General features: G+C 33.0%; 2 protein-coding genes across 2 annotated transcripts; both read right to left on the minus strand.

Annotated features, from left to right (window-relative positions):
• Window positions 1-25,444: 25,444 nt before the first annotated feature.
• LOC140442094 (zinc finger MYM-type protein 6-like) lies at window positions 25,445-28,103 on the minus strand. Its single transcript, XM_072533167.1, has 2 exons — window positions 27,675-28,103; window positions 25,445-25,573 (listed from the first exon to the last, which is right to left on the minus strand). The coding sequence occupies exons 1-2, from the start codon at window positions 28,101-28,103 to the stop codon at window positions 25,445-25,447; spliced, it is 558 nt and encodes a 185-aa protein (XP_072389268.1).
• A 25-nt stretch (window positions 28,104-28,128) lies between these two features.
• On the minus strand, window positions 28,129-28,891 carry LOC140442095 (protein FAM200B-like). The gene is made up of 2 exons (XM_072533168.1): window positions 28,685-28,891; window positions 28,129-28,365 (listed from the first exon to the last, which is right to left on the minus strand). The coding sequence occupies exons 1-2, from the start codon at window positions 28,889-28,891 to the stop codon at window positions 28,129-28,131; spliced, it is 444 nt and encodes a 147-aa protein (XP_072389269.1).
• Window positions 28,892-72,089: the final 43,198 nt, after the last annotated feature.

Genomic DNA, 72,089 nt, shown 5'->3' on the forward strand with positions numbered 1-72,089 from the left:
ACTAATTAATTGGATGTATAGTAATCACTTAGCTTCTTTCTCAATGTTTTTTCTAGTGCTTTTATCTTTCCTATACCACTGTAGATGCTATGGTATTCCTGTTTAATCAAAATTATGTTTTTTTTCGCAACTGGTTTCTTGCTTTTCCAAAAGCACGGTCGGTGGGTAAAAAACTATGTCCGCGTACAGGGAAATACAATAAAATCTTTTGGGTTAATGTTTTTTGTGTTTTAGAAAAATTAATCAGTGTTCTCAGGACAATATTTTTTTTTATTTTGAGAAACAACAATCGCTAAACAACCTTAGTACAGAACAGCCCCGAAAATCAGCTTCTGTCAAATAGTTAAAGAGGGCCGATATATTTCCACACTGCCTTTTCCTGTCTGCTCCTCTGTCCAAGTATCGAACATGGGGTTTTGAGTTTTTGCGTAATTGGACTTTTCGGTAGTGGCTGAATTTGTTGACGATCAAAGCAAAGGCTAACAGAATGAGAACCAACCATTTTCATGTACTCGTAAAATGCCTTTGCTCTACTTGAATGAATCCGCTTATCAACCATTAGACAGGCAATGCAGGCAGGGAAATGCAGGCAACATGCTGCATTTCACTTTTAACTCTTCTTCACACTGATCATATTACATTTTACTTAGTTTACTAATACTTAACTCACTACTCAAAGAAAATCTTTTGGACTTTTTTCTGCTGTAATGTTATTCAGTTCCTCTGAGCTTTTTTATGTACTCTCTGATACTTTCCTTCTTCAAATATTTCTTATTTTTTTAGTGTTCCCTCCTCTTTTCTCTTCAACAGCAAACCCAAAATGTACTTTTTTGGTTATGTTTTTTATTCTACTTTCTCCAACATCAATAACAGTGCGAAAAAAATTGTAAACATACATATATTTATTACCAGAGACAGTTGGAAAGAAGTATTATATTGAGCACCTTCACTCAGGCCCAGTTTTTTTTATTTCTTTTACCACCCTAGGTCTAAATCTTTTAATTTGTGTTCTACAAATGTGACTGACAAATTTATTATTTTGTCTTTTCTCGTCTGGAACTTTATAAAAGTCTTCTTTAAAAGCTTTGATGTAATTAGGCCTTATTTTTACGCACGTAAAACGTTTATTGTTGAGCTTACACAGTACAAAAACTAGGGCTCTTTAAGGAAGGCTTTTCCTGTAGCTCTAGTCCCTTCATTTCGTTTACCAACACTTACACTTCCATCTGCTCCAGATAAATAATAACGTAATTACTAATTGTTTCTAAATACGTTGACAATCTAAACAGTAGTCACAAAAACTTTTAATACAAAACCCTTACATAAACTCAAATTTGCAAGACTCAATGGGTCAGCTGCGTGGCAGTTACAGCGCTTCTATTGGTTGGTTGGAAATAAGCGTCTTCTTCTTCTTCAAGTTCGGCTCCTATCGGAGATTGGAAATCATTCTGGCAATTAAAATTTTGTTGGTTACGCGCCTGAATAGTTCAATTGAACTGCATCCAAACCATTCACGCAGATTGCTTAGCCACGAGATTTTACGTCTTCCTAGGCTTCTTCTGCCTTTGATTTTTCCCTGCATTATATTCCTTAGTACTTCGTATTTTTCACCTCTCATGATGTGCCCCAAGTATTCCAATTTCCTGATTTTTATGGAATTTAAAACTTCGCATTGTTTTCCTAGTTGTTCGAGAACTTGTTCGTTTGTATTGCGATCCATCCATGATATTTTCAAAATACGTCGGTAACACCACATTTCGAATACTTCTAGGTTTTTAATGTTGGATTTTTTAAGTATCCAAGCTTCAACCCCATACAAAAGGGTAGAGAAAATATAACATCGAGGCATTCTTATTCGGAGCGATAAATTGATGATATACAGTTCGGAGATATGCTGATTGATGATATGCAGTACTACATGTTCGGAGTGATATTAAAAGTTGACCGTGCAATTTCAATGCGGCATCTTATTTTTTTTGTTTGATCAGTATCTTTTGTGATCCATGCTCCAAGGTATTTGTACGAAGATATTTGTTTAATTTCTGTATTATCTAGTACTAGCTGAACTTTGATGTTTTGTGCTTTTGTAAATACCATGAACTTGGTTTTCTTCAAATTTATTTTTAGTCCATAATCGTTGCAATATATATTTAGTTGTTCAGCAAGGTGTTGCAGTTCTTCTAGTGTTCCTGTCAGAAGGAACATAATATAGGAAATAAGCTTATACAGTGAAAATAAGTTGTTTTGCATGTAAAGGTGGTTTTTAATATGCTGTTACCATTGGAAATAGTTTTTTGTGCATCAATAAGATAGAATACACCAATTTAGCTGCAACAGAACATTGCATTGGCACATCCAACTCAATTTTAATTTTTGTGTGACTTAAGGTTCTTTGCATGTTATCTCCTCAGGTATGTTGTCGGTAGTAAAATCAATGGATAGTTAACCTATGCATTTACTTACAAATCATTTTTCGTTAAAAGATACTACCACTGTACAACGGAAAAATAAAGATGGATCTAAAGCAAAGCTATATTGTCCCAGAGTTGTTGCAGAATATAATCAAATAATGGTTGGTATCGATAGATTTCAACAGCTGCATGAACGATATTCTATTAGCTGCAGATCTGTTAAGTGATGGCATAGCATATAATATTATCTGATTGACAGTTATGGTTAATTCTTTTGTACTCATGAATACAAATAAAACAACAAAAGTTGATCAATTTAGACTAAATTTGGCTAAACAACTTATTTGTGGATATATATTTAAAAAGAAACGAAACAGACATGTATTGTTCCTATCACACAAGCGATTGGTTCTAAAAAAAGTTAGACTTACTGATGTCGGTAATCATATGCCAAATAAATCATATGCTTCTGTAGCACTAAAGTAACAGAAAAAAGAACCAAATGTGTTCGTTATGACAGGTACCTTAGTGCTTTTATCCTTAGGAGCTTTTATGGAAAGTCAATTATTTCTCTGAATTTTTTTTTTGGATAAAATAAATATATGCAACTAGTCTGTTATATGCTCAAGATTGTGGGCGGTGGGAAAATATTTCCCACCTCCAAAATGTTTTTAAAAGGCGAACCTAAATAAAAAGTTAAATACACAGTTGGTAAAACGTACCGTTTAAATTAACTTTTGGTAAGAATATTTATCGTTCTTGACAGATCACTTGTTAGTTTTGGACTTAAATTTTTAGTAGAATTTGTTACTGTAAGTAAATTTAAGCGTATTTGTTGGATTTATGATAATTGGTGTATGGAAATTAGTTTTTTTTGTTGTTATTGGAATAAAATCAAATTAATTCTTTTCTTATCGTACTGATTTACATATTTTACCTCTCGGCGATAGATATTTGATAGTAGAATAATTAGCATACTATCACGTCTTACTGGCAAGAAATTAAATAAGCTACTTTTAAAATTATATCAATTTTTTTTCGACCGGTCGTTTTTATGTCGCAAGATTAGTTCAAAAAACTTTTAATTCCTCCTGAATATACTCCATATTTAATAATTTTGCTTTTACAGTCTTAAGTAGAAACAAAAATAAATTTATGTTAATTGGTATAATATGATTTCGTTTGTAAGCAAGTTTTCTCTGTATAATGTAATTATTTGCTTTCGGCTCCTTGTAATTGATCAAATACAAAGGTTTTAGTGACTCGGAAAGTTTTAATTTCCAAAAACTTTTTTATAAAGTTAAGAAAACTTTGTATTTGTACCAAGAGCGATTGGTAGATGATTAAATTAAGCTATATCAGATTTTTCTTAATATATCCTCATTTATTTTATGTAGGTTAGTTAATATAGCAGAGATGGCCAAACTAATTAGACCTAAAATCTACATTTTACTGACAAAATCCTCAGCCATCTACCAGTTACATCCTTCTTGGCAATTAAATGAACAGTATATTTAGTTATGTAGTATTTTTTATTTAATTAAAGTGGTAGGTATCTAATGAAATCTGAAAAGTCTTCGTCTTTGTAATAATGAGCCATAACATCATTATGAATGACTGTAAGCAAAGATCCCATTAGTTGTGATTGATACAAGTTTATATAGGGTATGCCAAAAAAAGGAGGACGGTTGAATATTTCGCAAAATTTACATCGAATAAAAAAAAATAGAAAACACATAAAACAAGGATTTAATATTTTTTAAAAATCTATCTCGAATGACATCAAATACACTCTACACTTCACCCCCTTTAGATGGCGCGGGGGGGGGGGCAATTTTAAAATCTTAAATAGGAATCCCCATTTTTTATTGCAGATTTGGATTTCTTATTCAAAAATAAACAACTTTTATTTTAAACATTTTCTTCTAATTATTGACATATTCGAAGAAAATATAAATATATAGGCGCTTTAGTTGAAAAAAAAAATGGTGCCTATCCGTTTCGAATATTGGCGATCATTGTGGCTGTAGTTATTTTATTAACTGATGCTTTAAATAGTGGTTGTTGTTGTGGAGAACCATTTCTTCAGGTTTTTTAACCATGATATTCTCATTCTTCCAATTCCTCATCTTTCGAATACTTTGCCTTGAATGATTATTTTCAGTAATCTGTATTTAGTACCGTTTCTCATTATGTGTCCGAGATATTCTAACTTTCTCTTTTTAATCATATATATCACTAAAATTTTAAATAAGAATCCTTATTTTTATTGGAAATTCTGATTCTACAAAACATTTGAGAAAAACTGTATTTATTAGGTATCATAAAAATTAGTTTGCAGACTTCTGATCTTTATTTGTTTTTGGTGATTACAGCGCCATCTATCGCGAATAAAAAAAATTAGGATAAAACTGGTTTAAGTTTTCACGCAGAATCCTAATCTGCAATATTAAATGTGTTTTTTAAGATTTAAGATTTTAAAAGTTGCCTCTTGTCCCACCCCAGGGGATGAGAATAGGGATCGTGTTGGGTGCCATTCGATAGATTTTTGAAAAATATTAAATACGTGTTTTTGGTTTTTTATTTGGAAGCGTATTTGTTGAGATGTTAGACTGTTTTCATAATTTTCCGAGGGTATCACGATAATCCGTTTTTTCAGATTGTAGCACAGCCACAATTTAAGTTTATAATAAGTTTATTTTTTAATGTTTCGATTTCCACTGCGGAAATGGTTATCAAAATATAAAAAAACCAATATTTTAAAGAGAATGGAGAACAAGCCAGCTAATTTTATTATTCAAAAAGCGTGATAAAAATTAACCAGAAATTTACAGAGGAATCAATTTGCTAAATACTGCTTTAAAACTTACAACTAAAATTTATCAAGAACAAAAAAATCAGCTAATAAACTTAGCAGATGAGCAACAAGGTTACCGTACGGGAAGGGCGTGTACAGATGCAACATTCATCATAAAACAGATTAAAGAGGAAGTATTAGAATACAATAGACCTGAATTACTATGTTTGATTGACTTAAAGAAGGCATTTGACAGAGTAAGACTTAAACATGTAATACATCTCTTGTATAGATCCGGATAAAGAGGTCCCGCTGAATACTATCAAAAAAGAGTTGGAAACCTCACTATTCTGGCTTAAGAACCTTGCCTTGGTTCTAGCCTTCTCAAGAATTTCTCTCCAGTCGTCTCTATTTATCGCCTTTCTCCGCCAAGCACGTACTTCTATTTCTTATGTCGATGTTATCAAAGAACCTTGTTTTGGGTCTTCCTCTTCTTCTCTGAACAATGGGTCTATCAAGGAGCGTTTTTCTAGCTGGGTCACCTCAAACGTCCTATCCTAATATGTTTTACGATATCTGGTTCCTGATATATTCTCTAATTTGTAGCAATACATCAGAAGATAGAAGGTTGAAACCGCTCTTAATAAATAAATCTCTTAGACCACGTGCTTTAAAAGGCAAAGATTTACTTTAAGTAAAACAAGAAAAAGCAGTTGATGTTAGAAAATTGATAAAAGAACATTATGATTTAAACTGGAAGAGTATTGAAGAATTAAGTTATTTTAGAACGATACAACTTAGATATTGAACAATGGGAAATGTGTAAAAATTACATTATAGACGCAGCAAATAACATTCTAGGGCGGCAAAGACCACCACCACGCAATGAGTGGTTCAATGCTGCATATAAACTGATGCAGCAAAGAAGAACCCGAGAAAGAGAACAAAAATATAAAGATCTCAGAAGAGAAGAGAAGTACATCCATCGGAGAAAAAAGCGAACTTATGAAAATAAAATATTGGAAGAACTTGAGGCATTAAAAAGGAAAATCAAACAAGAAAATTTTATAAAAATCTAAATAAAGCAAGAAAATAATTTAAACCAAGGATCGGACTATGTAAAGATAAGGAGGGGCATATACTCAATACAAAAGAAGAAGTATTGAAAAGGTGGGTGGAACACTATAAAGAACTACTTACTATCGAAGTAGAAGATCCAAATCAAACACCCCCAGGAGCAAACAACAATACACCATTGGAGCCTCCATCAATTCAGGAAGTACGGGATGCAATAAAACACCTAAAAAATAATAAATCTGTAAAGTGATGGTATACCCGCGGAACTTACCAAATGTGGAGGTGCTACTCTGACTAATCATATATATAAAATCACACTGAGAGCCTGGAATGAGGAACAAATCCCAGAAGAGTGGTGTATTGGGATCGTTTGCCCGCTACACAAAAAGGGCGATGAATTAGAATGTAGAAACTATAAGGGAATAACGCTCCTTAATACAGCAAACAAAATATTTTCGAGTATTTTATATGGTCGCCTGAGTAAATATTCAAAGGAGCTTCTTGGCGAATATCAAAGTGGTTTTAGACCTGGTCGATTAACAACAGACCAGATCTTTGTGCTAAGGCAAATACTGGAAAAAACCAATGAATTCAATATCGACACATACCATCTTTTCGTAGATTTTAAATCGGCCTGTGATAGTGTCCGTAAGAAATAAATTGTATGAAGCCATGGATGAATTTCACATCCTCGATAAACTGATAAGAAGGAGAACGTCATGATGGAAGAAATCAAGCGAAGAATAATCCTAGCAAACAAATGCTATTTTGGATTGAGTAGACATTATGAGAAGCAGAAACTTAAGCTTAAAAACAAAAATTACCATATACAAAGCCCTTATACAACCAGTGTTGACATATGGGTCGGAGACATGGACCATTTCCAAGGCAGATGAAAATCTCCTGCTTATATTTGAACGAAAGAACCTGAGAATAATATTTGGTGGCATCTGTAAAATGGTGTTTGGAGAAGGAGGTACAACTACGAGATATATCACAGATATAAACATATATTTGGTGGTAAAGACGTAGTATCCTTTATAAAAATAGGAAGACTAAGATGGGCAGGACATCTGGCAAGATTACAGCAGAACAACCCTCCTAGAAGAATCCTTGTGTCACAACCTGTGGGAAGTAGAAGTATTTAGGCCCTAGCTAAAGAATACGCCTTGTAGTCCGAGCTGGAACTCAGGAACAGTCTGAATAAACTTTAGGAGCACTGTACGCTATCACGATTTTAAGAGAGACGAACATTCGGTACTTATACTCTCTCCGTTCCCGTCGGATGCGATGCCGCGCTAACTGAGCTGATCACACCGGGACGGCTGACCGATTAGCACACTCCTAGGTCGCCTAGCACTCACTACCTAGAACGTCAAGTACCCACTGGCGCCGGTTGCCCGAGCACAACTGCCTCGTTGACCAATTTTCTTCGTTTTTATGTCACGCGAACGCGTACCCTCAATTACTCCGTCACAGTCCGAAGTAAAGCGTCGCGTCTTACCGCTTTCCGCTAGAGTTTTTGCTGATCGTGCCATCTGCTCTACGTGTTAAAATGGATCATGCGATGCTAGCTCAGATTAGTTCTTATCGTTGGTGTGTCGCTTCGTTGTATTATTTTCCAACGAAGGTGTAAGTTGTCGTAATTTTTAAACATTCGGAGTTGACCTGATATCGAAACTCGTGTCATACACGTTTACTAGGTCGAATTTTCATTCTTTGTTTAATTTGAAATGTATACGTTAAAATATGTCGAATTTTTTATTCTTTATTTAATTTGGAGTATATAATAATTTATTTAATTAATTATAATTATTCTTTTCTAGGCTAACTACCCCTTATTTTGTTTCTTTTATTTTCTTGCTATGTTGGCTTGTTACATACCGGGCTAATTGATTAACAATTGCGCTTGGGGGTGGGGTTGTTTCCCTTGGGTATGTGGCTGATACATTACAATAGTCACAAAAACGAATAGAAATATGGAATAGTTTTTTTAAGCTTTTGTATTTTTTATTTCAGAGATTTGTTGTAATTTATCATGCAGCCTATTTCTTTTAATTTCTGAAAACTTTTTGGTTTTTGATTTGGTTTTATGTAATTTTAGAAGGCTACGGGGCGTATCCCTACCTTTTCAAGGCAAGTAATGTCTTTTTGTATGCAATTTTTATATATGCGCTTTCCTGTGGAACGTATCCACCGCATAAAACGAGACATTACTGTAGATATATTTTTTTTTTCTTTAAGTCAGATATAATAAAATTTTGCGTTTAGTTTATTTTTTACCGTTCTTTTATGAACAATGAATATCATGTTGCTCAGTAATTACCTTTTCTAAAATGCGGTCATTTGGAAAGTTTTAAAAACGTAATCTTTATAATATTCGCTCACTAATACCTGTCATTTGTCATTCCGTTCGAACAAATTAAATTAAATTTTGAGCCGAAGCTCCTCTTAAGCACTTTTCGAGTTCGAGATGTATTATTTGTAGAAACCCCTAGATCTTTGTAAGAATCCACATTAAAAGGATAGCCGAGGTGAAACGATAACGACTAAGAGCAATTTAAAGGATTGCTTCCCTTAAGGGAATTTTGCAAACTGCACCATGAGCACAGTAATCCCTGCAGCCAGAGGAAATTATCCTATGGCGTGTTTAAAATCAAACCGGTCGCAGTGTCGTAGGGATGTCGGGAAATTAAATATGTTTGTTAACTATTTTTTATCATCTAGTAGATGGTTTATAGTAAATTTACATCTTTTATTTGATTATATAATTTAGAATTAAATAAAAGTTTATTAGTCCAGTCAAGATGGCATTTGACCTTGTATGGTGAGCTACCCCAAATTATATTTTTCTAACCTTTAGGGGTGGAAAATTTAAATGTTTTTGCTTAATATCCCCGTCATTTTTACCTTTTTGATAAAAATGGTCAGAACTGAAATTTTGAGTAAATTTAGAGTTTTTCGGTGTTTTTTGCGATTTTTTAGCTTTTTTCGTGATTTTCGAGTTTTTTGGTGTTTTCGCGATTTTCGGCATTTTTCGCGAATTTCAGCATTTTTCGCGAATTACGAGTTTTTCTGTGTTTTTCGCGTTTTTCAGAAATTTTCGCGAATTTTGAATTTTTTGATGTTTTTCGTCATTTCCAACATTTTTAGCGATTTTCGAGTTTTTCGGTGTTTTTTGTGTTTTTCGTGTTTTTCGGTGTTTTTTACGTTTTTCAGCATCATTGACAATTATCGAGTTTTTCGGTGTTTTTGGCGGTTTCAGCATTTTTAGCGAATTTTAAGGTTTTCGAGTTTTTTCACGTTTTCAGAATTTTTCGTGATTTTCGAGTTTTTGGGTGTTTTCGATGTGATTTCATATAATTCCTTTCTTGCAAATTTTTTTCCGAGTTTAAAAGAAAAATAGTTCAAAGGAGGTGGATGCATAATAATTATCGAATTATCTCTTTTATGATTAACTTTACGACATCATTGTACATAACCAGAAATGGCGAGGATTATATTTTATACAAGTTTTATTTTGAGGACATATCTTTCTTAGTAGTGACAGGTTCAAGAACACCTTATTTTTAACATATCCCCAAATACCATCTAACGGTGACAATAATTGTGGGGATCTTGGCAGAGAAATGGACCTTTATTAGCGAACGACGTAGCATTTGTAAATTTTTTGAAATCCCCTCGTATATTTATTAAAATGAAATCCCCTCATATATGCATTATGATAACAAAGAATTTTTTCCATGTTTCTTAGTTCGTATCTTTTAAGTTAAAATACCCGAAATATATTTCAATTCCTTCTTAGGTCGGCTCGAGTTAATATAAACCATTTTAGAGTTGTTTATTATTTAACAGATGTGTACTTTCTCGGTATTTCTTTTAATGTTTTATTCGAACTGCTTGATATTGCGTTTTCTAATAAATGATTTGCGTTTCAACCATCGTTTGTTTATTCCAACTTATGTGATCAATTTTTAAAGATAATTTCGTCACTTTCATTGGAACCGCGGTGAAGAGCGGTGGTCTTTAGCGTTATGTCCAAATTTTACGTCAAATTTGAAATTTTCCTCGTTGTTCGTTTTTTTTTATGAAGAATATGTAAAATATAGTAGCAGTTTAATGGTTCAGTTACAGTTTTAAGTGAGTTTTGAAATGTTGCCATTGTATCCAGTTGTACCTATTCCTGTTTTTAAGAAGCCAAGTCCAGTTTAGTTTTCAAGGTTTGTGTTCCAGTGACCCAATTTGCTTTTTGTTCGTGTGTCAGAGATTCATAGCCATTGTTGAGTTTTTAAGAAGTCCAGTTTACAGCTCAAGTATAATTTTTGTGAAACTCAGGTAACTTTTTAGTGTTTGTTTGTTTTCTTAAGTCAAGACAACCATTTTTTTATAACAATAATTGCTTTCGTAACAATTTAAATTTTTGTTTTTTTTTTTAAAATTGTAAATTTTAGGTTTTAACTTTAGCTATCATTTTAATTGTTGTTTTAAATTTATTGTTAATTTATGACAGCTCGTTTTAGTATTTTTGATATTGATTTGTTTTGTTAAAAAAAAATCGGTTGCCTGTAAAGTCGGTTTTACGGGCGAAGATTTTACGTGACAACGTCTTTTTCTCGGTAGAATATTTATTGATATGAATATTATTAAATTGCACAATAGGAACAAGGAATTGAATGAAAATAAGAATTGCATTACCGATTTATTAGGTATTTTATATATTATTTATATTTTATATATTATATTTTTATATATTATTTTATATATTATTTATTTTATATTATATTATTGATCTTATTATTAGCTACAAAATTTATTTAAAAATTTTTTCGATATATCAATTAGTTGCGGAGATATCGATCATTGAAGTTATTGTTTGCTACCAGTATTTTATATATTTATTTTTTTCAGTTATAAAAAATTACTATTTCCAATTGTGTCTACCAAGTATTTGCCTACATATTAAATAATAATAAGTACAGATAATGTTATGTGACGTTCACTTCTGATTATATATATTTTAATATTTTTAATTTTAAAGAATCAATTTAAAAATCAAAACACTTATTCAGATCAAAGGTTCAAATTTTTGCTAAATAAATTTGAAATTAATTAAAATTTGTAAATGTAAATGGTAAAGTTGAAAATTAAAACATTTACTAAAATTGGAATTTGAAATTCTTGCTAAACACAGTTAAATTCTAACTCCGCGCGTGGTGATTGGTCGGTTTAGTTCGTTTGTTTGGTCGCCCTGTTTTGACAGGTTAGAAGTTATAATTTGTTATTTTAAATGTTTGACTAGCAATACGCACTGTTTCTTCTCAATCGACTGAATTACGATTGATTGCAGAGTGATTTAAACTAATAATTTACTTAACACTATCAACATTTGTCAATAGTATGACATAACCTATAAACTCAGTTTCTCAACTTTTGTGTCAATCTAACAATTAATCAATCAATCATAGTTTACGATCATGAAATATTAGTGTACAATTATTTACCTTTATTGTTGTAGTTGTTGTAAATGACGAATCTAAGCACTCCTTTCACTACAGACACAGCTGACGATACTTTCAACGATTTTCAACTTTAGCGATTCAACGCGCCTAATTCTCTAGTGCCGCGCGCAGCGGACCGATCATGTTTGAGTGGGAGAGAGACGCAAGGCATTCGCCGGTCCGGCGGGCCTCTCTCTCGTTCGGCGACTCACTGTAACAGACGTGAGCGGGCGTTACACTTTTTCTTAAATGATTCCGAGCCACAACCTAATTTAAGACGTTGTCACGTCAAAAAAAAGGTTAATCTCCATACAATTTTGTAAGTTTATGTAGTATCTCCAACTCCTGGAGTTTGTAAACGGATGGCATTTAAGTTTTCTGTATTTTTTGAATTATAACTATTCATAGAGTAAATTTGTTTGTCTATTTTGTAACTGTTTGTGGTAAGACACAATAAATGTTAAATTTTTTTTCTTAACATTTTGTTTATTTTTCTAACTAACCTTTTTTTGAGTTTAATTTGAAAAAGATATGTTTTGCATTTCTGATAATTATTTCCCTAGTAACAACTAGTTGTTGTAATGGTTATAATGAGGCACCTCGAAGTGGTGCCCTTTTTAAAAAATTACTAGAGGTGTTTCCTGTTTCTTTTTGTTTTGTTTGTCCCAAGAGATTCATGACCTTTTGTTTCATATTTTTGTAGTTGCCCCAATCCGACCCCTTGTCATTTACTTACCCACGACCCCAGCTCTACTAACAAACCCTGAGTGCCGTTCGCACAAGTAACGATTATTTTGCTTGCCCTATCTTCACCCCCCGTGGTTTCTGTCCCCAATTTTCTACCCCTAATAGTAATACTCCATGTGGTAGGCAAAATAATTTCGTTACAACGATCTATCGCTAAATAAATATTTCATTAAGCAGTGTGCCGACTTCACGAATATTGTAAGCCGGCGCTCCATCGTGTTGAAAACAAGTCTCATTAGCCTCATTATTATGTAAAGCGTGCAGTGCTGGTACAATTACTTGCCGTTAAATGTTGGAGTAACGCTGTCTATTTAAATATTTGTTATAAATCATGAGAGCAAATTATTTTTACTATCCCACGTAAGCTGAGGATCTTTGTTACTTCAAAAGTGACTGTTATGGCGGTTAAATATACCATTTTTTGTAAACTTCGATTCGTCACACCAAATCATTTTTTTCTGTAAAATCTTGATTTTTTTGGCATTTCAATAAAATCCTTTCAAAAAATTCTACATTCTAGTCTTACACAATCTCCAGAAATAAATCTTGAGTTAATGTATACGAATAAAGGGCCCAATGATATTGTTTTAAATTCTGTGAATGGTTCTAGTAGATACCTGTAACAATTGCTTATATCCCCGTAATAATAAAATTGGAGCTGGAAAATATCTCAGAATATATATTTGTAGGTATTCGTTATCGACGTGGGTCTTGGGATTGTTCCTTTAACTTATAAAGTGACCAAACCGAGAACAGTTATTTAACAAACCTTTTACAGTTTTATGATTGGGTCGAGGCTTCTCAGGACATCTCTCAGCGGCAAGTTCTGGATAGTATTCTGTTACACTCACCGTAAATTATAATTAAATTTAAAAATCATCATTTGTATATTCTAAATGAGCCATTAATATTTTGTCAAGAAAATAAGGCAAATTATTATTATAGATAACTGTCACCCAATGACCTAGAACAAGATCACTATTAACTGACATTTGTCAGAATATTCCATAGGCTACTTAATAAATAAATTTTTTATGACAAAAATGTAAAAAGTTAATTTATTTGAAAACTGCAAGAGATAGGTACGAAAAAGACTAATATACATCGATAGTGAGGAACTTATGCTTCTAAAATAATGAATTATAAACAGGGTCTCCCATTTGAAAAAGATTTGGGCGAAAATTTAAGATTTATGCCAATTTTGACAGCAACCTGTATAATGACAAAGGAAACTTTAAACTCTAAATTTTTATTCAAATCATATTGGAGGATATTAAACTTTACATACATATATACATGGTAGAAAAATGTAATTTTCATATAAAAACCATTATAATATTATGAATGTTGCTTAAACCTAAGAATGTTGCTTAAATCTTGATAGGAAAGCAATAAATAGAAATAAGTTGGTTTATGATGAGTTGTTTTATGATTTTCGGAATGGTGATTACATACCGCCTAACGTCTTCCTTGCTTCCATATACTGGCAGGCATATATGGTTAATAATATTCATGTTGCTACAAAATTATTCTATGAAGTTCTCTCTATAGGAATTGCTTACTTTGTGCCATTGAAGAAATATAGAACTTCAACTTTTCCCAAGTGGTTCTCTGCTGATCTTAGAAGACTGACCCTGGAGAAAAAATATGCTCATTATATTTATGTTATTAATCGTTCTGATGATGACTATATTCGATTTTCCCACCTAAGAGCTAAATGTAAATAACTCTCCAAAATTTGTTTCAGCAACTATATTAAAGGTACAGATACTGGCCTAAGAATTACTCTAAAAACATTTTGAAAGTATATCAATGATAAACGATCTAGGCATAATCTAACTAACTCCTTATTTTATCAAGTCCAATCTGCAACAAATGGTCAAGACATAGCTAATTTATTTATGAACTTTTCCCAAACTGTCTATTCACCAAATAGCAACAACCTTTATGTACCTATCTATCCATTAAATAGTAACTTTAGTACAAATATTAGTCCTTTTAAGATTACCATGACCGATATGTTTAATGAAATAAATGAGCTGCCCAATAAGCTTACTGCTGGCCCAGATGAAGTGCCTAATTTTTTATTAAAAAAGTGTGTCTATACCTTTGCAATGCCATTTGTTATATCGTTTAATAGATTTCTGGAAACCTTTATGTTTCCTTCTTTATAAAAAGAAAGTTATGTTATTCCTACATTTAAAAATGGTCAGAAAGACAACATTAACAATTATTGTAGCATTTGTATACAATCTGCAATCCCCAAGCTATTCGACTGTCTTATAGCAAAGCAACTTTCTTGGCTATTTAAAGCTTAATATCTCTCTTAATATCTGAATAAGCATTCATACAAGCTTGGTTTGCTTTCAATCTGATATATTATCTCATATGACCGTAGACAAGTAGATGCAATATACACAGATTTTTCCAAAGCATTTGTTGGCAGATAACCAACCAATGTTAAAATTTTGGAAAGTTATAGATAGCTTAAAAGATCAAGCCTTGTTACAATATGACTACATCGACTACAAAATTGGTGCAACCAGAACAAACTCCACTTAAATGTAAAAAAATTATAGTTGTTTTATATGTTTTTCTAGTAAAGTCAATAGAATTGGAACAAGCGATACTATTAATTATCAGCCTCTGAAGTTATATTTCTTCTATTCGGGATTTGGGTGTAATTTTCGGTGAGACTACATAAACTCTACTCTCTGTGACTACATAAACTCTATTTTAATAAATGTATCTAAACCTCTTGGTTATGTTACTAGGAATTGCAAGTATTTCACCATTGATTCAACAAGATTAATATATTGTTGTTTAGTTAGAACTATTTTGGAATACTCTTCAGTTATCTGGTCACCCTATTTTCAGAACAATATTAATACAATAGAAAGAGTCCAGCATAAATTTTTGAGATATTGTGCTTACCATGTCCATACTACCATTAAAAATCATGATTATTCCCGTATCATCATCATCATCATCATCAATGGCGCTACAACTCTTCGTGAGTCTTTGCCGCGTTCACTATTGCCTTCCATGTTTGTCGGTCATGTGCCAGTAATTCCCATTGTGGCACTCCCATTTTCTCTAGATTTTCTTTGACTGTATCTTTCCACCTTTTTCTAGGCCGCCCTACAGATCTTCTTCCATCTGGCGTTTCCCAGAAAACATTGTTAATAAGGCGATTGTCGTTACTGCGTATCACATGCCCTGCCCATCTGAGTCTATTGGCCTTTATATATCTGACTAGATTTTCTTTTCCGAATAGAGACTCTAGCTCGTTATTATATCTACCCCTCCATTCGTTTGTCACGCTGTCTCTGCAAGGGCCATATATCATTCGAAGAATTTTACGTTTCCACACCAGCAATTTATTTATTTCTCTTTTTGTTAGAGTCCATGTTTCGCTTCCATACGCGACTGCTGGTCGTATTAGGGTCTTATATATCTGGATTTTTGTGTCTCGTGAAAGAAGTTTTGACTTTATTAGATGTTGCATTGCAAAGAAAGATCTGTTTCCTGCCATTATTCTCGTTTCAACTTCTCGCTCTAATTTGTTGTCATTTGTGATTGTTGCTCCTAGATATTTAAATTCTTTAACCACTTCGTTCGTTCGTAAGTTGTGATCATTTATTGTAATGTTTTGCCTTATTCGCCGTCGTTCTTGTTTTGAGACGACCATGTATTTTGTTTTGTCTTTATTTATTTTTAGACCGATGTTTAATGCAGCTTCTTCAAAGCTCGAGAAAATATCCTTAATTTCTAATGTTGATTGTGCTACTGCGTCTACGTCATCGGCAAAGGCGAGTATGATTTTTGCTTCCCGAGCAGTTATGTCTGGTTTGATTTTTGGATATATTTTGGATATTCCCGTATCGAACAACAATTATCTTTACCCTCACCTGTTAAGCCAGATTAACTTTAATGTTCCCCATCAAGCTCTACATTACCACAATGTTTTCAATATTCCTTTCCACAGAATAACCTATGGTATTCACAACTTATTGGATAGATACATGGGGCTATTAAATGTTCTCGATTTTGATATTTTCAATATAAATTTAGCTCAGTTAAAAAGATCTCTTCCTTAGTGATAGGTATATTGGGATTGTTGAATTTTGTTCTTGTTATATTTTATTTGTTGTTTAAGTATGTAAGATTTTTAGTCTTACTTTTTAAACTTTTTAATATTGATTTTATATTATAAGTAATTTTAAGTTTTGAATCCTAACTGTGATGTTGTACATTGTAATTTAAACTGTATATGGGGTTATCCAGTGTATTAAATAAATAAATAAATACAACTGAAAAACGGTTTATAATAGTATCATAACGTCAATATTTCTAAAATTAAAAAATATACAGGGTGTTCCAATAAAAAAAGAAGTTATAAGTAACTTCCGATATAACTGAAAGTAGCAAACAGATGACAGTTTACTCTTCAAAACCCGCTCATTCCAATTTTCATGATTCAGTTACCTTTAGTTCTTAAGATTTTTCTAATTAAAATCGGCGACACTCTGTATAGGAATTATTTTTGTTCAATATCTTGACCATTTTCAACTTAACCTGTTTAAAATTGCGATTTTCTACAATTTCTTCTTTGTAAATTTTTATGTGCGGTCGATAGTTTTCGAGTTTAGGAGGAAAGTATTGACCAAGAATGAATATTGAATTATCTCGTTTATTAGCAACTTACGACATAAATGAACATAAATAAAAGTGGAGAAAATGATATTTTATACAATTTTGATCTCTTTTATTTTTTAACCATGCTGTCAACATTTTTGAGCCTACACTTGTGTTCTTCATCACCACGAATAATGCTTGATGCACGTTTATTCACTGTAAAACATTATTTTCGGTTGTAGCTTCTCTTCGTTTGTAGAAAAAAAATTGTAAATTTGGAGAAAAATAAAATATAATAAATCATTTTTGAGGTTGTGTTACAATACAAGTAGTAAGTTGTTTCAAAGAATTTTTTTTCCACGTCCATAAATTTGAATTTATTTCTAATCCTATCTTTTACGTTTAGTCTCAACGAAGGTTTTGAAATCGGAAACAATTATCCAGTCTGTCTAGTTACAAAATCCTGTAAGCTACATCTCGTTAACTGTCTCTCGCACTCAACATGGACACAAACATTAAACAAATGATTTTCGTATACAAAGCAATATAAAATACGTTTCAGACTAAGCAGCAAAGCATTCAGACGCCATTTCTACAGTGTGGTTAAAAATGCTTCGAAAATAAAAATACAGAACAACAGGACAACAGTTTTAATTTAACAATTTACAGTAGATGAGATTATCTGAGCTAATTGGGACCGCGCGTAACACGGAGATCGGGTATTCGCTTAAAATAAACGAAAAATTTAAAAGTTATGACGTATGTAATTATTTTATTATGTACATATAATTGAAGTATGTAAAGCTATATACAGAGTACATAGGTAAAATATAAAAACATTTACGTACTGGATCATCTTCATGTTTTAAAAAAGTTTTTGATAGATTTCTGTGTCAACTTCTGGCCTCGTTTTTACGCTGCGATCTTGTGCCAACGTTGAATATAAAGGACATCAAATGGTGTTGACTCTTCCTATTACTCAATGTAGGAGAGGGTAGTTACAATTACTTTCAATCCTTCGTAGTGAGATATTTTCTAGATTATCTCATCTGTTTCATCCTCAGTAACATTGTGTGGCTTGATAACCATGTCGGCGATTAAATCATCAGTCAGTTCCATTTGCTCATCTTGCATAATCCACTCTTTGACGTCTTCATCATTTATCGGCAGTTCCGTTGGTAACTGATTAGCGAGGTCTACTATTTCAGCAATACAGTTATTGTTATCTTTTTCACAAGTTGTTACACTCACATTATCCCACGCTGAAGCTATCCAGTAAGACACATCCTTAACGGTGATATTTTTAAAGACTACTGTCAAGTTATTCCCTCATCGAACCAGATCAACAACATTTAGAGAAGCCTTCAATAATAGTTCCGTTTCATAGCCTCTAAAACCCGTTAATCCAGAGGTAGAATGGAAGATGTGACGTTTGGTGGCGAGAAAACAGTTTTAATGACACCGCTAGTAACCGAACTTGCATCTGAATGAGATGGCGCGTTGTCCAAAAGAAGAATAAATTTTCTTGGTAGGTTTCTTTTTTAAATAGGCTTCAACAATGCAAACAAAGTCGTCAAAAACCAATCTTTACAAATTTGGCAATCCATTCAAGTACTACGTTGGATTCCTTTGAAAGCCTTTGGATTCTTAGTTTTTTCAATAAATAGACGTCTTAATTTAAAGGATCAAGAACAGTTGCTACACATCAAAAGAGTTACTCGTTCTTTGCTTTTTTTGTATCCAGGCACAGTTTTTTCACTTTGAGCTGCCAGTATTTTAGTTGACAGCATTCTAAAATTGAGACCCGTCTCATTACAATTAAAGATTTGGTCTGACGTGAGGTCATGCTCTAAATTGATATCTCTTAGTTTTAAATTAAACGGCTCAATGTCAGATGAATCGGTCGAAAGTTTTTTACCCTAAATTTTCAGTTTTTGGATGCCATACCTCTTCTTCTATTTGTCGAACCAACCATCACTTGCAGTAAAATTTTCCCTGCCATCTTTAAACCGTTTGTGAAACTCGACAGCCTTAGCTTAAAGCATGGGGCCACGAATTGGACTTTCCAACCCTCAAAGATTAGAAACCCATAAAAATAGGGCTTTAGAAGTCTGTTCTTATTCTCCTTTCTTTATAGTTATCTGCAACAAACCACTTACACCACTCAGACTTTTATTAACCCATTGTTCAATATCTTTTCGTCTACTTGTCCAATCTCCTACAGTCACTTACTGACTCACCCTTATTCAAGCGTTTTATAGCACTTAATTTTACTTCTAATGAAACCACAACTCATTTACGTTTTAAACTCATATTGCACTTTAAGTTACATAGAAACTACACAAAGAGAAGACATTAATGAACTTGTAAGAGGTTACAGTAAAACGAATTGAACTGCTAGCTGTGGTGACTCACACTGACAGGGGGAGTGGGAGGTGAGGCAGCCAGTAAAAGCATAGTGGCCAAAACACTCGCTAGTAACTCATCTCTTCAGTGTACAAACAGCCAGCGCATACGCTTTCACTTGATCTCGCTCTCTTAGCTAATTTATTACATAATTTGTTCTTTTTACTTGCTGTTTAAACCACAGGATTGGTTAGTTGGGACTAACGACACCATATTAGTAGACTATTTTGATTTTTCTCTAAACGTTTCGAAAGGTGTAAAAAACGTCGGTCAATAAGTGCCGGATCTAACCATGAGATAGCGACTCTTATTACTTATTTGTATGACATTTCGGTAGTGCCAACTTTTAAAAGAATACAGTCAAAATTATTTACCAAGTACCAAGTAGAAAGCTAACTCCATACGCAGAGGAAATAATAGGCAACTACCAAAGCGGATTCAGACCGGGAAGATCGACCATAGACCAGAAATTCGTCCTACGCCTAGTGTTGGAAAAAAACTGGGAATTCAACCGCGATGTATACCAAATCTATGTGGACTTTAAACAAGCTTACGATTCTGTTAGTAGAGAGGCATTGTGGGAGACCATGGTAGAAATGGGAGTACCTTTCCAGGTACTGTAGTACCTGGTATCTGGTATCTAGGTAATACGATTAAAACAGTTGAGCACAGAGAACGCTTTCGCACGGATCACAATTGGCAACACCACATCGGAGGAATTCCTCATTGACACCGGGCTTAGACAAGGAGATTCTCTCGCCCCCTGCTATTAATTTTCTCACTGGAACATGCGGTAAGGAAAGCTCAACTACAACTGACAAACGGATTTGCCGCCTAAGGATCAAAAATACTATTGGCGTTTGCAGATGACGTGGACACAATTGCACAATACACCAGAAATGCAAAATAAGTTTTCACCCTATTCGAAAACGGAGCCAAGGAAGTTGGTCTGAAGGTCAACGAGGACAAGACCAAGTACATGGTGGTTACGAAGAACCCAAGACCAAGGGCTAGACAAAACGTAACAATCAATGAATACAACTTTGATGTCGTCAAAGAATTCAAGTACCTTGGAGCGATCATAACATCTGAAAATAAATATGAAAAGAACGTGGCAGCCAGGATCATTGCAGGAAACAGGGCATATTACTCATTAATAACCGTACTTAAATCAAAAATACTCTCAATACCATCAAAAATAAGAGTGTACAAGACAATAATTCGTCCCACAATAACGTATGGAAGCGAGAGGTGGACTCTGAACTAGCAGAAAACGACAAAATTACTGGTACTGGAAAGTAAGATACTGTGGACTCTCTATGGGCCTTGCAGAGAAGAGACAACAGGAGAATAGAGAAGAAGACATATTGATGAACTCCAGTCAGTATATGGAGATGAAAATATAGTACGCTACATTAAAGCAAACCGAATAATATGGGCGGGCCATATACTAAGATCGAATGACGAAAGACTCCTGAACGCCACATTCTGGGAAAGTCCCGATGGCAGAAGCTCAGTTGGTCGCCCAAGAAAGAGATGCAAGGACGCAGCAGCCAGTGATCTACGCAAAATGGGAATACAGCAATGGGAAATAGTTGCTCAGGACCGAAAACAATGGAGGGAAATAGTCTTAGACCATAAAAACTGATAGACACGCCGTAATGCTATTCTCTAGTCTCGAAGAGTGAAGCCAACATAAAACGATTCACACAGCTGTGGGTGACGTCAGTGTGCGGCAGAAACGGTAGAGATTAGAAGTGTTTATACGCGTTGTAAGCTTTTTAAAGTGTTCCAATTTAAAATTTTTCCAATACATTAATATTTTAATTATGGTGGGGTCTTGCAGTGCATTTAATTGTACGCAGCGACAAAAAAAGGGACAGATATATCATTTCATGGGTAAGTAAATTCACAAATTAAACTTTAAACATACCACAAATTTAGCACCTATTATTTTACTTTTTCCTCCCAAAGTGTTTAAAATAGATACATATGAGAGAGAGTCTTATATATAATTTTCATTTTATAATTAGATTGAAAACTAAAGGATTAAGTAAATAAATTGTTTTAGATTTCCTAAAGATTCATCATTGCAAAAAAAATGGATTATAGCGATGCGCCGTGAAAATTTTAAACCAACAAAGAGTTCTAAAATTTGCTCCAAACATTTCACAGCGGATTCGTATATTACTAGCGGTTGGAGTTCAAAAAAACAACTAAAAAAAGATGCTGTACCCAGCATTTTCGATTTTCCAAACCATTTAATTAAGCAAGTTACAACTAGAAAATTTCCAAAAAAAGAGAAACTGTCTCAGTCAAACCAACAGGATCTAAAAGGGAAAATATAAATGTAACGAGTGAATCTACCACCATAAAGACTCCAGTAGAAATTTCAGACGAAACTACCTTAGAACCTCCCTTGAAAAAGCAAAGACATTACCTTGGTGACTTTGAACAAGAATCATCTAACAGAGACCAGGGATATAAAGTACTAGTAAACAAATTAATTCAAAAGAAAAACAAACAAATCAAAATGTTGCAACAACGAAATAGAAGGCTTATTAAAAAAGTAAATACCTTAAAATATTTATTAGAACATCTTAAAGAAAAACAGATGATCGATGAAGATTCCTATCTGAAACTTTCGGTAAGAAAAATTATTAATACTTCTTATTAGTGATCTATTTAGCTTTGGCATGTATAACAGTTTATTATTTTATATTGTTTGTAGTTAGTCGATCAAGTTTTGATTATTGCTTTTTATTTTATTAGGATAAGATGCATGCTTCTGCAAAAACTATCTTTAAGCAGCTACTTAAATCTAAGAGCACTAAAACATATCCACCGGAGTTAAAAAGCTTTGCTCTCACTCTTAATTTCTATTCACCAAAAGCTTACTTGTATGTCAGAAAAACTTTTCCTAACATGTTGCCTCATCCACGAACTCTTCAAAAGTGGTATCAAGTAGTAGCTTGTGAGCCTGGATTTCAAAAAGAAGCAGTGAATGTATTAAAACAAAAAGTAGTTGAACTTAGAAATAAAGGAAAATCATGTATCTGTGCTTTGATGGTCGATGAAATGTCTATACACCAGAAAATAGAATGGGATGGTGAAAAGTTTTTAGGGTAAGTGTAGCTTAATATTTATTAGCAATTATAAAAAGTATCAACATTATATTTTCTATTTAAATAATTGAAAACATTAATTTTAGGTATGTTGATATAGGAAGTAAACCTCAAAGCGATTCTTCCGACATTAAAGCAAAAGAAGCAATTGTATTCTTAATTAATAGTTTAAATGATTCATGGAAGCTGCCAATAGGCTACTTTTTAATCGCTGGGTTATCAGGTGTTCAAAAAAGTAATCTAATAAAAATGTGCTTAAAAATAATGCACGAAGCTGATGTCACAATTACCAGTTTAACGTTTGATGGTGCAGCATCAAATATTAGCATGATTAAACAACTTGGAGTTGATTTATCGATTAATTCCAATAAAGTATATTTTCTACATCCAGCAACAAATCAACCAATATATGCAATATTTCACCCTCCACATATGTTGAAACTTATTCGCAATACTTTAGGTTATTACAAAATTTTTTTTGACGGGAATAATAAAGCGATTAAATGGAAATATTTACAAAAATTAGTAGACATTCAAGAAAAGAAAGGCCTTCATCTTGCAACTAGGATAACGCGAAGGCATTTAAATTGGTATAAGGAAAAAATGAAAGTGAAATTAGCTGCCCAAACGTTCAGCCAAAAAGTTGCTCAGGCAATACATTATTTGAGAAATAAAAGCTCAAAAGAATTTGTACATAGCGAAGCTACTCAAAATTTTATTGAACATATCAATAATATTTTAAATAGCCGAAATTTATTGGCAAAACACCTAAAATCTAGTTTACAGCAACATAATAAACAAGCGATTTTTCAAAAAACTGAAGAATCTATAAAGTATCTTAGTTCACTTAAGGACTCCAAAAATGGTGAACCCCTATATCTAAGCCAAAGAAAGACGGGTTTTATTGGTATGATCATTAGTTTAAAGTCACTAATGGAAATTTGGAAAAATTACGTGGAGGATATGGATGGAGGTCTGAAGTATCTTTCGGCCTATAAACTTTCTCAAGATCACTTAGAAGTTTTCTTTAGTTCTATTAGGAGTCATGGAGGTTATAACAACAACCCAACGGCAAAACAATTTAAAGCTGCATATAAAAGACTCTTAATGCACACAAGTGTTACAGGATCTACCCAGCCTAATTGTATAGAACAGGCACCTTCCATAATATTAGCAATGAGCACAACAAATACGGTGAAAATGAAAACTGTTGATCATCAACTCATTGACAACTTTATAACTGATGAAAATAATAGGGACACACTAACTAGTAACCAGGATCAGGATTACACTGTAAATAATTTAAGTTTTTCAAGAACATTGTCATCTTATGTTTGTGATGTTGTTGACTATATCGCTGGGTTTGTCGTTAAGAAAGTTAAGAAAACATTAGATTGTGACATATGTTTGTGTGCAATTGAATGTGATAATTTACAATCTCCATTCATAAAAGACAAAATTTATAGCATATCAAAAAAATTTTTAATTCAACCTTCTAAAGACGTCATTCATATTTGCAAAATTGCTGAAAGCGAAATTAAATTTATGTACAATTCAAAAAAATGAAACGATTCCAAAATAATGACAAAATTGATCTTAAATGTCATGAGTAACGTGCATGGTTCTGTGTTTAACGCATACAAAGAACATATGTTTGATCATGATTTTGAAAGAAACCATTTGTTTAATCTAATAAAGATAATTTGTTTCCATTATTGCAACAATAGATTGTACCACGAAGGTGAAAAACTAAATAATGTAATACGAGTTAGAAGTAAGTTAAAAAAAGCTATTTTGTTTTGTGGTCAATAAATTTATAGATTTCCTACATATATTTTTTACCTAACCTAAAACTTCCACCCAAAAGAAAATTATTCTCCTTTAAATAATTTATTTTTGAATATCAAACAAGAAGAGATATACCAACGATATATATAATAATATAATACAATGCAGGTATGTACTTTCAAATAAAACATTTATTTTTACAATTTAAGGCAAAAATATTTATTAATTACTTTACTAAATAATTTATCTTTCATATTTTTTACAAAATATTGAAGTTATATTAAAATTAATCTAAAATTGGGTAATTTTACTAGTGCTTTGCTAAGAATCCAAGCGGGCTCTTGCCGCATTGTGACGTCACTTTCGCGGAAGGTGTTTGCTTCATCGGTTCGGTACAAGGCGTGTCTATCAGTTTTTATGGTCTAAGGAAATAGTAAACGCGGCCAAGACTCACATAGAGTTGTAGAGCCAAATGATGATGATGAAGTACCAAGTTTGAAATGACGCTACTTTGGCACTTAAAAACAATTGATTCAAAGCAATTTCCTGTGTTTTCTAACTTAGCCAATGGCTTAGTACCAGAACTTTTTACTCAAGGTCAACATTTGAGGTTTTTTAGATTTTTCTCGAAAACGGTAAGTTTTATCAAAAAAAAACTTAAACCCAAGTTGTAAAAATTTTCTACAAAAATGGTCTGTATAATTTTTTTGCAAGAATTACCATTCCTTAGATATCGCGATTCGAAGAGTCACATTATACATGATAAGCAAACATTACCACGCCACCTGTATCCGGCGCGTTTTTTACCGTGGTTTCCCCTGTAGGCCTACTTCACTAACTGTCATGTCAATTTTAGGATAATTTAAGAGAACAATACCCGTCTAGATATTACCTTATTATTGATACTGATTTTTGATATTGCTATTGATTATTGGGTGAACTATTGTTTTGCTTTTTTTAGGTATTTAAATCAGATTCATATTCTTGAATGTCTACTTGAACAGTCAAGCCTTCTTCGATTTCTTCTTCATCCTCTTCCTCTTTCTGGATGTTCATAAATTGTTCAAATGTGACTGAGTCATTGGACTAAAAATTGTTGTTGATTCGCTGGAACTGTCATAAATTCATCAAAGATAATCTCGGAACCCGATGATGTTTTTGTAGTTAGACGACGTTGTTCTGCAGCTTTAATGTTCCTTGTCGAGTCACTGTAGTCATTAAATACTACCGTCACTGTAAGCACATAATGTCTGCGTAGATACTGAACATATTTATCAAAAATACCGCTAAAGGTTTCTTCTCCAACACAACGTGATGTAGTAGGTATTCTCCATCAATAATGTTAGTCTTGTTTGTACGATCAACCTCAGTATTGACTGACTGAAAGCAATCGTAAATTGCTACTTTGTTCTTTTGTACAATCCAGCTGCATCTAAAAGTAATAAGAAATAAGGGGCTAATTCATGCTCAAAAAATTTTTCAATCTCATCCTCAAAAGCTTCAGTGATACCCATGCGTTGAAATAATAATACAGGGTCTATAGCTACTTCTTCTTCGTGAACTTTCACGGTGCTACTCGCAGCTAAAAGAGGAAGTACTTTTCTAGAGCGGTTTAATTTGATAATATTAAATGTTTCACCTGCCATTTTAAACATTGAAAGCAATTTTAACTTCACGAGCTTTATGGCAAATAATCATATCGTCACCAATAACTCTAGAAGCAATAGAGATGATTTTATTAATTCTAGGAAAAGCATCATGTTATGAAAACCAGTCTAGAAGTTTTTAAATATATTTAGCATATTTTTTAAGCTGCGAATCACTTGCATCTTCATGCTGATCTGTTGTGTCTATTTGAACATTAGCAAGAACTTCCATCCCCCTCACACACAGTATTCATTGCATGCATTTCGTATATCCATTTACTTATTACACTTTCGTTCGTACTTCTTCCTCGAGAAATGCCCCCATATGTTTTCATAGATTTTATCTTTGATTGTGTAATAATCATATTTGTTAAAGTTTCACAACAAAGTTTATCAGAACATCGAACAGTAAAAAATCCTTCTGTAAACCTTTGATAAACACTAGGATCCATTACATCGTTCAATTGAATCATGTCTTGTAAGTACAAGTGCGCAGACTTTTCTTTAATGCAGTTTAAATGTGATTGCTAATCTCCCATACGTTAGGCCAGTGGTTCCCAACCTTTTTCCCATGATCGCCCCCTTAGACAGGTTTCACCAGTTATGAATACTACAATCGCCCTCCCCCCCACCCAATTAAATTGAAACAAATAATGAATCTATACAAAAGGTAAGTATCCATATTTATTTATTTTTACATTTCGTAAAATGATAAATGGTTATATGTGTGTAAAAGAATTGTTAATGGTTTCCTTGGGCCTGGTGTCCCTCACATAATTTCTTTATGTCTGGCTCAATGTTGGTTAATAACAACCTCAAATCCCCTCTTTCTATTATGTCGAGCCTATTTCTTTGTCTGTTTTTCAATATACACACAGAACTAAAACCTTTCTCCACTAGAGATGTTGTGGGGAATGCCAATAATAATAATTTGATTGCATTCCACAAGATTGGATACACTTCTTTTATCCGCGGCCAAAATCTTTCGTACCCACACTCCCGAAACAAACTTTCAATTTCAACATCATGTCTCAAATCAATCAAGTTTTCTTGAAGAGAAGAACATACCGTTGAAACTTCCACGCTGAAAGGATTGATAAACCAAGTTGGCACTTTCAGACTAGTCAAATCTTGGGAATCGGGACTGCAGATCTTGCATATTTTCTTCTCTCTCTTCTCTGCATATTTTCTTCAAAAATAGATAGTTTGTCAATGAATGCTCCGACTACTCCCTTCGCTTTGGCCATATTTATGTTCTTCCCCTGTAGTTGCAGGTTCATTTCATTTAATTTTTGAAAAATATCTGATAAGTAAGCGATGTCATTTCGCTTCTCTTGTAGTTCTGTACTCAGTGTTGGGTCAGTATTATTAAGAAATTCAATAACAGTATCCATGAGACTGAAGAACCGCCTTAAGCAATTGCCTTTAGAAAGCCAGCGGACTTCCGTATGTAGTAGCAATGTATTAAATATCTCATCATTTTCTTCACAAAGTGTACGAAATATTCGATCATTCTTTGGTTTTGCTTTAACTTGATTTACCGCATCTATGACAAGTCGAAGAGAATCGTGCAACCTACCACTCAAATTCTTGACAGCCAAATGCTCTCTGTGAATGATGCAGTGAACACACAAAATTCCAGGTACTGCTTGTTTCAGATGTGCAATAAATCCCATATGGCGTCCTGTCATTGCTGCTGTACCGTCAGTAGCACAGGCAATCATATTTAATACGGAAATCTCTTTTTCCTCAAAAAATCTCTTAATGACCTCAAATGTGGAAGATCTTTTTGTATCAGTAATCAGACTTCTAACAAATAGAATTTCCTCGGCCATTTCTCCATTGTCGTCAATGAATCGGACATATTGGAGCAAAGCTGTGCTGTCACTCAGGGTACTCTCGTCAAGTTGCACAGTAAACTCTCTGCTTTTCAATTTGTTGCAGAGAACATATTCGACATTCGCTCCCATTTCATCAATCCTTCTGGAGACAGTATTATTGCTGAGAGGAACTGCATCTGTTACTTGGCTGGCCTGATGGGGTCCACATAGTATCAACTATCTCGTTGACAGCTGGAAGGATGAGTTCTTCTCCAATTGTGTGCGGCTTGCCACTTTTTGCTATTAAGAATGATACCTTGTAGGAAGCAAGTAAACCCTTGTCGTTTTTCTTGGTAGCTTTTGCAATCAATGACCCAACAGTAACTCGCCTTTCATACTTTGCCTTGAGCTCCTGTAAACGAAAGAAATACATATTCACTTTAATTATTATAAGTAATGGTAATAAAGTTTAAAAAAGGTTTTCTTTCAGTCTGACTTTTGGTAATAGAAAGTAAAAATAATTATAATATGTTGATACCTAGGTACAGTTACGATCACTAAATAGTTTACACTTTAATTTTTACATTGCAATACTTTTGACGTAAAAGGTGCGTTTAAACGGGGCAAAAATTTAAAAAATAGGCTCCTAGATACGTAAGTCTGTAAACTATTCAATGATTGTAACTGTACATGGAAAAAATACATCCTACAAACAAAAGACTTTTACTCACCGCAAAATATTGGACGGGTCTGTCTGACTTATCTGAATGAATTCTCTTCAAGTGATCCATAAGACGAGGCGGCTTCATGGATTCGTTTGACAAAGATTTTGCACAAATGAGACACAATGGTAGATTCTTATTCCCTGGCAATTCAATGAATCCATATTTCAAATACTCCGTTGAGTACTGCCGGCACTTTTTTTTAGGTGCTGACATTTTGAGAGCAAAACAAAAGAGTAATTAATTACAACTTATTGAGAAGGCAAAGAATAAAGACACTATCTCGCAATTCTCAATAAATAATTATATTGCCAGGCGTCGACGTCTCTGTCCGAATTCTAACATTGTGACTAATAATGATTCTAATATTGTGACGCCTCGTGTTCGATAAGATCTGTGACTAGACGAGATGTTTGTGTTATTATTACCTGCATTGGTATACATATATTTTTTATTATGCTATGGATATCCGATCGAAAGTATTGTATTTTTTTCTCTATTCTTATTTTTCTCAATTACAAATTTCTCGTTTTCCGGATGCTAAACGCCTCCCTTATCGCCCCCTTTTCTCTGTCGCCCCCGTCGCTCTATCTCCCCCCTGAATATCTCAAATCGCCCCCAGGGGGGCGATCGCCCCCAGGTTGGGAATCACTGCGTTAGGCTCTTAAAAACTCCTTTACAGTAAACACCATCCGAAAGTATTGTACCCATAATTGTGCGGTTAGGCCTCGTTAATGATTTTTAATTAACTTTTTTTTAAGTGATCAAGTAATTTTCCAGATATTTTATCATCTTCATTAATGTCATATTACGAAAGAATGTTAATTAGAATATTTTCACTGGTAATGGTAAAGGTTTGCATCCATCACATCATCAATAGCAAGTTCTTTTAATATTCTTAATGCTAAAGTGAGTTAAAGTATTGTATGAGCTTAAACTGCTGTGGCGTAAGCATGGCCATTAAGCATTTTCTCTTAGATAATATATATAAAAGAGACATAAATAGTCATTTATACTTGTCTTAAGTGCCTGATATGTATATACGTGTCTTATAGGTACATATCATGTATAATGTGACTTATAATCGCGGTATCTCAGGAATGGTAACTCTTAGGAAAACAATCATAGCTGGTTTTGTTGTATTTTTTTTAACTAGAAGGTTAAAAAAATATTTTTTATATTTTTCTGAAGCTATTTTCTTGTGACATTTTAAAGTAAATACTATTTTATTGGGAATAAGCCACAATTAAAGGTTAAAATAAGTTTATTGACGTTTTGAAAAACGTTTTTTATACATTTTACAGTAAAATGATTTAAATAAAAGTTGTAGACTATAAAAATTTATGTAATTTTGAGAGCATTTAAGTTAAAATACATAAACAATTGACCGGGATAGTTGCAGAAAACAATTTTTTTGACAGTAATTTATGAATGTTAATAACTTTATATTTTATGAATAACAATATGTAGTATAGCTACTTGAAATTATGGCAATTAATGAATTATTGAAGTTTGCTAAATATCAACTAGAAAGAGCAAATAATTTATAATTTATTCAATTTGTTTTTTTATTTTATTTATTATTTTATTTTTTATTATTTTATTTGTTTATCCGGGAGAGCGAATATTTAAACAACTGTACTTGCCCAAACAGTGACTCTACAGGCATTTTGTAAATTGCAATCGATTTTTTAAAGCTTCAATGTATATTAAAAATTTTTTTTATTAAAAAACAGTTAAAAATGCCGACTTTTTAGATTTTAAACTCTTAAAATCCTAGCGCTTTATTTTAAAAAATAAACTTCCATTGTTTTTTAACATTAAAAGCTGAAAATTGAAAGATTTTAAATGAAGATCTAGTTTTGTGATCCAACTGATAGATGGCATATACAGTGAAGGAGTAAAAAATTATAATCCATTAACAGGGTGGTACTCGTAAAATACTGTTATGAAAAAGTGAAGGAAAAAACTGTCCAAACTCAATTTTTTTTTAAATTGAAACTTCAAATTGAAGCGCGCTGGCAAAATTTGCAATATCTCGAATTCTATCGCATGTAGATCCTTAATTTTTTTAAATTGAAGTAGCTCAACAAAATAATAAGAATTTTGCTATACTCACCTCTCGGAAAATCCCGGAAAAATAAATGAATTAAATTTTTACATAAATAATTTATTTAATTTAACTATTATTTTGTACGAAATAATAGTAAACAGAACATGTTTACTATTATGTTAAAATGTTAATATTTTTATACCATTATTTAAACATTTCCACAGAAACTAATACGCTTTCTTTTTTCTTTCAGGTAAGCATAATTCGTAGTTCTTTACAACACGTAAGTCGAAATTTAGTTTAATAATTTATTTATTTATTTATTTATTTATTGCACTCAGTATAGTATTTAGACCAAAATATGCAAGTAGTCATCGTTTGATATTGGGACAATTTATATACAGACGAAAACACCAAAAGACAATATCCAGTAATCAGGAACTAGAAGGCCTCGCAAATAAGAGATTTAAAGTAAAAATTCTACAACAATTTACGAGTAGTATTCGAGATATCAAAATACCTTGCAGTATTTGCTACGTATAAACGAAGCATGGACTCAAACAGAACTGTATTAACATCTAAAAGAAACAATAACTAAAGCGGTAAACGAATCACTTCATTCATGAAATTCATTCATAGCGCTGCTTCCGTTATGAGTTTATTGAACTGTACAATTATTTCGTCTATTGAATTTTCTAAGCAAATTTTTGATGATTCGCTACGGATAATTTCTTGAAAACTGCGCCAATCAGCTTTATCTAGCCTCCATTTCGGATCAGGTGTAACTGGCGTAGGTTTCATCGAGTGCAAAACAATATATCTATTTTTTCATTATCATTATCTTATGAACATATATGTTACTGACATTTTGATAAAACTAGATTTAGTAGTTCGAATTTTAAAGCAGGAACGCTAAAAGAACTTTTTGTTTTCCAGTTATGGTGACTTATTAACAAAATAAAGATGCTAGAGATAAAAAACTTGGAATTGTAAATTGTCGTTTCAATAAAACACTATGTAATTATGGGTAATTGTGTTATTAAAAAACTAAAATTTCGTGTCTTAGTTACTGCACCTTTTACTAATTTAATTCCATCGATTTTAAAATTTCCCCTCCGCTCTATAATCTCTAATTTTAAAATGGAGTCTCGCTCTCGCTTATTCGGCCTTTTATATTATTTGGACGTAATGCCTTAATTAGTAGAGAGTTTTAACTTTTAACAGGGCGATTATTCCCCGTAGTTTTTCTTTTTATTTGTCTTCAAAACGAAGGAAATTTATTTGACAACTATAATTGGATCATTTACTGCAGTTTGTTGCGACGGAGAAAGAAAAATGGGGGCAGTAAAAAGTCGTCGTGGATGTCTGGCGTGGTAAGAAGTGAAGGAAGAGATAATTGCCCTAATCCTACTAATCAATAACACGTTGAAAAAATATATACATAAAAATAAAATAATGACATACCTACATGTTGACGTATGGTCGCCTTGTTCATTAGAAATCTAAGTTTAGACCAAATTCCTATATAATATTAAGTATAAAAGCATTTCGTATACAAGAAATAGGACAAGAATAAATAGGTACAGAAGAGGGGGAGGGAGAGAACGAGAGAAAAAAAGTTCAGGGGAAAGGAGAAACGTATACACCCATATTTCCTAGTGTCTAGTGATTATAGTTTCATCTATTTCCCTTAATTTCATTATTTAGTTTTTACCATTCGTTAATTTCCTCGTTAGAACTCTGAGCCTCAAACCATTTCGATGGGATTGAGTTCACAGTGATAGGGTGACAGAAGCCATTCTTGAATATCTTTTTTTAGTGTTGAGCTGTTGGGAATTTGTTCTGACTTTCTGCTGTGATAGGAGGCATTCTCCATTACCACAACAGTTTTTTCTGACAAATTTAGCATTAAGTTATTTTCGAACCAATCTTCGAAGGTCGATCCATCCATTTCGTCGTGGTAGTCCTGAGTATTTTTCTTTGCCAAAAACATGATGGCACAATTATGGCAGAACGATTATGGCAGTAATTAGATCCGCAGGGACATAAATAACATTTTAAATTTGGCAGTTAGTAGAAATTACCGGAATTATTTTAAACTTTGAAACAAATGTTTATTTAATGCACATTTTATTATACTACTGCTACTAATAAAAGATAAAAGTTGATAAGTTACTATTAGAAACAAATAATGTATAGTATTATGTAAAATTATTAGCAAACAATATTTGTAAATTACATAAAATTGTACGTGAGGACTTGTTGAGAACTCCTGGTTTATTCCGTTTATTTTGAAAGATAGACAACAGAGAACGCCATCGCTCACTGCATAAAACTGGCAACGTCTTGGCGAAATTCCCATAAGGTTAGCATTGCATATCTTACCCTGTACAGACTAGTCACTTTGAGACGATGTATAGTACTGTCAGGTTTGCTACTTCTGCGCAGAATGGTAAATTATTAATTATCATTTATGATTGGTTAGTAAAATTATCCTAGAAAAAATATTTGAAATAAAAAATATCTCGTTTAGATAATTATTTTTAAAAATAAAATAGACGAACAGCCTTATTTTCAAATATTGACAAATTTAGCTTTATTTTGGAAACTTAACAGTTTGAGCGATACATTATTAGCAAAAAATTTTGCAAATGGCGTCCCCTATTATCCCTTAAAAAATTTCCATTGACCTACCAAATGAGATGTTGCCAAAAGTAACAGTTTTGAAAATGTGGTGCTCTAAACCTTTCAAACCAGTTTTTTCACAATTGTACTTAATTGGCATTCCCCCTTTTTTCAGTGTACTCGTCATTTGTAATGAGCTGACAATTGCAACCAACCAGACTATTCTGTGCTAGCTAACAAACAAATTAAGAGCAGTGCTTCGTTTTATGATGTATTATTACTGAATTACACCATCAACAATATTCACCTATTATTTATTTTAATGCAGTTTAGCAAACTTACTGGATAGCAGTGAATCTTATAAAAAATTAATTAGAAAATTTGTATTCGCTCTCTTAACCCCAATCGTGTAAACATAACAATCCGCAGACTCGTAGTAATTAAATATTTAGAGTTACTCTGATTAACTCTTTTAGTAACACGAGAACTGACTGCTTGATCTGCATCTGTGTGCTTACCTAAGGGATTAGAATACTATACGCGAGTTATTCGTGTATTCCTTACGAAAATAAGCGGTCTCCTAGTATTTTACATGCGCTAAAATGTTCTGGTGAAGTGCTAGTTTGTACTGGTTTTACAATTGCTGCTTTAATTATGTTCTAAAATTATACCCTTTTAACCCTTCTTGAATTAAAAACAAATTGTTTTGTTTTTTAAGTTGGAAATAAACTTATATTATCTCACAAATTATTTTCAACTACCCACTGATATTGATAAATCGGTTATGATCATCATTATATTTGCTTTTATATTTATGTGAGATTGGCTTAAGGTGTAGACTACTGTTGGGAGGTTAGGCCACCAAAATGGAAAATATATGTATTTAACTACAACAATTAATCAAATACCAAGATAAAAAACATACACTAGTTGTTGTTAATTTGTTGATGTTGATTTATGAAATCTTGACTCACAAATCGCAAACATTTGTTTACATTCTTAAATATAAACCATCCTTTTGTCTAAAGATCTGTCATAGTGTTGACAAATTCTCGATCCGTTAGATCCCGTGATATCTAGCCCAACAAACTTCTTTCTTTAATTTCGATTTCCAGAGACCTGTAAACTTTTTAACCAAGTATTTAAATAATCTTTATCTTTTGTCTGTCCCCATCCCCATGAAAGTTCTAGCTTTCATGGGGAAGTTCTAGCTTTCATATCAAATTTTCCTGCCCAACATTATTTTGTTCTAGCACAAGCGTCTTTGGCTCCCAACTTTCTATTTACCAGTGATTGTTTTTAACTTCTACTCTCCCTTATACTATAAAATACAAAAGGCCAACTTTATCCGTAAGGTAAAGGATATAAAGAAAGCCTTATATCAAAGTTATCGACATAATCAAAATAATAAAAGAAAGAAGGAGATATATAAAAACTGTGAATCGTCAAACTGGTAAAAATAAAAACAATTTTGAGTGGAGCATTACTGACAATAATAAATTATTGATACATCCAGAACACATAGCAAACAAATTTGGTAAGTATTTTTGTACATCAGTCAAACGCACATTATTAAAACATTTCAATAACTATACCTTTAACGATTTCACAACTATGACAATTAACAACACATTCTTTTTTTCTGAGGTCTCACCATTTGATATTGAGAATGCTATATCTTCCTTAAACTATACCAGCTCAGTATTCTCAGCTCAACCTATCTGTCAAGGATGGCAAGTTTCCAAGTGACCTTAAAACGGGAGTAGTTAGTCCAATTTTCAAAAAGGGAGATCCATGTTTGGTTGATAATTACAGGCCAATCACCGTAACAAGTGTACTCTCTAAGATTATCGAAAAGTGTATTTACAGTAAAATGTTAAATTTTATGAATAAATATGATATCTTAAATAAATGCCAGCAAGGGTTTCTTCCTAACAAATCTACAGAGAGTGCTTCTATTTCATTATTTAATTATATCCACGCTACTTTGGATCGAAAAAGGTATGTGGGTGCACTCTTTTTTGACTTAACTATAGCTTTTGACTCTATTGACATTGAAATTATACTGCATAAATTAGAAGCCCTTGGTTTTCGGGGCAATTTCTTGAACTGGTTAAGGTCATACTTACAATATCGTAAATTCCTAGTAAAAGTCGATAATAAGAAGTCATCTGTTTTTAATCTTGATCAAGGTGTACCGCAAGACTCCGTATTGGGACCCTTAATATTTCTTTTATATGTAAATGATTTGATACATTTTTTAACTGCAGACCATACAGTTCTTTATGCAGATGATTCAACAATTGTAGTTGACGAGTCAACTGAAGTCGAACTAATTTCAAAAATGAACTTAGTAGTACAGGAATTTACAACCTGGTGTAAAAGGAACTCATTAATGGTAAATGCAAAGAAAACTATTTGTATGCAGTTCTACTCGCGCTGTAAGCCATCCCATGGTTGTAAAATTACAGTTAGTTCTGAGGAAATACCCTTTAGTGATACAACACTATTTCTTGGTAGCATTCTAGAAAGTAATATGACATGGGATGAAAATGTCACTAAAGTCTGCAAAACAATGAATAAGGGTTACTATGCGATCCTTCAGTTGAAAACCCTATTTAACACTAATCAATTGATAAGTGTGTATTATGCATTGGTTTATTCATATATGACCTATAATGTTGTCTTATGGGGAAACTCTTCTAGAGTTTTTCTAACTCAAAAGAGAATTCTTAGATTGATATTCAATATTGATAATAGACAATCATGTCGTAAATATTTTATTGAACACAGACTGTTGACTTATCATGCTTTATATATTTATAAGTGTATTATTCACGTCAAAATTAAATTTCAAAATTTTACCCTCAACTCTGACTTTCATAATTACCCGACAAGACACGGGAGGTTGATAAGCGTGTGTAAACACTCCACAACTCTCTTTGAAACTAGCCCTGATTTTGCAGGATCTAAATTTTACAATTGTTTGCCACTTAATATAAGAAATGAAAATAATATTCAAAAATTCAAAAATAAATTAAAACATGCTTGATCCAATTATGCGTTTACAACCTAAATGATTATTTTGACTTAATAAAAGACTACAGGGAATGAGGATCGACGGGTTCAGAGACGCTCTATATCTCATATCTTTTTTTTTATATTAATCTATATTTTATTGATTTTGTTTTATGTAATTGTCCTATATAACTTGTTGATCATGCTTTATGTACTATATGACTTGTCCTATATCACAATGTGATCTGATGGGATTAATAAAGAATATTCTTCTTCTTCTTCTTGTTCTTAAACTAAAGAAACAATTTGGTGTAACCAGTTATTGTCCTAGCGGCTTACACCAAATCACCAAAATAATTGCCAAGTTCTCATAGGTTTCTTTCAAGAACACCTAATGTCTAATAAGAATAAAAGCATAGAAGCCAGCGTTATACAGTAAAACTGCTTTTTAGCTATATTTTGATGAGTCAATAAAGAGACGTCATTTCAAAGATTTGATGTCACGTCACAGACCACGACATTTTTTTACGATCTGCACCAAGGAAAAGACACTTCAGAAAGTAATAAGATTTTCTTTTATGTCGGAATCCAAGCAATTTACCAGCATCTTTCTGAAGATCCAGATCTATTACCAAATATTTTTTCTCGTCGTAGCAGAATAATTTTAGTCTAGGATCATCTTCAAAGTCAAATATTGAGTCCTGATTGTCCAGAGCTTGTACTTAATCTTCATCTGAGACTTATATCTTATCTACCATAACAGGAGGCTTTGCACAGGTATTTATGCATTATTAGGAAGAGGACTAAATAGCTGAGGGAAGGTTTTGGTATACAACGATATACAATAATTCTAAATTGAACCCTTTGACATCACTTGAAAAGCAGTAACAGTTGTTTACCATGGTTTTTTTCCTTCCATCATACCATAGGTGCTTTTTTGTCCTGCAAATTTGAGAACTTCTTTTGAGAACTTCTTTTTGCTCTTGATCACCAAATTTAAGTCATAACTATGAAAAATACACGTTCTTAACAATGTCTGTTAAAACGAGTTGATATTAACCTATTTAGGTTATTCACAAAACTGACTAGGCAGCGTACATGATGCTTGTGTGATACCAAGGTGTATTTGTCTTTCCGCACAGCGAGTATGCGCACCATGTGTAAGATAGAGATAATATCTCTGCATCTAATACGGGGTTTACACCAACAATAAATTCACGAAGAAGTTCATGAATTTATTCATTCATCATTCACAGAATTTCATCAATTTCTGTGTCAATAAGTTTGTGAATATCTTGAATTTAAAAGTTTCTTTGACTTCAAATAAAATTTTACATCAAATGTCATTATTTCAGTAGTACCAATGGTTTTATTATTGGATGTTATTTATTGTTGATTATTGTCTGAATAAAGATATATTTGGAAATATAATCAGAAAACAATAATATTGTTTTAAAAAGAAAGTAGTGATTTAGATTCTACAAAAAATTATGCTGAATTTAGTAAAGAGTAAGTAAAAGTGGGTGAAACTGTTGATTTTTAGACACAGAAGACAATTTCAAATAACTTAAATAAGGACAACATAGCCAAAGAAACAGAAAAAGTGGCAATTTTATTTTTTAATACGATAGAACAAGAAAATCTAACATTCATTCATTCATTACCTACTTACCTACTGTGTAACTTTTAAGGAAATTTTAGACGGTCACATCAGATCTCCGTTTAGTGTCAGTTTCAGTCGAACTGTCAGTTATCTGTATGTATAAACACAAAAAACTGCAAGAAAAACTGAAACTGATACTGAGCTGTTGTTCGATGCTACTAAAAGTTATTGCATCAGTTGTTAGTTAAACTGATGTATAAACAAACTTATTTGATAGGTCTCAGTTTCGGGTATTAAGATGCATAAACTAGAAGTTGATATGACAGTAGGAAATTTAAGACTTTGATATGTACTTCCAGTAGCCAAAAAGCTGATCGTTGCACTTTGCCCCTCATGTGGTGATATAACTTCTCTCACATTGGTGGTTTTTTTATAATTGTTGTTACTAACTGCAACAATTCTAGATATGCATCATCACTCATTCTTAAATAGTTTGACCAATCAGAAGGTTCAAAATGAAGTTCCTATAATAAATTTAAATCCGAAAATGTATTTCTTTTCAGGAGCCAATTTTTACTCCATGTACTTCTCATTTTTCGTGTTTTTTTAGTGCCAAGCACAACCCGGCCGCAATTAGGCTATCTTCGTCCATCACTGAACTGTGCAAGACAAATGACAACTGACAACTAAACTGATCGTTTAACCACGTCTTACAACCCAAACTGAACTGACAACTGTTCTGAAACTGAAATTGAACGGAGAACTGATCTGATCGTCTAAAAGTACCTTTGAATGGTGAAAGCATTTATTTAAATATAATATCTGCCTGCACCAAGTCAAAGTAAAGAAGAAAGAAAGGTACAATACTTTTTATAATTTTTTAACCACTATTCATTATATATTCCCAAGAGATATCCAATAGAAATAAATATGTTTATTATTAGAATATTGAGATGTGTAGAATTCTAATCAAACAGAGAAGTTTTAAAGAAAGGAATACTTAAAAACAAATAAAAAATGGAAATAATCAGTAATACTGTACCACTAGTTTGTGAGCTGATTCTTTACAATAATTTTAACGATTTGTTTTAAACATATTACAATATGTAGGTTACACAGGTATATGTATAAGATTATATGGGAAGATACTGCGAGAAAAGATAGAATAAGCGATAAAAGGCAAAATCGGTGAGGATCAGGCAGGCTTCACGGCAGGAAGATCATGCATAGACCACATATACACACTGGAACAACTGTTGGAAAAGAAAAAAGCAAAAAATAGAGATATACACTTGACATTTGTGAGAAAGGCGTATGACTCTGTACCAAGGTCAGAACTATGGGAGGTAATGTACAAATTAGAAATACAGACGAAACTCATAGAAGCTATAAAAGCTCTGTATAAAGAAAAAAAAAGTGTCCACTAAAATGGGAACAAGAATCATAGGGCCTTCACCACAACAAAAGGGCTCCTGTAGGGTTGTTCCACATCTCCAACCCTTTTCAAAATATACTTAGAGAAAGCCTTGACTACATGGAAAAGAAAATGTGAAGGCATGGGAGTACCGGTACGGAACGAATACCTATAAGTATACGTTAAGCTTTGCAGACCACCAAGTAGTGATTGCACAAGACCAAGACGACCTCAGCTACATGATGAAGAAACTACAAGAAGAATATACCAAGGCTGGCCTAGATATTAACCTCGCGAAAACAGAGTACCTATCTACAAATGAAGAAGACATAGAAGATCTACAGATTGATGACAACGTAACAATCAAAGGAAAGGATAAATTCAAATACCTGGGGTTTATAATCACGAAAAAGGCAACAACAGAGAAAGAAATTACACACAGATTAGGACAAACAAGAACAGCAATCCGACAACTTAACTCATTATGGTGGGATAGACACCTAAATATGAAAACAAAAACGCAGATTTATAAAACATTAGTGCGAAGTATTATGACATATGGAGCTGAAAATTGGATTATAAACAAGAAAAACAGCAGTAAGATAGTAGCAACAGAGATGGAATGCCTGCGAAGATGCTGCAGAGTAACAAGAATGGATAGGAGAAGTAATGACGAAATAAAGCAAAGAACATCAATAGAAACAGACATACTAACATATATAGAACAAAAAAGACTAAAGTGGTATGGACATGTAAGAAGAACTAGCGACAGCAGATGGATAAAGAGAATAACCGAATGGAGCCCAATAGGAAGGAGGAAAAGAGGACGACCCCGAAAATCCTGGAGGAACAAAGTAGACGACGGCATGAGTAAGAGAGGCCTAAACGATGGAGAATGGAACAACAGAGAGAGATGCAAACGGTTGAGCGAGAGAAGGCAGTGGATACTGTAGAATCCCTAAATATATATACAATATGTAGGTACAATTTACTATATTGAATAGTAGGGTAGGATAGGACTAAACTAAATAAATAAAAATACAATAATTTTTAAATATTATATAATTGGTAAATAAATTTTAAGTGAAGAATCATAATAACTGGAATAAAAGCTAATTTTAATATTTGTTATACACAAACAACTATGACTAGTCTAAATAAAAAATCATATTTACAGATTTGGTTTTATCAGGATAAGAAATCCTGCATTAAAAAAAAATCGTAAATTCAGAAAGGAAACTATGAATAATCAAGTAGTGACCATTGATATACTATACTATAATATGGATGGTAGTGAGCCTATTTGAAGAAAGAACAAAACTAGTAGCAGGCCAACTGCTTTATGTAGAAAAAGAGGAGAAAATAGCACAACAGAAACATGTCAGAGAAATGAAACTGGCCGATGACATGCATTGAATGGAAAAAGATTTATTAGATTTAAAAATTAAATTATGCAAAGAAACAATTAATAAAAAATAAACAAATTATATGTATATTAATGATCCTTCCCTTCTGAGGTTTTTCCATAACACAAGAATATTTTATAGGGCTCTCAAACATAAGGAACAACTTAAGAAAGTTCAATAATGTCTTTATTTTGCAATGAATCTTCAAAATTGTCTCAATTGAATTGAACTGATTTTTCAATTGAACCATTTAAGCTGTACAGTCACTTCCATTTTCTAAAATATTATATTCAGGATGTGTTGGTGAATTGTTTTAGTGGACTTGATCTGAATTAGGGATGGCGATTTTTAACAAAACACCGGTTTTCGGTTATACCGGTTTTTTTGCCAAAAAAACCGGTTTTTCCAAAAACCGGTTTTTGGTTTTTTTAATCCAATAGGTTACAAAGTTACATTTACAATGCACTTTAGTTTGCGATACTTCATTCTATTCGATATTAATATGATCAAAATTAGAAGGTACTATCGAAAGAACGTCAATATCAATATAAATAAAACACAATTTTTAATAAAACCATTCTATTCTATTAATTATTATATTTATTTATTATTTTATTATTATTATATATTTATTGATTATTATTAAATATAATATAGCGTAAGATTAATATATACATATACAATAAAAGTATAATATAAGTAGAATAAAGTAATATTTTAAGTAAAAAGTATAGGTTAGAATTAGAAGGTTACAAATAGGTCATATTATATGAAATGGATTTAGCATTGTGTTGTATTTTTCATGAAACCTATTGAGAAAAACTCGTTCATATATATGTTGATCGGTTAAGCGGCTTCTCTCATCTGACACAATATCATTCAATGATGACACCAGTCTCTCTGATGCCACCGAACTTCCGACCAACGACATGTATTTTTTAGCTATAAAAGCCAACCTTGGCATACAGGTTCTGTTCTGTTCCCAGAATGAAAACGGATCACTTAATCTCGACAGCAAAGGCTGCTGCAGAAATAGAGTCAGTTCATTTGGAAGAGAACTTTGAATCCGTGTGTCCTGAGAACTTGAACTGGAATCACTGTTCACCAACCGCAGATCGTGTGAATACCAAAGAGGGTTTGATTTTAAACTCACTTTAGCTTCTTCATTCTGGAAGGAGCAGGAAGGAGAAAGTTTTCCGATTTCGGTAAGGTACGTCCTAACTTCCGAGCCTAAATTGGATGTAAATTAATATAAGGTAGAATGCTCAAATAAATGAACTTTGATAAAATGAAAGGCCGAGCTTAGTTTTATTAATTAAATCTTTGCCAAGTACTTTTGCCTCCTAGAACATCTTCAGGGGCCTTTCGTCAAATTTGGGATATCCAACAATCGCAGAATGTCGTAAACATAAAATTGTACATAACACTACACTAAACAAGGACAAACAGTTTAAAATTATTTAAAAAATAGTCGAAGCTACATTCTAGTCGGCAACAGGAGAGAGATTTTCTCCTGTTTCCCTGTTTCCTGTTACCGCAACCATTTCAACTTATAAAAAATTTCCCAGATTCTTTCAAATGGGATTTAAAAAAATAATATCAACATAAATATTTTACTTAAAAATAAATTGGATAATGCAATTCATCTTTAATTTTTACTACCATCAAAAAAAATTTATCATGTATTACTTTTAACACGTTTGTATAATAGGTACATTTTAACTCATTTAATACTTCCTGTATGGGGGTATCGTTTTGAAAACGTAGGGAAATCCTTGGAGATTCTTATTCGTAATCGGTACCTAATTCGATATTCATAGTCAGAACATTACTTTTGGTAATCAGAAAAGCTCATTCACCCACTTTCAATGTCAAGAGTCAAGTGTGAAAAATAGATAATGTACCAGATCACTTCTTATGTAAATATTGATTACAAATACCTTTTCAACGAAATATTATAAAAAAATTGTTTCTGGCTGATGTGAGTTTGCACTTTCAGTTTGCTTCTGTATTAATAAAATAAGATAAAATTTGAATTATGGTTTTGTTTGGAATAATTACTTGAGAATAATAATTATGATTGGGATCAAAAATAATACCTAACTTAATTCTAATCACCGTAAAAACCTAATAACTGGTTTTTACTTTAAAAATAAAAAACCGGTTATAACCGGGACAAAAAAACAACCGATAAAACCGGTTATTGCGATGTAAAAAAACCGGTAGGTTTTTCCCATCCCTAATCTGAATGTGAATTTAAAATATTATCAATTATATAGAATTATCCATACCTGGTTCAAAAAAAAGTATTAACATATCTTCTTCTTCTTCTTCCTATGCCGTCCCCATTAACGGAGGTTGGCGACCACATTTTTAAAGGGTTCTCTATCTTTTGCAACGTGGAATAATTCGTCTAAAGTCATGTTTATCCAGTCTCTAATATTTCGCAGCCATGACTTCCTCTTTCTACCTATTCCCTTTTTGCCATCGACTCTACCCTGCATGATGACCTGCAGAAGACTATATTTATTATTTCTTAGTATGTGTCCAAGGTATGCAGTCTTGCGTACTTTTATCGTTCTCAACAATTTTTTGTCTTGACCCATTCTTCTCAGCACTTCCTCATTGGTGACCCTGGCAGTCCATGGGATTCTCAACATTCTCCGGTATATCCAAAGTTCAAAGGCTTCAATCTTAACTATTTGCGCTTTTAGTGTCCATGTTTCTACCCCGTACAATAGTTATTGACATATACATACATACATTAACATAAAACATATACATACGTCAAATTTGACCTTGAAGCGACTTCATGAATTTCTTCGTGAATACAGAACACAATTCGGTGTGTTTTAGAACGCCAAATGCAAGTGCAAGTCAAGTGCATAGCTGCGATAAGGGAAAGTAGGCTAAATCTGTATTTGTATGTAGTGAAAAATCCTGACGTCCTAGATATTTTCTGATATGTTTTTCGTCTTTAGCACATCAAATTACACAAGAATTATTACCATAATGAAGTTAGCAACTCACTGAAGATACAATTTTATCATTGAATACGACGAATATTGTTCTAAGAAAATTGCTGTACACGTAATATATTCCTCTAATTCGTATAGATATCTGTCTCTATGACAAACGAAATTAGCATAAAAATATAGAAATTTGTATTTAGAATATATGTAAATACATTCATGGAATTCGTAAGGTTATTAAAGTATAGGGTTTGAAATTCTGATGTATTGACGAAATTCATAAAAAAACAAATTAAGTTTCCCGAGCGAAGAAGATTGAAGCGGGATTGAATTATGTGACGGGAATTATTTTCCCTAACGAGACATGGAGTCACCACAAACAACCAAAATACATGCACGATACGAGTAACAGACTAATTCAGTTTTACATCGGTTTTGTACGTACAATATCAGCGATAAACAAGGCTAATAAAAATACATTTATGGTGTTGTTGGAGCTAGAAAAATAAAATATGATATAATACGGAGCCACCTAAAAATTCTTAATTGTAGTAACTGTTTTAAATGGAACACAATTTTGAAGGTTATGTTAAAGTCATCATCATCATCATGCAACCTCTTCTGTGCACTGCTGGACATAGGTCTCTCCCATTTTTCGCCACTCTTCACGGTTCTGTGCTTCTTGTTGCCATTTCTTGGATATTCGTCTAATGTCGTCCATCCAGCGTGTTGGCGGTCGTCCTCTGCTGCGTTTGTCTTCTCGTGGGCGCCAGTCAATTAGTTTTCCGGTCCATCTTGTGTCTTTCAGTCTCGCTATGTGACCTGCTTAATTCCATTTCAGCTTGGCTATACGTTCGACGACATCACTGATACCTGTTCTTTTCCTTAAGTCTTGATTCCTTATTTTGTCACACCGAGAATTGATCTTTCCATGCGCCTTTGTGCCACTCGTATTTTTAGTGCTGTTGTTTTTGTGAGCGTGAGAGTTTCTGCTCCGTATGTCATAATAGGAAGAACGCATTGGTCAAATGTCTTTCGTTTCATAGCTATCGGGATGTTGCTCTTAAAGATGTCTCTTAGTGAACCATACGCCGCCCAAGCAAGTGTTATTCGTCGTTGAAATTCCCAGGTCTGATTGTCCTTGCCTATTCTGATTTAATGACCAAGATATATGTACTTTTCCGTCAATTCTACCACTTGATTTTGGATGATTAGGTTTTCGCTGGGAACTAAATATGTCATAAATTTGGTCTTACTGATGTTCATTTTTAGACCTATTGTTGAAGATACGTTTTCTAATTCTTGTACCATTTGTTGTGCTTCACCCAGATCTTTGGTAATAAGTACTATGTCGTCGGCAAAACACAGATGATTGAGCACTTCTCCATCTATTTTTATTCGTTCTATTTTCCCACTTTAACATTTTAAAGGCGTATTCGAGGACCGTTATAAATAATATAGGTGAGAGAGTGTCGCCCTGTCTCACACCTCGCTTGATATGAATTTTTCTGGTGGTATCATGTAGTTTTACACGCATTGTGGCGTTTTGGTATAATGTTTGTACTAGCTTTGTCAGCCGGTAATCTATTCTACTATTGTTCAGAGCAGTTATAATGCTGTCTAATTCCACAGTGTCGAAGGCTTTGTAAAAGTTACGAAGATAAGTATCAGTGGTCTGTTATATTCTAGCGACTATTCTAGTTTCTATTAAGGTTTTTACTATTTGTAGGTGATCGTTTGTTCCGAATTTTGAGCGGAAGCCACCTTGTTCTCGGGGCTGGTAGAAATCTAACTTTTTCTTTAGTCTTGTCGTAATTATTCGGGTAAACATTTTATAGATGTGGTTCAATAAGCTGATTGGCCTATAGTTTTCTAGGTGTGCCTTGTCTCCTTTCTTGTGTAGTAAAATTGTTACTGCATTGTTCTCTGGCATGAGCTCTAAACCCTGGTTGATAATTTTGCGTGATACGGCGGCTTCCAAGTTCTTTTGGTCTTCTCTTTGGCTTGTGTATAGTTCTTGATAGAAGTCTTCAACTATCTGTAGTAGTTCTTCTCTATTTGATGTGGTGACTCCTTCTTTGTTTGTTGTTTAGTCGTCTTCTCAGAACTTTCAGACTTTTATTCTCTTCTATAGTTCGCTGGACTTTTTCATTATTAAATTTCCTCAAATCTTTTCTTATAGCTTTTGACACTTCTTTGTTTATTTTTTGCAGTTCTTCTTCGTTAATGCTTTCTTTTCCTTTGATTTTTCTTCTAGTTACCATTAGTTGCTTTGTTTTAATGGTTATGTTAAAGTAAAAATTACAAAATGTAGATAATCTATCGAAAAATGTTTTTATTGTAAAAACATTGTATATGGTATGGTTTGTAACATTTGCATGATACATTATTACCATGATAGTTGTGCTAAGAAGTCTGCTCAATATGCAAAAAATGAGGTTAATCCTGGATAGCATGAATTTTAAATATGGACACTAAAAGTTATTTCTTGTTTTAACATAGCTTTAATGATATATTTAAAAAATTCCCTAGACTAATTTTTAAGTTACCCCCTTTTTTTTGGAAAATATGGAATGTGTACTAATAGGCAAGATTATGCAATAAAACTACATATATTATACACTCGCGATCATAAAATCCGGGTCACCTTGAAAATCACCGATATTTTATTTTTAACGAGCTTTATCGTAAATAATAATAACACAAATATAAACTTATGCATGTTTCTGAGAATTGTTGCGGTTTCCTTTGTAACAAAAAATTCCAATAGTGCCGATTTCGAGGTAAAATGCACACTTCCCAAAATGAACTGTACCTGTAACGACGCATGTTTTAAATAGGGAGTTTTTGTAACTACCTAACGTAACGTATTTCCCTATACGTAAAGAACTAACGTATCGAAGAAGATGAACGTTAAATTGAGAGTTTTTGTTCTGCACGTAACGTAACGATGGTGTTGCCCTCACCGAATTAGTGATTAACTAATAAATTGCCAGTGCCAGTCTTGTCCTTGTCATTTAACCCTATTTTTGATATTAAAAATAAATAACAAATATTTTTTTGAACAATTTTTAATTTTTGACATGGACGCGATATTAAATGTAGGTGCCTTTATTGATGATGAAGAAAACAAAGACATAGAAGATGCCCTTCTTCTCCACATCTTGCACGACTATACGGCCGCTTTAATTTTGATACCATTAAAAGTATTTTTCGCTTTTGAATTAAATTCCACCTTTCTGGATGGTCGTAAGGGTTCTTGCCTACAACTTCCTTCAACAAGAACAAATCATCTTCATTGCTGAAGTGAAGTCGTTTTCTACTGCTTTCCATTATTTATAAAAATTAAAACAAATATACGTAACCACAAATGTAAAAATACACGTACCACGTGTACTTATGAAATATGGATGTTGAAATTTTGGTAATCGGGTAAGATTCTCTTGCGCATTCGGTCACCTTCGGCTCGATAGGGATGCGTATGAACGTAACGTACCAGCCCGTTACGTTAGGTAATACGTATCTAGATACGTTAGTTCAACCATTAATGCGCATGCTTATATGTCAAAAAGATACGTTACGTATACGTATTTGCTTGCACAAAAACTCTCTAATGTCTCGTTTGTACTTCGACTTTCTGTTCAAATGCAACGGACAAACGTTTATTATTGCCACCATTAGTGTTTATTAGTGCCATTATCAGTGTTTATTTTTTGACAAAAATGCCTTTGACTGTTGTTGAAACGGCACAAATTGTTGCACTTGTGGAAGACGGTCACACTCAACGGCAAGTCGCAAGAACTGTTGGCGTAAGCTTTTCTACGGTTCAACGAGTGCTTCAACGCTTTCAGGAGGCAAGTTTGCTAACCAGGCGACCTGGCTCTGGACGAAGAAGAACGACCAAGGCACTAGATGACCGTTTCCTTGTGTTTCAGGCTTTACGAAACCGGACCTCAACTGCGGTTATGCATCAAAAGCGTCTAGCGGAAGTACGAAATCGCAATTTTAGTGTTGCAACAGTCAGAAGAAGACTTCGTTCTTCTTGACTATCTTTTCAGGTAGTGGCTAGAAGACCGCCACTTCGCCGGGTGCCTCGAGTTGCACGACTAGCTTTTGCTCGACAATACGCGCATTGGGGAATTAACGATTGTAGCAAAGTGTTATTTTCAGATGAATCCCGTTTCTGCCTAACTTGATCCGATGGACGTGTAAGAGTTTGGAGGAGAACCGGTGAACGATTTTCACAAGCTTGTATTGCTCCAAGAATGCTATTTGGTGGAGGCTCGGTCATGGCTTGGGGAGGTATATCTTCCGACTTCCACACAGAATTACCCTTCATCGAAAATGGGTCCCTAACTGCACGAAGGTACAGTACGGAGATTCCGAAAGAACATGTTATGCCCAACATGGCAGGGCTTGGCGAAAACGCCGTTTTTATGCAGGACAACGTGCTACCGCACGTTGCCAGGATCAGTATGTAATACTTGGACGAAGTTGGAATTACGAGGGTACCCTGGCCAGCTAGGTCTCCGGACCTGAATCCCATCGAACATCTCTGGGACGATTTGAAAAAACGTATTCAAACCCATACACCTCCTCCTAACAACGCACAGGAGCTTAAGGATCTGTTAGTGAGAGAGTGGAATAACATACCACAACATGTAATCCGGAGAAAAATTGAGAGTACGCCCCGTCGTCTGCAAGAGGTTATTAGAGCAAGGGGAGGCAATACACGATATTGGTCATTGAAATTTCACTGATTTTTTGGAACGTTCTGTATTTTCCATTTTTTTTCGTATGTCTGTTTTATCAACAATTTGATTTGTTTTCTGTTTTTCTCAATAAAAACAATAAAAAACCATTTTTTTTTTCAAAACAAACATTGATGACAAATAAAAAATACATTAGCCTAAAAAAAAGGTTATTACTGCACCAGAGGCAAAAATATTTAACAAACTTGAAATTTTCAAGATGACCCGGATTTTATGATCGCGAGTGTATTAAAAATTCAACATGTGACAAAACTTTATTTTGTATGAAAATTATTAAAACAATTAGAAGTTGTAATGGAAGTTGTATTTTCATAAAATTGTAATTCCTTCTATATAAAGACATGCTTGAACAACCATAAGCATGTCCATGCTTTTTGGATGTAATATAAATAAACATAGAAAAAATATAACTAAAACTTTAAAAACATTTTAAACAGATTCTATTTTAATGAGCTTTACATAATGAAAACCACAGGGAAAGAACTTGATAAGACCAATTTTTGACATTTCTCGTTTTGAATACCACTTTGTAGCTTAAATTGCATAGTTTCTAAGAGTAACACAATATAGAGCAATAACTCGATAAGTCAAAAGATATGTGTTTAAAAAAACCCTGCACAGGAAAAAAACCTGACATGTCCATTCCAAAGAGGGGAGAACATTGATAAGTCCAGGTAATCGTAGGAGTTAGTGCTTAGTTTGGTTTATTTTAAAGTGAAAGTGATTATTTACAACGTTTGTTACTTTTATCTGATAATTAAAATAATCATGGCAGATACGGGTGAGTCTTCGAGTAATCAATTACCTTTTGCTTGTGAAAAAAACTCTAAGGAAAGGAAAAGCTTTGGAACGATGCAAGATGTTTCAAAGCAACTAAATTTACAGTCACATGCAACTGACAAAGCTTGTAAATGTGCTAAGAAATGTTTTGATTTAATCTTTTAGCGATCTTGATTACTTTGATTCCTGTACAACGAAGAATGGCTTGAAAACCAGATAATGAGGCTGGTTTTCGAGACTGCACTGTCTGTTTTCATGTGAAAAAAAAAGGGAAGCTACTGTGGAAGATACCCAGGTTTGCAAGAATGTTTTAGTGTCATTTCATAGTATAACATGAGGTAGTTGATGTTCTTGTAAATAAATTGAAAAAGTCAAACGAAGCTCCTAGGGACTTACGGGGTTTGCATAAAAATCGCCCTTATCAAATGGACAAAGATGTGAAAAAGCAGTCCATAAATACATAAGTCCTTTTTTTAGCAGAAATGGTCATTATAGCCTCAAAAAGTCTACAAGGGCCTATTTAGATGATTCATCAAACATTAAAAAAATGTTTGTAATGTTTAAAGAAAAATATTCCAATTTAATGCAAAAATCATTTAACTTTTCTTATAAAAGCTATAGGTTTATTTTTATCTTGATTTCGACACTGGATTAGGATATGCGAGATCGGATACTTGTAGCACGTGTGATAGGTATACCGAGGAAAAGCAAATGTTAAGTTTAGAAATAAACGAGGAAAGAGATGCAGAAATGCACAGATGCAAGCTTAGTCAAGAACTAAAAGCACTTGAAACTAATCAAGAATTTTACTTGAGCAAACTTTTTATGAGAGGAGGACTGCTAAACAAAATGCTATAAAATCGTCAAAAATAGAAGCCATTACTATGAATTATAGCAGGAATTTTCCATGCCTTGATCATCCATAAAACATTCAAACCAACCAAGTCTACTATAAAAGGCAATTATCTGTGTATATATTTAATATACATGTGCTTTCAAGTAGTGACAGCTATTTCTATATCTATCCAGAAAATGGATAAAGAAAATTGAAAGAAAGGTACAGACGAGGTTAGTTTATTTCTCTTCCACTATATATATATATATATATATATATATATATATATATATATATATATATATATATATATATATATATATATACTCAGGTGCAAAAAAATCGATCCATTCCTTATTTCTTATTTATTTGAAGTTGTATAATTTTAGAGACATTAAATTACGTATGTAAATTTAGGTGTACCCTCGTATGCGAGAAATAAAATAATATCTTTAATATTGCTTTTTATATTTCTTAAAACAAATTGGTATTTCAGGTTTTTGTCAAAAAGGATGTGAAGCAAGTAGATATTTATTGAATGTTGTTTTTAATTCAACAACCATACTAGTGTAGTGATTTTATTTTCAAAACGTGTTATATTTTTATTTAATTATCCTTCCTAAATGTCTCCAACTCCGACAGATGCTGCAAGGGCGGTGATTTTAGTTCAAGATGGTCGTAGCCAATATTATGCAGCTGAAATGTTGGGTGTTAGTCGATGTTCGGTAGAAGAGCAGTTCGGCGTTTAAGCGACACCGGTAACTTCACAAGAAGACCAGGATCAGGTCGTACAAGGGTAACATCCGAAAGAGATGATCGATTTCTGGTCTCATCATGTTTGAGAAATCGGCATCTAACTTCAGCTGAACTGGCAAATCGTCTGAGCGAAGTGAGAAATGTGGATGTAAGCAGATGGACAGTTCGTCGACGACTTGTAGAAGGTAATTTATTATCCAGAAGGCCAGCCCTATCTCCAATACTATCCATATAACATCGCAGAGCTCGCCTTGCTTTTGCAAGAGAACATGAAAACTGGAGTGATGCAGATTGGGGCAATGTATTGTTCTCACATGAGTCCAGATTTTGTCTAAGGTCACCAGATGTCCGAGAAAGGGTTTGGAGAAGACACGGAGAGCGATATTTTCAATGTAATATTGCGGAAAGAATAAGTTATCGGGGGGGCTCAGTTATGGTTTGGGCTAGTATCAGTTCAGAGGCCCATACTGATTTAGTTATTGTAGATAGAGGTTCTATGACTGCTGCAAGATACATAACAAGTATTTTAGATCAGCTGGTGGTACATTTTGCTCCTTTCATTGGACCTAATTTTATTTTTATGGACGACAACGCGCGTCCTCACCGTGCTAGAATCGTCAACCAATATATAGACGAGGTGGGAATTATCCGTATGAACTGGTTAGCTTGCAGTCCCGATCTCAATCCCATAGAACATCTATGGGATATGATGGGAAGACGTCTTCGAGCACGAGTACCCTGTCCAAACAACTTGGCTGAACTTATAGCGGCTCTTCAAGAAATATGGGCCCAATTGGATCAATTTGATATCCAGAGGTTAATTACCTCAATGCCTAGACGAGTACAGGCTGTTATAAGGGCTCGAGGGGAAAACACTAGATATTGATTTATTATCAATGTTTTTCTTAATTTCAGAAAGTTTTGAATATTCTTGTATTTTTAGTTTTGGCGCATGTCTCTATAAATAAATGATTTTTTTGGATAATCTGTAAAAATTATTTTAATCTAACATATACTTTTACATATATACCTGATTTAAAACTAATATCTTCAAACTTTTTCTTTTTTCAGCAAATAATACCCATGGATCGATTTTTTTGCACCTGAGTGTATAATTTTTTTGATCCTAATGTTGAAGAGTTTTATGTTATCTGTGATTCGTGCTCGGGGCAAAACAAAAACAGTTTGCCACTTTTTGGTCAGTAATCTAAAAAGACTAATGCTGGTAAAAAGAACATACCCTATTAGTGAACACTCATACCCAGAGTGTGATAAAAATACAGCTTTGATTAAGAAAAAGTCTATCTGTGAGATTCCGGATAATTGATGCCATGAGGTTGAGTGTTCCAGAGTTAAGCCTACACCTTTTGTAGTCGTAAGTCTTGGACAGCGTTCTTAGACTTCGTCTATGAAAAGAAACTGTCCTTTCCAACTAGACTTATCCGAGAAATTTTGTTTCAAAAATCTCACATACAGTTTTAATAAGCTTTAATAAAAAGAAGAAGGAACACCAGCTATCATTCCCATTGGCAGAAAAACAGTTCCATCAAGCCAAAAATAAGAAACAAAGAAAACTGGTTATAGAACAAATCAAAAACGTAAGAGAAGGCCAGATGATAATCCCTGATCCTGATTATACAGGTTGGTGTTCAATATCATTCTAACAATAAACTAAAAAATAATTTGTTATAAATAAAAAAAAAGGTATCCAGTGTGAATGTTTTGAAAAATCCGACTGTTTAACACTTTCCTCGCCGTTTATATTTTTTTACAGAGTAGCTGCCTATTTCTATCGAGAAGTTCAAGGACCACCGGTATTTTAAAGATTTTTGGGGCATTCAAACTAAGGCCTATTATAAGAACCTTACAGCTAAAAACAAGAAATAAACCAATACAAAGTATTGAAGTAACTGAAAAACTGGAATTATATTGTAAAATGTTTTTTATGACAATGTTTCATTTGATACTTTTTGCAGTAAAAATATATTTGCTTTATTTCTGTTTTATTTTTGACAAAAATAGACAGCCAATAATTTTATAGAAAGAGAACTTGGTAAGTCCTTGTTTACAGGAGAAAAACTTGTAAAAAAAATGTGCATGTAGACGAATAAAAAACAATTTATACCATTAATATGCAATATAAATTAAAAAAAAAACTAAAACGTAAACCAACAACCGATATATCATTTTTTCTTTGTATTACTAATTAATTGTAAGATGTATACTCCAGTCACTGTGGAGGAAAAGACCTCAAGAGGTCAATACCTCTAAATTTTTTATAACTGAATCGATTTTGCTAATCATTTGGAATTAGGCTTATCTTACCTCTCTCTTCAAAAGTTATATATGCACTAGGTGAGCTTTTTATTTTTAAGTGGTGAAATCACCCCTTATTGAAAATAGTGAAAAAAATTTATATTAAAGCATTTTATGGATTTAAATCGTGTTAAATTAGGTAATTGAAATATCGTCAATTATAATAATGGATATTGTGTACATTCTCAACCCTTAAATAATCTTAAAAACCACCCCTTTTAACAAAAATAATTGTAAAAATCGTTTAACAGGTTCAAACGCTTTTGTAGTGCATTTATATCATCTACAATATAATTCTCTACTTATATAAAATAATTTTGGTTGATTGCAACACTTCAACTCTTAAAAACTACCCCCTATGTCAAAATATATAAAAAATATTCATTGTCTGAAACGTCAATCTCGTCGTGTTCTAACTCCACCTCTTCGTCTATTGCAGGACAGTTTTGACAATTGTCGCCAGAGCATGTTCCACACGTAGCATTGCAAAATAGACCTAGTTTACGACAGCCACACGCTGAGCCGCAACCCTTTTTGCAATTGCAAAAAATCATTTTCAATAGTTCTTCTGGTGCAGGTGAACTTTTCATTTTTATTGGTTGTAAAATATGATCACTCTTGAACCATCCCCAATCCGTTATATCAATCTCTTTGTTTCCAAGCCATATCTGAGTTTGTAAATAAACTCTTTTGATATGCTCATCCAGGGCACTTACAGTTGGTACAAGAGATGATAATTTAACTGCACTGTTTTTAGTTGTGGCTTTAATAAAGGATTCGTATCGCATTTGTTCAAGTAATGATGAATAATCTTCGACCTTATTTATTTTGTTCATGTGGGTGTCTTTGCAAGGCAAGGCCATACAGCAAAATTGTACAGTATCTCCCAGCTTCTAAAATGTCTTCGAGATCTGAAGGACAACTTCAAAGGAGTGTCGCTTCTCTGTGTTCGTTAGTTCTCTGAAGCAGATGTTCAGTTTAGAGGTGCCTATATTATATACATAACATATATATACATAACATATATATATATATATATATATATATATATATATATATATATATATATATGTATGTATTATATACATATTTGTGTGAGTGTTAGTGTGTCTGTTACCAGTTTTTCGAATATACTTGAATAAAGCATTTATATGTACAGAAAATAAGTTGATGCTCCAAAATATAAATAACATGAAATCCACAAGGAAACAAAGTTCCTGTATTTGGCTGTATACCATATATTAAAAATTTTGAATAAAATGCTTTATAAAAGGTATATAAAAAAAAAAAAAAATTTATATACCTTTTATAAAGGATTTTATTCAAAATTTATAAATAACATGCTCCAAAATTTTTTTAGAATAACTCCGTTAATTTTTAAGCTACAGTGTCCATTAAAAAAATATTTTGAAGGTAATTTCAGAAGCTACAAGAGATTAAAAGTAGATTAAAATATGTTAAAATTCTTTGTTTTTAAATAGTAAAGGGCGAAAGTTCTAATTACAGGTGTGTCAGCCGCTGTATCTCAAACTTCAATTGGCTATATCTCTATTATTTTTCGAGCTACAACAAAAATAAAAAAATCAAAATTTTTCTTAAGAAAAAAACTACATTTTGGTATAGAACCATTTATCACGTATATCTTATAGTTTTAGATTTATTTTGAAAAAATGTAAATTTTTATATAATTAAAAAAAATATTTTTTAATTTAAACATAATTTATTCAAAAAATACGCATTTTAAACAGGCTAAACTTTTAAAACTTATAAATAACACTAAAAAAAAATGAATTGTAGAAGATATACGTTTAATTTCAATTCTGATCGAAATAGTGTTACCTATACTGCTCGTTCCTTTTTTTAAACGCTAGAGTAATTCAAATTCTTTCCTTCGTATTTCGCTTTGTTTTAATCAAAATGGCTTTTAACATAGCTCATTTTAAAGGTTTTTTCTAGCTCTTTAAAAAGTATTGTATGAGTTTTTATCAAAAAAGATGTCCATTTTCCGATATTTGATGTTAAATGCATCGAGTATAGTATCCCAAAAATAAAAAGTCATCTTCAAACAATTATAAATCGCTTAGTATTGTACTTATAAAACTTAATAAAAAAACAATCTCTTTGTTTTTTTATAAGCTTTATTTTTGTTTATTAGAGATTTTTCAATAAAACGCTTTGTTTTTGAGTTATTCGTACAAAATCATTGGAAAACATGTTCTTTTTTGCGAAAAGTTTACTTTTTCAAGTGCGTATAACTCAAAAAGTATTGATTTAGCGAAAAACATTTATGACATTCTTTGTTTAAAATTTGATTCCCTATCAATTCCCGGGGTTATTTTGAGTGTAAAAAGTTCAACCCCCTAGATGGGGTGCCAACCACCCCAGGGGTAGAAGCACACATCGGCACCATATAACTTGTTTTTTGTTGTTGAGTAATTTACTACCCACTGTAAAAATTTCAGATAAATCGGTGCAGTTATAAAAAATTTAAAGGGAAAATGTCACAGTAACTGGACTAGTATCTTAACATACATAATCACAGAGTTTTAAACTTTAAAAATATTCTCCTGAACAAAACCAAAAATGTGACTTTGAAGTTATTATCCTGGGGACTTCATATGGGTTTACTAAACTTAAAACAGTAAGTCGTTGTCATGCTTCTTTGCCGATAGACACATTTGACAGTAAGTTCGACGTCCTTTTTGAGACTCAATACGCTTCTGTAAGGTAGTTTGCTGCCGTGCTCCTAGTATTTCGTCTATCATTGTGCGTAAAGTGATACTAAATCTCGGATTTAAAGCCGATCGTGAAGATTGCCAAAGCTGAGTCAACCTGACGTGCAAATTTATTAATATATATTTGTCTCTTATCACGCGAAATTGTAAATTACAAATGAATTGATACACGCCATGTTCAATAAATTGTAAAAATACATATAAGCCGTCTTTTGGTTTTGCGATTGCAGTTCATGTTTTGACACATCTTATTAAATGTGTTAACGGCACTCTTCGTGGAATTATATTCGCTCCGTGCGTGACCATGGTAGGGGTACCTTGAAACGATGCCAGCGTGCGTAGCGGCGAAATATGACAAAATTGGAATCATGGAATCTTTTTACGCATAAATTTTATCAAAAATGTGTGCAAATACATGTTGCGTATTTAATTGTGCTAATAATAGCAAAAATAGTAAGTGTAGTTTTTATAGGTTCCCAAAGATTACATATAAATTAGAGAAAAGAAAAAGATGGATCCGTGCTATTAATATAAAAAATATCACATAACCTCATTTTTATGCAATTAAAATAGGAAAAATATTTAAATAATTTACCTTAAATGATATTTTATAAGACTTCAAGCTAACTGTAGAGTGCCTGATGACTTTAGCTTTTATATCATACCTTTTACTATTACTGTTTTTAATTATATGCTCTTTCACGTAAAAAACTTGATTTGCCAGAACTAGATTTTTCCCTTTCTTTTCCGTTTGGGGTTAAAAAGATATATTATGATGAATTTTCAGAAACCCAGTTTTTAATACTACATTTATTTTGTACACAAACTGAAAAAATATAATTAAAAAGTTAATTATTAATAACTGTCAATTTCGCCTATATTTAACAATGTCAAACATATGTCATATGTTTAACCTGACAATTGGTAGGTCCAAAACAGTCAGATGAAGGTGGTAGGTGTCGCGTCAGTCACGCACGGAGCGAATATGTATGTATTATTTCTGGTTTGTTTGTTGCTTTATTTACAGTTCCGGTTCTTGCATGGTTTCAGTAAAACATGTTTGCTAGGTTTAGGCTTGTATGATACCATGGTTACTTTTTAATTGTATTCAAACAAGGAAGTATGTACTCTTCTATCCTTATCTATTTCTTTTAATTCCTTTGGTACCTCTTTTTTGTTTTTCCTCAAACGACAGTGAGTTTATAAGGATTAGCCAATAATTTCTCAGCCAAATTAATATTGGTAAATTGCCTCACAAGTATTTTTTTGTAGGGTCACTTTTGTCTTGTGTTATTCTCTGTTTAAGTCATTGTGAAGTTTGACCAACATAATAGTTCTGACAATCTGAACAAGGCAACTATTAATAGGATTTTGAGCACCTTACAAAACATCTTACTGAGAGATAAGAATTATTTGCTACAATAAATCAACACATGTGGCAAAATTAATATCTTCAGACATTAAAACAAAAGTTATTAAAGAAAGAAAAAAACCTTAATATTTAATTGAATATGCTAAGTTGATTTAGACAATATTTCGAACATTTAAAGGACTAATGTTATTAATAGAAGTTTATTTAACGTGGTATATAAATTAAAAAAAGAAAAACACAATAAACTAGTATTGGACGAAAAATGGTAGAGTCTATTTGAAAAAAATCTGACGATTCAGAGCCAATTTACATCCATAATGAGGACATAATAACGCGACTGATATAGGTCAGTAACAATTATGTATTTTAAAATAATTAATAATGAATGTAAACTGCAAATTCAATTTAGGTTGAATAAAGTTTAATGTAATAATCGTACCGAGTATAATATAATTTATCTACATACTCAATGAATAAGAAATAAAACTCTGAAACTGATACTATTCGTCGTTCAGTTTAATATACCAGATGCAATAATTGTAGTTAAAAGCTGAACATTTGTAAGTCGACACGTCAAACACTAGATAGATAAAAATGTGATTTTAACTATACAGGGTGAGTCATAAGGAACTTTACATACTTCTACCTTATGTAGAGTCCCTCACGGAGCATATCATGTGGCCACTAAAAAATGTCAACTCCTCTTCTTTATTAATTAACAGGGTGATTTGTGTAATTGACCATTTATTTCATTTTACTGTAGTGTTTATACGGCTCATTTGATTTTTTTAAATTTTGCATGATACAGTACACTACTATCAAGCATTCGACTGGTATTAGCTAAACTAAAAAATTCCAGGACTGGCTTTGGAAAAATTAATTTAGGGATTCGTATTAAATATTACACCCTGTATAAATTTTTTTTAAATGCAATATGTGATTTTCAAACTACATAAATAGCCAATGAAAACGACATATGCGACAATGTTGTCGCACTTTTATTAAATTTTTAGTGAACGATCAAATCTTACCAAAAATAGAACAACCATAATGAAGTATCAAATTATAAGGTATTAATTTAAACAAATGTTATAAATTTCAAACATTTTAATTAAAATGAGTTCCTACAACATAATCTAATACGTAGAAAATTAACATCTTTACTGTCACTTTGTATTATCTCTACGATAGAATCAATAATTGTTTTTCAATTTTAAATTTTTACTCATAAATCGTATTGGGGCATTATTTTCGATAAATAATAAATTAAATTGATTAAGAAGTCAAACCTCTTGTATGTGTGAGTTTTTGTTGATTGTAAATGATTAAAATTTTATGTCAAATAATAATACATTGCATCAACTGTACTAAATAAAAATAAATCTAAAAAAGTTTAAAATGAAGGTTGGCGTTGACCGTTTGACGTTTCTTGATATTTTATACCCATTGTCATTATCAATTGTTATTTATGTGTACAAGAATACATATTTCTTCTGTCATATCTACGTTAAGTACATTGTGTTAGTTTTGGTAGAGCTTTTGTTACTTTCGTTCAAAATGCCACATCAGTTTTCGACCACAGAATATGCAGACATAATATTTGTTTATGGATTCTATAATGGGAATGATAGGGCTGCTAGTAGAGAATATCGCAGGAGATTTCCTAATCGTCGAACTCCCAGTCATCCAACATTTGGGTCAGTTTTTAATTATTTTCGAGAAAATGGCACTTTTCCTAGTGGAACAACAGAGCGACATGTAGATGAAGCGCAGGAAGATGACATTATGGACGCCGTTACTATGAACCCTACAATAAGCACTAGACAAGTAAGTCGAGAACTCAATGTTACTCAATCAAAAGTAAGTAGAGTCTTACAAAAAAATAATCTATACCCATATCACATTCAAATGGTTCAGCGACTACATGCTGGAGATGAGATCGATAGGTTGGAATTTTGTAGATGGATTAACAATAATCGACCAACGCTATACAGGACACTATTTACAGATTAAGCCCAATTTACCAGAGACGGGATAAATAATTCACGAAATTCACATGTGTGGGCAGAAGAAAATCCCCATGCTATTCGAGAACGTCGTTCTCAGTTAAGGTTTTCGGTTAACGTGTGGATTGGTGTCATAAATAACCAATTAGTAGGTCCTCACTTTTTTGATGGTCCTTTAACAGGGCAGGTCTATTTGAACTTTCTACAAAATATTTTGCCCAATTTGCTTGCCAACGCGAACGTTGCTATCCGAGGGATGTATTTTCAGCATGATGGGGCACTTCCACACTTTTTACTGGCAGTGAGACAACATCTCAATAATGTTTATGGCAACAGGTGGATAGGACGTGCAGGTCCTATTTCGTGGCCTTCAAGATCCCCTGATCTCAATCCCGTTGATTACCATATTTGGGGACGATTGAAGCAACTAGTTTACGCAGTGAATATTAATAACCGACAACAATTAATTGATAGAATTATACATTGTTGTAATACTATTAGAAACGATCCCCAGAGTATCCGTAATTCAGTCAATTAACAATTCGGCAACAAAAATGTGTACAGGCTGCAGGGTTCCATTTCGAAAATCTATTTTGAATTATTTTTATTTTGTTACCATTATTGTATCTTTTCCAGTTCTAATTTATGGGTTTATCATAACTATGTACATATTTTTAGTTTTTTTTTAAATTGTTCTTCGTTATTGTTAGTAGTTACTGTTTTTTGTTGTGCAGTGACTCAGTTTATCATTTCAATTAAAATGTTTGAAATTTATAACATTTGTTTAAATTAATTACCTTATAATTTGATACTTCATTATGGTTGTTCTATTTTTGATAAGATTTGATCGTTCACTAAAAATTTAATAAAAGTGCGACAACATTGTCGCATATGTCGTTTTCATTGGCTATTTATGTAGTTTAAAAATCACTTATTGCATTTAAAAAAAATATATATACAGGGTGTAATATTTAATACGAATCCCTAAATTAATTTTTCCAAAGCCAGTCCTGGAATTTTTTAGTTTAGCTAATACCAGTCGAATGCTTGATAGTAGTGTACTGTATAATGCAAAAATTAAAAAAATCAAATGAGCCGTATAAACACTACAGTAAAATGAAATAAATGGTCAAATACACAAATCACCCTGTTAATTATTAAAGAAGAGGAGTTGACATTTTTTAGTGGCCACATGATATGCTCCCTGAGGGACTCTACATATGGTAGAAGTATGTAAGGTTCCTCATGACTCACCCTGTATAACGAAAAAAAAACGTCATCATAGCGTCCAAAAAAATATTAGTACATGTTGAGTTCGTCTCTAAGAAAATGCATATATTTTCCTTTTTTTCCTAATTTTAGGACTCTCTCCTTTTTGTACTCATCCCTAATTTTTATAGGACTTTGACAATATATTTTTAGTAAATCAGTAAATAAATAAGTCTTTACTTGACTTTACCGTATATATATTTTTATCGATCATTCTTTTATAGACATAATAAGCTTTACTTTGAGGATTTACAAAAATATTTTTCTATGTTACGATTGTCACAATATTTCGCTACATTTTATTTTTCATTTTTCTTAATCCATTTTATAGTCAACGTCAAATGTGTATTTATGCTTAAATCTTATAAGTAGTGAGATACGAATTCAATTTTGTATTCCATGTTTGCACACTCTTTTTCAGTTTTGCGATCCATTTCAGTTACTTTAGTTGTAAACCAAATCGAAATCCTTAAGAGATTAAAATCAGTTCTATTTCTTGCATCTTTAAATCAAAATTTATCTCTAGAATCGATGTTTAATATTTACACTTTTAAATGCAGACCAATTTTAAAGCAATGTTTTTGCGAGGTATTACAACAAATTGTGAGATATAATTAACACAGTTGAAAAGGTGTCAAATGTGAAATAAATTTGACTTTTTAGAGGTGTTTAAAAGTGTTGTACGATAGGAAATACTCATCTCCAAGAAAACGATATAAATAAATTAGTAACGAGTAACATAATTATTGACGTTAATTATCAGAACAATGCAAATGTCTCTCTTCACCTTTTCCACTTTGTCGTTTTTCCGATTTAATTCCATTTTTTTTCTAGATTTATCTATAACCTATAACTTTTAGATTTTTTATATAGAATTTGTTAGAATTTAGATTGTGTTAAAATTAACAAAATTTGGTATTTCTATATAATAAAACGTTATATACTTAACTTATACTATTCTCTAATATTTATTTTAAACTTTAAATAGCACAATAAACAATTAAAATTGCAACTCGAAAGTAATAATTTTTTTAAGGTTAGATATAACTGATAAATTTCAACAAGTTAATATATTTGTGAAATATGTATGCCGATATCGATTAGCAGTGAATGTTGTACGAATATCTCACCATGCTTTAAAGCATGTTATCGTAAACGTACAGAATAATAGGAGGTGTAATTCGCTATGTTGTACTTATGCAACAGTATGCATTGAAGGATTAAGCTGTTTGGGTATTAAACGTTTATTGTCCTTTTGGCATACGGCCATTCTTCTTCTCATTGCGCCGTCTCCTTTCGAAGGTTGGCGATCCAAATGGCAATTGTAGTTTTGGAAACTGCTGCGCGAAAGATCTCTGCGGATGAGCGGTCGAACGATCTCCTCAGGTCTTTCAGCCACGAGTTCTGGTTCCTACTGATCTTTTGCCCTGTACTTTTCCTTCCAGTATAACTTGAAGTAATTCATATCTTTCGCCTCTCAGCACATTTTACCCAAGTATTACATTTTCCTCTCTTTGATTAATGATACGGCCATGATTAATTTTATTATATCTTTGTATTCAATACGTTAAATCCTTTCCAATGACACCTCACACGTCATCCTACGTTAAGCTGTTTGGGCACTATACTTTGAATGTCCTTTTATCATGCTCCAATACACATGAACCCGATCCCCTATTCAACGATACCTTGCACGTCATTAAGCATTTGGCAATTACGACCGGGGGTTGCGAACGTAGGGTTACGATTAAGGGGCTGTGCCAGAACATACGTTGATTATCTACTATTGCAAAAACAATTGCAATTTATCGATGTCGTTTTAACGACTCTTGGGGTGAAAACTGATTTGGATATTTCATATTTAAACGACAAAAGTCGTGGTCGTGCAAACGAAACGCGGCAGTCGTGCTGTGTTGTAGGTGGTCGTCCATTGCTACTGCGAAGGACGATTGTCGTGGATGTCTGAAAATTTGTTGAAGGCTTGAAGATGGAAGGGAGAAGGGGACGCTTCACATCAGCACTGCACAGCTGCACGCCACGAGATGTCCAGTCCAGTAGTTTTCAGATTTGAACTTAAGTCACTACGATTGTTTTTGTTTTCTAAAATTTATTCATATTGTAATATTTACCTTTGATCCTGTTATTATAATTATCATGGTAGAAGTAGACATAGAAGTACTAATTTCTTTACATTAAGATCGCTTCATTGTGTAAGACAAAACTGAAAACTGGTATAAAGATAGGGTTAAGACAAAGAGTGCTTGGGTGGGATTTTGCAAACAATTGCGCGATAACTTTGAGGAGATCAGTAAACAGGAGAGAAACGAATTTGGTAAGTTAAATGCTTTATTTATTTATATTATATTTATTTATTTATTTATTTACAGGCTGTGTCTATTATAATTATAGCTCCACATCTTTTTTTAAAAAACGCTATCTTTGTCTCAACTTTAACAGACACACTACATTTTATATATTATATTTACACTGTTTATTTTATTTTATTTTTTTTTTCAATTAACCTATTCAAGCACACTTGATCGACCACATTAAATTTTAGAATTTTGCCAGCTCACAGAGCCACTTGGAGTTAGTGTTGATTGCTGTGTGCATATCCTCTACTTTTTGGTCAATATACCAAACGTAAAATCCTCATACCTATGAGCACTCGATAGGCGGTAATTGAAAATTCGTATTTACATGTCAATTCATGTTCAGAGAACGGTCTGAGAAGGTGTTTATCAAGTCCGAATGCTTCATCACCTACGTAAGATATTTTAGGGCTTTTTGTTCCAGGAAGACATTTCTCTTCAGGAATTCCTACTTCATTTTTTAGCACTGATTGCCACAAAATACATTTTCTAAATATGGTTGAACAATATCTTTGCCATAATTGCCGATATCTACGTAAAATAATCAATAATGTGAGTCTACCACAGCCATCAACACTATAGATGAATAAATTTGTAAATGTAAAACATTGAATTATATGGGTGAATTATGCGGATATGCTTCCCATCGACAGCTCCTATGCAATGAAGAAAATTGGCTCTAACTTCAAATCCTTTAGCAACTTCTTCCCACTGGTGGGGTATGGTAGGCAAGTGGATATATTCTTGCCGCATAGACCAAATAGCTAGGAACACATCCTTCACTATTTTGATGATCGTGGAAATGCCTAGTCTGAAACTGTAGTGAAGTTCCGTGAAAGTGCAACCACTTGCCACATATCTGGGCAAAAATGTAGAAATTGTGATTGGAGTAATAAGAAAAAAACATTACTTAATAATATTTACCCTGCCCTTTTAAGTTACAAATGAAAATAAATCAACTTTAATTTTTTTTAATTTTGTTTTTGTTTTTTAGGCAAAGCTGCATTCAAAAAATAGACCAATCTTCGGGATTACTTCCAAAGAAGCGAGGTGACTAAAACACTATATTTAAGGAAGTCGGAAAGCGAGCGACAAACGCATTAAACCTAGATTTATGAGAAACAGCTTTAATTTAAAAAACAAAATTACAGATCCAAGGCCCAATGGGGATGACTGCGCTGCCGTTAAGGAAGAAGGGAATTATGGTTGTGCGGAGATAGAACCCAGAACCCTCTAATCCTGAGTTAATTGAAAGTCCTAGTTTCAAAAAACCGCAACAGCAGTTTAAAAAAAGAAAACCAGACCCTGTTGAACTGGAATTAATAAGTGCCCTTAAGAAAACGTCTAACCGGCCTTTATCTTTTTTTAAAGGGATTATTTCATCTCTACAAACTTTTAGTGGCGATGAGGTTGTGGAATTCCAACTAAAAGTACTGCAAATACTATCACCAATCAACGCTCAAAAGAAGTCGGGTGCAAATATTCACCCAGCCCCCTGACCTACCACGTTTTTTGAACGCCAACCATCAACTCAGTACCAAATGTTACAACCATAATACCCTGAAGTAGGCCACGATATACCACAGACCTTTACGACCCAACAGTATGATGAAACTGGTTGGCGGCTTGTTAGGACACCAGCCGAATCTCCAGCAGCTCCATATTCCGAAAACTCGCCCATGGACTCATTTTAATTTTAATTTAAATATGCAGTTTATTTGTAGAAATTACATTATACTTAAATCTTCTTCAAAAAACTGTTATAAATAAAAATATATATAAAAAAAATATAATTTTTTCCACCTATCTGATTGCGACTACCAACATCTAAGCAGGCTCAATACACTCCCTGAAGCTAGTGTTGTGGCGTTCAATGGAATTCGTTAATCGCAGATGTAGCTCATCAAATGACTTCATGCTCACTCTAAAATAATTGAAAATTTTTTCTTCGTGCATTCTTAAATCTTCGAAAAGAGCAGAGAATGCACCAACTTCAGGACGTCTCATGTTGAGCGGATGAACCCACTGCATCCTATTTCTTTTATTTTTCTTTAGTCGACGATACGATATCATTAACGTGATGAGTTTGTAACGATATATTTTGCCTACCATAGGGGTATTATTATTAGGGATAGAAAATTAGGGGAAGAGAAAATATGGGGGTGGAGAAGGGTAAGCAAAATAATCGCTACTTGTGCGAACGGGCACTCAGGTTTTGGCAGGAGAGCTGGGGTCGTGGATAAGTAAAAGACAAGGGGGTTTGGATTGGGGCAATTACAGAAAAATAAAATAAAGGGTCATAAATCTCTTGGGACAAACAAAAACAAAACGAAACAGGAAACACCTCAAGAAATTTAATATAGGGCGCCACTTGAGGTGCCTAATTATACCTATTACAACCAGCTAGTTGTAACTGGAGATATAATTATTGGAAATGCAAAACATTCTAAATCTTTTTCAAATTAAACTCAAAAAGGGTTAGTTACAAAAAATAAACAAAATGTTGAAAAACAAAATTTAACATTTATTTTTGTTGTTTACTACAAAATTTACATGTAAGCTAACCTTTCTTTTTAAGAAAACAAAACAAATCAAAAATGCTAAAACGGGCTGTCATAAATTAACATTAAATTTAAAAAAAACTGAACAAATAAATTGACAGCTAAAGTCAAACCATAAAATTTACTACTTAAAATATTACAAATTCTTTTTTGTATGAAAGCAATTATTACTTTTTTTTAAAAAATGTCTGCTTTACTTTAAATTTACACAAAAAAATGTTACCTGGATTTCACTATTTCGCACATAACCCTGAAACTTGTTACATCTCTGGACTGAAACTGCAAGAACGAAACTCTGGAACAAAGGGAAACCATTTCCATAATCTGGAACGAAAATCTGACGTGGATGGAGTTGAATCCTGGACACAAACACACGAACAAAAGGGACTGGATCTCACACTACAAATTGGATCGACCATTTGAGGCCGAAGCCGGCACTGAGCACAAAACTTATGACTCTGCCTCTGATTAACTGCTACTAAAATTGATTTCTATAACGAAAGACGAAGATTTCCCTGAAAAGGGACAAAAACAGAAAACTACAAATTCAAATTGAATTTGGACATGACGCTGGCCGCTCTTCACCGCGACTCCAACGAAAGTGACCAAATTATCTTTAAAAATTGCTCGCATAAGTTAGAACAAACAAAGCACTTAGCGTATAAACTAAACACAACGGAAATTAAGACGTAGATTAATTTAAAAACGCAATATTGGGCGGTTTGAACAAAGAAATATCGAAGAATTTGCGCCTGTGACATAAATAAACAATAAAATGATTCATGATCTGCGGCGGCGAACTAAAAAGACGAAAGATTATAAATTGAAGGATACGAACTAAGAAACATTGAAAAAATTCTTCGTTATGATAATGCATATATAAGGGGATTTTAATTAACACATATACGAGGGGACTTCAAAATAAAATGCTACAAGTTGGGTACGCTCCATGGTTTACGAACGATTAGTTTGATCAGCCTGAGCCGAGTCGTGAATATGTGAAAATGACGGGCTATTGTGTTATGCACGGCAAAGAGTCGTCCACGACTCGGTCGTGTCGGGTCCTGTAAGTATGAAAGTAGTCTTATTGTATTAGTCTCGATTTTTAACGGCCACACTGTATATTTTGTATGAGTAGTATCTCTACAGAAGGATAAATGCTATGTAATTTTTACTAAAGCTTAGTAGAATTATTTCTTTTTTTCTAAAAAAATATAAATTATAAAAAAAATCAATACTTAGTAAAGAAAGAATTCTTTCTTATTTATGATGTAACGCTAAAATATTTCCAACCAGTTAAAAGTTAAAAATATATCTTCCGTAGACAAGTTTATTAAATCTCGGAAAACATATTTCCAAATCTTAAAAAGGATTTTAAAACAACGAGTATGGGGCCCAAACTTAGAGCTACAATTCCCAAGACTTTAAACGAGCTCACCGGAGAGAACACTAGAATAAATTTTAAAGTTCAACCTTTCTATTACTTGTTCGAGGACTCTTTTTATTCAACAATTCCGCAGAACGAATTAAATTGGGTGTTGTTTTTGCAGGAAGAACTATTCTCTGCTTAGAATGACGGTTTGCTGTGTAAGATAAATGTAGACAGAATAGCGGCATTTTTATAATATATTTTACGAATCTGCGACTATTTTGGATCAGGGATGAAAACTTTGACTTAAACAGCCCTTTGGCTAACTGTAGTAATTCCGGATTGACAGAAACCTAAGGAAAGGAAATATTTTCTTTTGTGGACAATGTCTTCTTCTTTGGGTGCCGTGTCCGTATTCAGACGTTGGCCGTCATCATGTTTACAATTTCCTGAAACCTTTCTTTGTCGGCTGCTGCGCGAAATAATTCTTCTACTGTGGAGCCACACCATTGTCTAATATTACGCAGCCATGAAAGTTTCTTTCGACCAATCCATCTCTTTCCTTCCACTTTTCCTTGTATTATAAGGCGAAGTAGATGGTATTTAGGTCCTCTAATTATATGGCCGAAGTATTCTGTTTTTCTCCTCTTTATGGTGTTTATGAGCAGACGTTCTGAATTGATCATTTGAAGAACATCTTCATTGGAAGTGTGCGAAACCCAAGATATCTTTAGGATTCGTCTATAGCACCACAATTCGAATGCTTCTAACTTATTTAGCATTGTGGTTTTTAACGTCCATGTCTCACAACCATACAATAGGATGGACCACACATAACATTTCAGGACCTTCTTACGAATATTCATCACCAGGTTTCTGTTGCATAAAACTGGTTTCCAGGTCATAAAAGCCTTACGTGATATTTCGATTCTGGTTATTATCTCTTCATCAGAGTCACAATTTACATTTAACCAGCTGCCAAGGTATTTGAAATGATTTACCCTTTCGATCTCCTCTTCATTAAGAGAAATCAGACCTTGATCTATATTGATCTTTCCAACTGCCCTCCACTGTGTCTTTGAAATGTTGATTTTTAGGCCTCTACGATAACTTGCTTCACTGACTAGATTTAGTAATGTTTGGAGATTTTCTGCAAGAATGGCTGTATGGTCAGCGTATCTAATATTGTTGATTACTTCTCCACCTAGTCTTACTCCCTCTTGTCTGTCATCCAAAGCCTCCCTAAAGATTTCTTCAGAGTACAGATTAAAAAGAGTGGGTGACAAAACACAACCCTGCCGTACTCCACGTTTGATAAATATTTTTTCAGTCGGACTGTCTTCAATTTGGATAGAGGCTACTTGATTGTAATATAAGTATTTCAGCAGTCTTATATCATAGTGGTCAAGTCCTGCTGCCCGTAGGCAATCGAAAAGTGTATCGTGTTGTACTCTGTCGAACGCCTTCTCGAAGTCGATGAAACAAACATAAACATTCTTTCGGAATTCACAACTTTTTTGTAATAGAACGCGCATACAGAATAGTGCCTCTCTAGTTCCTAGACCGTTTCTAAATCCAAATTGCTTATTACCCATCCTACTTTTGCATAGAAGGATTACTCGGTTTTGTATAATTCGTAAGAGTATCTTCAGTGTGTGACTCATCAAACTGATTAGTCTAAAATCGCTGCATTTGGTGGGCCTGCTTTTCTTTGGTAATGTTATAAACAGTGACTCTAACTAATCATCTGGTATTTTTCCTTCGTTGTAAATTTTGTTGAAGAAAATGGTTAAGCAGGCAATGCTTTCCTCATCCAAAAGTTTAAGTAGCTCAGCCGGGATTTGATCTGGTCCAGGTGCTTTATTGTTTTTGGCTTGCTGTATTGCCTTTTTGACTTCCGAATTCAGTATACTGGGACCTCTGTCTAACTGGTTGTCACAGGCAGTATTTGGAGCATTTTCTCTAGAAGCTTCGTCAAAAAGGTCAGTGATGTATCTCTCCCATTCTTTGCACTGTTCTTCGTGATCACAAATTTTTCCGTCCGCGCTTTTAAGTGGATAATGTACTGTCCAGAAATTTGTTGGTGGCTTATTTAAGATTTTCGAATGGTTTGAGGCATTATCCAATACTATAACAGATAAATCATGTAAACTTGGAAGCAGTTTTATGGATTTTATATCCACGTATTATCCAAATCAATGAATGAAGAGTGTTCTTTTTTAAAACTATTGTACCTAGTTTCTTAAAAACTCGATTCTTTTGTGAAAGACACTAGTTGTTTCACACAAAGCTTTTCTATATTTTCTTTGTATTTCTGCCTTTTAATTTTTTAACACCGTCTCTACAAAAACATGTTGTTTCTTATTACGCATTTTCTCTCTAACTCACTATTTCTTCATATTATCATATAGATCCAAGATGGCGGAAAGTAAAAATGTGCCTTCACCTCTCTCTGTAGTAAAAGAGGTAGATTTTGAAGAGAATATTTTAAATGGACTTTGGGACGTGGACGTTAACAGCAGCAACTATAAAGAAGTTAGCGGCTCTAGAAATGTGGCTGTATCGACGCATACTGAGAATACCTTGGACAGACAGAGTGACCAACACAGAGGTATTAAGACGAAAGGGTAAAGAGGTGGAATTGTTAACAACTGTTAAAAGGAAGAAAGCGTCATACCTGGGCTATGTGTTCCGTAATGATAAGTACAGTCTGCTACAGCTTATCGTGGAAGGCAAGATTGAAGGTAGAAGAGGTTTGGGCAAAAAGAAGAAATCCTGGCTGAGAAACTTAAGAGAATGGTTTCAAATACCAGAAGCTGCGAACATAATACATACGGCACAAAACAGAGAAACCTATCGTTTGATGGTCGCCAACCTTCGGTAGAAGACGGCACATAAAGAAGAATCTGTGTAATGCAAAACAAATGGTTAATAGTAGATCTAGCTGTCCCAAATCCTGCCTGTTCCTCAGCCTCTAAGTCTTTATATTCACTTTCTATTCTGTTTTTAATTACTTTTCCGTATATTCTACTAATCAAGTTTGTCACGGCAATGCCTCTGTAATTGTTACATTCATCCCCTTTGCCTCTTTTTGTGTATAGTGGATATGAATGACGTCTTCCACTTCACTGGGATTATCAGTTTTAAAACAGTTTGGCTAAACTTGTATATAGTTTGGTTGTACCGTGTTTAATTAACTTTGCAGGAATGTTACCTGGACCCCGTGCTTTGTTATTTTCTAGAGATATCCTATAGAGATACATCTTCCACTTCTTTCGTTGTTATTCCTATGGGTGAAGTTAAAATATTTATATTTTGTGTTTCGTTGCTGTCTTTAAATTGTGGTTTATCTTCCCTTAGGAATTTCTTAAAGTATTGGTCCCAGTCATTTATTGTTATTGTTGACACTATGTTTCTCTTCTTATCTTGTCGTAAAGATTTTAAGACTCTGCAACTTTCTGTGCTTCCTCATCCTACTAGATGTGAATTTATCATGTTACACTTTTGTTGCCATGCTTCATTTTTCTTCCGACATATCATTTTTCTTACTTTAGCTTGAGACTCCTTGTAGATTATTTTATCCGTTATATTCTTTGTATTTAAGAATTTTTGATATTGGTCTTTTTTCTTCTTCATTTCTTGTTCTATTTCTTCGTCAAACCAATATGGAAATTTTCTTTGATTCTGGATTTGGTATCCAATGGCTTCTATTGCTGCCTCCTGGAGACACCTTTTTATGTGAGTGTAATGTTCTTCATTATTATTAAATTGTTTATTTTCCAACTTTTGATTTAATCTATTTCTGCATAATTCCCTCACGCTTTCTTGTTCTAAGCTGATTAGGTTATACCTCTTCTGTATTTCATTTCCTTCTTTTTCTTCTTTAGGTTTATTTACTCCAAATGTGATTTTAGCTTTTAATAAGTGATGATCGTTTCCACAGGTAACTCCTCTCAATACTTTTATATCTTGTACAATCATATTTGTCTTTTGTCGTAATATTTAATTATAATAGTTAATAATGGAAATTTTTGGATAAAAAACAAACCGTACAACTTTAAAATTGCATAAAAATAATCCGCATCCTGTATACAATTATAACTATATATTATTTTTATCTTAAGTTGACCTTTTTTCATTAATATTTAAGTCATGTACTTACTTTGTATATTTATTTTATTGATTTTTAAACCAAAATATATGGCTTTTATGTATAACGCTTCTTAAGATACTTACAATTTTTTAAGTTTAAAGATGTTTCTAATAGCAGCTTTTTTACTTCAAAAGAGAATGAGGCTTACAACAATGGAAAAAAAGTAATGAAAGATAACATTGAAATATAAAAAATTTGCCAATAGATAAATTCTTGAAAATATATTTTTTCTTAGAAATATTAGTTAAGGTATAAAAAAGGATAATAATTTTTAAAAATGTATTATATACATAACAATTTTCTTATTATATGATACCTTGCGTTCATTTTCTTTGCAAACTAATAAAACTTCTTTCATTATGGCATCCTATTGTCTTTTTATTGCCATTTTTATCGCATCAATTACTTATCGTTAATAACGAAATGTTAATTTTTAGTTTACATTTTTTGAAATACCTAAGACTCTTACAGAAATTTTTCAATATTGCTTCCACTACACTTCTAGTCTAATTATGTTTTTGAGTGTCAGCAAATGTGATGATGAATTTTCCTTGAATAAAGTTGAAACAGTTTAACAAGAGTAATAACTGAGAATCACCAATATCTGATGACATAGTACTGATAGCCAGAAGTAAACAAGAAATAAAAGAAATAATAAAAAGACTAGAAGGGAAAGCTAGAAACGAACGGATATATATTATTGAATAATACATCAAATATATGGAATGGACAAAACAAAAGTACATACAACAAAGATTACAGGACCTAAGGAAAACATTTACCAGGAGACCAAATCATTATCAACTAGCCTACATTTGTCTATTGCTGAACGTTGAACGTAGGCGTCCCGTAAAATTTTCCACCTATTTCTATCTTGAGCTACCTACTTGCATCCAATTTGTAATGATTCTCTTTATATCATCCGTCCATCTAATCGGTGGTTATCCTCTGTTTGGATATACCTCTTGTCTTAATATTGTTCTGAAGCTATTTTCTTGTGGCATTTTAAATTAATTACTATTTGGGA

Source organism: Diabrotica undecimpunctata, chromosome 5 (assembly GCF_040954645.1).
Source record: "Diabrotica undecimpunctata isolate CICGRU chromosome 5, icDiaUnde3, whole genome shotgun sequence".
NCBI classification, from domain to species: Eukaryota; Metazoa; Arthropoda; class Insecta; order Coleoptera; family Chrysomelidae; genus Diabrotica; species Diabrotica undecimpunctata.

Excerpts from the sequence above, each read along its gene's own strand:
- LOC140442094 (XM_072533167.1), bottom strand. The coding sequence starts at position 28,103 with ATGGGAGCGAATGTCGAATATGTTCTCTGCAACAAATTGAAAAGCAGA. Across the intron at positions 25,574-27,674 it reads TTCGACTTGTCATAGATGCG|TCCAATGACTCAGTCACATT; the intron begins GTAAATCAAGTT and ends AACAATTTTTAG.
- LOC140442095 (XM_072533168.1), bottom strand. The coding sequence starts at position 28,891 with ATGTCAGCACCTAAAAAAAAGTGCCGGCAGTACTCAACGGAGTATTTG. Across the intron at positions 28,366-28,684 it reads GACCCGTCCAATATTTTGCG|GAGCTCAAGGCAAAGTATGA; the intron begins GTGAGTAAAAGT and ends TTTCGTTTACAG.